Below are 58,279 nucleotides of genomic sequence, written 5' to 3'. Positions count from 1 at the left end.
TTTAATATTGAAATTATTTTACTTGAGAAAAGCTCAGGTTATTTCTTGAATTTTATGTATATTAATATGATAATGTAAGGAAAGAGTATTCATTAAAAAAATCTTTTGATTATTTTGTGTAGGTATGTACATATAGCTACCATGAGTCAATTGTTACTTTTGTAGGATTAAATAATGATACTAATAATGTATATAGGTACACAAAATTACTATCATCATTTTTAGGCTACGTTTCACATAATAAAAGAATATTACGTGCTTGTTGGTTAGATTTGTATAATACTGTCAACAGTACATGTATAACGCACACTAAACACTGAGCGGATGTCCGACGAGAGAGGAAGAGCCTGCCTTTCGCTGACGTATGCACGAGAGAAAGGGAAGCCAGACACAATGGCAACGTAACACGTTAGGCAACGAAGCGGTTCACCTCCCATAAGAAGTTATCACTTCAAAAATATTTTTACGGGAGCATGATGAAAGCGAGCTTATTACATTTGTTTTTTCTTCATCAAGCCGTTAAGTTTAAAACTTATTGAATTGTCGGCCCACTTTTTTCTGAAGAGAACATTTGAACTTGAAGGCAACAGTTTTATTTTGAAAGAGGGGTAGAAGTAGAAGTGGAAAAAATTGTGCAAAACTTGTATATCCTCTTTTTCGGCACCAAAACTTGAAAAAGGCATTGAAACACCTTAATTATTGTATTCAACACATTGAAGTCATCTTCTTCCTTGTATCCACTTATCTTTTGAGCTATAGATTCCTTCTGCTTTACTCAGGCTCTCAAACTCAACACAGACAAACAATAATTTGGATAAAGAAAAACTTTTATTGAAAAAAGATTTAGCCAAGACATCTTACAACTAAACCATAATCTTAATACTAACTGACAAAGCCTCACATGTCCTCGTTATCCGATTCCGAATCAGCTTCCATGGCTTGCTTGGCGGCCCGTTCTGCCTCCAAATATACGGATTCAGGAACTTTCACGTGTAACCCATTGCTTTCTTTACAAATCCAAGAAAGCTCCATTTCAAAGTTTTTGTCTTTGAGTTCGTCATGGACCATGTATATTCTGCAAAACAATCCATATGATAAAAAATATATTTATGAATATATGAAGTTGCTTGTCCGGGTGTTCATCCATCGTATATTCTCCAAAAAACGACGTTTCGCCATCATCTCAGATGGCATTATCAAGAACCTTGGGCAAAATAGATTCTCAAATAAAAAAAAACAGACCACTCAATGATAGGAATATAACCAATTTGATGACTGTGTGAAGGAGGTGTACGAGGTCTATTAAAAAAATGAAGGTGAATGTTCAAATTTTGTGGCTTAGGTACATTAGATTAGCTATTCCAATATCGAAAATCTACTGCGGCTGTTGTATCACTTCAGTGAAGAATCCTGCACTGACACCTGTCGGAACAGACCTTGTACATGACAAGAAAATTAATATTTCAGAAAAAAAAATCAAAATTATTCTGTGAGGAACTTTGCACAAATGTCCATCGCATAAATTCACTACCTGTCGTGGTATTACTCGGGGAAGTAGTTGTTTCCGGCAGACATATTCTACTACAACTACATTGGGAACTAGAAAAATTCTCCAGAGAAAAGTTTCTTGTCAGAGTAAACTTCATTGTATTCAAAACAGATACTGTGTAAATTAGATCTGATTTGCATGAACTTCCTCAACGGGGAAGTTTTCATATATTTCCCTTGAATATAAGCCAATGTCTGTCATGGTATTAATCAGGAAGTTCATTGTCTTCCACAGGTATTTCCCAGACCCTCTGTATGAGAGCGTTGAAAGGGGTGAACGTTTCGTTGTTTCATTTTGAAATATTTATTTATTTTGACAAACCATAATTCATTTGATCCATTACTTACATTTTTGCTGCTTCTTTCACCAATTCTTTACATGTCAAATTGCCTAGTTTGAGCTTCTCTATTTCGGTTTTAGCGGACTGTTTCGCTTTTCCTGTTGCGCAGCCGTGAAACCCCTAAAAAACAGTGTAAAAGGAATTCTACCTCGCAGAAGGAGAAACAAATAACTTAAATACTTCATTTGAAATTGAATTTCCTGATTCAACAAGAAATAAACAAAAAATCAGTAGTATGAATTTACAACAAAATAAAAGATATTCAAATGGATATAAGTTGATAAGAAATGAACAAATAAATACTTAAAATATCTAGGATTTTTGTTATTATCGATTGAATACTGTTTTAATTGAAATAATAACTCTGTAATAAATTATTCACCAATTTATAAATATGGACAACCAAGTTTTGATTTCAGACTCTAGATCAATGGATAAAACAATGTAAGTCTATTTCTCGTGGCAATCTTATATTTCTATGAATTATTTATTTCGTTATAAGCAACGTTTTGACAAATTGATAAATCTCTTTCGAGAATCGTCTATGAGAAGTAGCAAACTTGATATAAAGTTATCACAACACCCCAATAAAAATCATGATGAAAATCAAAAATTGAAGGTCTGGTTATCAATATTTGTAAGTAACAAATCACTGTATTTCTGGAATATGTTATGGATTTTCATGAAAAAAGGCATTGGTTAATTGTCTCGAAATTTTACTGAACAATAATGGAGTTTTCAACAAAAAATAATATACTTACATAGCTAACTCCTGATGGATCAATTAGGTACATCTGAGGCTCATCCTCATCGTAACTAGCTAATATAACGCTGCATCCGTAAGGCCGAACGGCACTGTACAAGGTATATGCATGCATGTACATACTCACTCTGTCGTTCAAGTACTTCAGAGGTATGTTAATGCCGTACTGGAGCCTATAATTAGCTGCCTCTTTCCTAGCGATTTCGACGATCTGCCGAGCGTCCGCTATCAGGCCGGAGAACGCCATTCCAATATGTCTATCGATATTGAAGATTCTCCTGTTCGTTCCCGGTTCATGCAGTTTAGACATGATGAGCTTCTCGGCTGCCAGGACGATTCCATCGGTGCCCTTGAGGCCAATGATGGTCCCACTGTTTTCTACGGCTTTCATGGCGTATTCGACTTGGAAGACTCTTCCGTCAGGTGAGAATTGCGAAGCCGACAAGTCATACTGAAAGTTGAATTGTAAGGTTATGTATTTATTGAAATATAGGAAATAATTCTCTTATTCAAATATGTTCTTCCATTTGTATAAATACTAACACCATTACTATATCTCATTTAAAAAACTAAATAAGAGTAAATACAGTTTTTACTGTAGGTACGTTTAAATGCTTCCAAAGTTATTAAAAAAAATGGTATGGTAGGAAATAATATATACAAACCCCAGTTCCTATTGAACTCATATTGACTGTTTAAATTCGATTTTAAAAATTTAGTTTTGGAGTTTTGAACTAGCGTGATTTGCTTCTTTCTTAAAATTCAACTCATCTGTCAAATACTCAAATAGTTGACGGATGGAATGACAAATGACAACAAAAAACACGTCAAAGTTTGTTTTTTAAATCGCAAAATACAGGTCACAAAGAGCGCTGCAACTATTGTTAATTCGATATTTACTTTATATTGATTCGAGAATGAGGAAAGCTGTGAATGCGTAATAAGGCCACAAAAATCGATGTGAATGACAACCAGCATCTGTAGAGAGCAATCTTCACTAATGTGCACTATGCATTTGGAATAATAGAAATTAGAACGAAAATCGGAACTCAGAACACTAAATTTATTGAAAATATACTTTTTAATGAAAAAAATGTAATCTGTAAAATAACTAGACTCCAACAAGTACAGGTAACAGAGAGCGCTGAAACTATTGTTAATTCGATATTTATTTTATACTGGTTTGAGAACGAGGAAAGCTATAAAAATGTAGAAGGGCCACAAAAGTCGATGTAAATAATAACCAACGTCTTTAGACAGCAATCTTCGTTAATGTGCACTATGCACTCACTATAAGAATAAATGCCAATGAAAATGGAACTCCTCACTCCCCAATCAGTCGTTACTGATATTTCGGAATACTACTTTCGCTCCCGCAGACAATGCTTTCAACACCTGAAAACGTCTACCGCAGTGCGGACGAAACATTTAGCACTACAAAAAATCCATTCGACCATGGCTCACCAGCCCGGATTCTGTTCTTTCTAATCGTGACTTCCGCTATGAAAGCCTATGTTCTCACACTTCTTTGAGAAATAAAATTGTTTTTAATCATCTGATGTTGATTTGTTAAAACAAGAGACCGAAAATTGGCCGGAATGCTGCTGCAGAAAAGGCCAGAAACTAGAACAAATAAGAAGATGACAGTAGAAAAGTAAGGTTATATTTACTTTTTATTCACATAGTTTTGGAAAGTCTCGAAATTAAAATGGAAGATTCTACAATTTCCGCATATTCGTCATTCAAGACTGTACTAGCATACTGCGTTTTCATATTAGCGTCACCAATAACTACATTCTTCTTTTCCAAATTAGTGTTGTTCGAAGGTGAGACTTTCCACCGTTCAGTCACGGGATAGTAAATCTACTCGTTGTTTTAGGGATAATCGGAGCTTCTCCGATAGCTACAAATGTTTGGTCTGCAATATTCGCCGTCATAATGCTCCATATAGCTCTGGGATTGTATATTTACAAAGCTTACTTTGGAACGGAGAAGGGAAAACCTGTAGAAAAGATAGACTAGTTCAAGTGTTACCTAGGCTTATTCAAAATAGTTGTTTTGGAAGGAACGGAATGGATGTAAAATGATATTCAACTTTTACCTTCTTTGGTTTAAGTAGAGAACCATTCAGTTGTGTATTACCTGTTTTGAAATAGTTCGGTGAATGTTTTTAGGTATCTTTTATCCTCGGTTTTGATTTTTTTCATACATTTTTCCGGTGCTGTGATTTTCATTAAAACCACAAAACAGTTCAATAAAACACAGTTTATACTTTTACTTGTTTATTTCTCATTAATAAAATACCTGGTATAATATTGGGCAAAGTTTCTTAAGAGATGTACTGAATTGAACATTTTAACCTGAATGATAAAACCAACAGGTAGACTCTCACAGGGATTGAAGTATATTATTGATACACCGTTTGCAACCAAAGTAGCAATTAGGTACATATTGCTAGTATTTGTACATACAGTATTTTTTTACAGTCTATGGATTTCTAATAACCATAAATTATGAAAAAATACGTAAGTAAACAAGAGTAACACTGTTTTAAAATTGTTTACAGGGCAAAGTTATCCAGCATTTGCAGTTACTTTGTCTTTGATTAAAAACTCATTATAAAGAAGCATATTTGTCTACAACTTTTTAATATATTTTTTGTTACTTTCTTTTTAAAGCCATATGGAAAATGCCTTAGTAATACGTTACTCAAAGTATAACAAGATCACAGCTCAAAATGAGTCAAATCTATACCAAATAGGATCCCTAACAATTGTAGCTTTGTCATTTATAGTTTTATCATCAGAGGAAAGGCCTTCAAAACTTTTTTTGACTATTTCAAAATAACTTTCCATTGCTACTCTTATATAAGCTTAAACTCCGCTAGAAAAGCCTCTGTCTTGAACACCGAGTTGGGGTGTTTTTCTTTGAAATACAAGGTCTATAGACGCATCACGATAATACCTATTGTTTGGACTCTGCCATTTTGTTGACTAAATATTTTATGGAACGAGCCTTTACTTGAACATACTATAGACAATAGTTCTTTTTTTAACCATACTATATATAAATATATATAGTATGGTTAAATATATAGTATATCAATATACTATATATAAATAACCTCTACAGTAATTGATATTATATCCACTAGTTTTAAATGCTGATAAACTCTAAAATGATTATTTTAGGTATTGATGTGTATAGGCGTAAATACCTTAAATACTTAATAAATAAGAGGCTTTCCATTTTGCTGTTCAAAATATCTAGCCTAAATATGAATAAAGGGCAATTTTACAGCACTCCTATAGACCTACCTGAATAATAGTTATACAAAATATCTTTATTGCAACTCATTATCATAATTCACAAGACCATTTAACGATTAACTTGTGAATAAATTTGGACGCCTGTTACCAAGGTAGACACCAGAAAGTACAGAGTGTTACAGCAATAAAAAGCAAAAGTTAGTTCTACCGAACAACGCTAAAATTGAGAACGAAACATTTACCTATGTGTCTTATAAAATTGATTCAATTTGAGAAATGATGGTATTACTTTGAAAATTTACGTAAACACCCAAAATCATACATTTTTGTATAACACACCAAAGAGAGTAATTAAATTTCCATACCAATATTCACATAATCATTAGCACCATATACCTATATCATTAATCATTGGCTCAAATTCAAAGGAGCGGAAAATTCCCAAATCTTTCGTTACCGACCAATAACGATGACACCCGAAGTTCAAATACGAATGTTTAAACAATAGAAAGCTGTTTACCAAATGACTGTTACAGTATTCAGGAAATCCTATGTTTGTAATACCATAGTATTCTCTCATTGAAACAAGTGAAAGTTGTAATAATTGCAATAATACGCACGCACTTTTTAATCTGGTAACCACCGGCAGTTTAGGAGAGGGGTGTAAGAGGGCGGGGGTCCGGAAGAGAAACAAACGAGCGGGAGTTGGTCACGAAAACAAGCCGACGCATTCGTCATTTGTTATCCACCAAACAAAGTTGGTAACGCTAATAGAATCATCGTTCATCGTTGAAAATAAAAATCGAAGATGCGGGAAAGTCTGAGCTACGGCATGTTTCCATTGCTTCCCGAAAACATGGACACGGCGATGTTAAATTCCGGTTCGAATACTTTGATTTCCTTCAACGGGTATTACGGATATCAACCCCAAATCAATCCACCGGACAAGGGGAGCACCAGAAACGAAAATCAGGAGCAGGCAAGGAATGACAGGATGGATATGGACGTTCAAAGCGAAGAAAGTGATATGCAAATGCAAATGGTAAATGTTCGGCGGCATATAAACAGGAAACGCCGATCGGAGCACGTTGCGGATATCAGAGAATTCAAAAAAAGGCGCGATTGTTCCGATGCAAGTAGGTATTAGCTATCATTGTAATGAATTGCTAAGTTTTCCATGGTTTCGAACGGAATATTCTGAAACCCGTTTTCCTAGATTTATTTAGCCGTCAATCAGGTTCCGTGTGACTGAAAAGGTTATTTTTAGATGAAGCAAGTGTTTATGGCGAACTTATAAAGCACAGTGACTAAATTGCCGGTACCGTGAATTGGACATTTTTTTATTATTTTTCATGAGTGTTGATGACTTTTTGTTTATGAATTAGACATAATTGAATCTTGAGTTTGAAAATTTTGTGCTGAGTATCAAAAATATCTTAAATTCCCCCTTAATTTTAGTGTTGAAATAATTATTGTTCATCAATTTATCGGCGTTAGGTATTTTAGCCACTTTCCCACTTAATTGTATACTTTAATTTAATACACTTCATTCCCAACTGTTTCCAAATGAGCATACCTTGCTAGTTTTATAATTTATTGCAGTTTTTCGTGTAATACGCAGCCCAGGAAATCACTTCCTGATTCAGGAAATATTTTTAATGATTGTGCGGTTTACATCGTTGATAAACATAGATTGTTGCTTGCTAGGTGTCCTTTTTAACACAAATACATTTACTTGGCAACTTCGCTTATAATAGGAGGTGATCCAGGTAATTCATTCGCGGTAAAACATAAATATGTTGTAATTGTTGGATATAATGAAAACAATGAATTAGTGCTTCATTCAATAACGCGTTACACAAATTTATTGCCAACCCTAAATATGGGTAACATAATTTTAAACTAATAACAAAGCAACTTTTATTTGAAGGTGAAGGACTTCCATTGTCTAATATATGATCTAATATGATATATCATTACCTGAAGACGATTGTGGATACTAACAATCGAAACGTCGTAAAGTAACTTGGTTTGAAATCTTTTGATTTTTAATTGCTTAATTTTTTGTTCAATTGTTATTTGATTGTGATTTTTTCTCAGTTTTTTTAATATAATTATTTTCAGCTATTTTTTAAATTTTCATTTGTTACTTCCCAAAAATTAATTCTTTTTGACAAAACAATGAAATGTAGGTATTCCGAAAAAAAAAAAAAAAAGTTTTTGCAATGGTTACTTCACAGAAGTTTGAATATAACAAATTGAATATTTACAAATGAATATCTATAAAAAATATTGGATATCAAACCGAAAAAAGACTAAACTGTGTTCTAAATGGATCTTTTTTTATGTTCGTAATGAATTGCAACCGGTTTTGGAGGATTTTCAACTACAACTAGGTAACAATGTCCAATATCCAAATGAATTGATACCTGATGAGAGTTGAAGATCCTCATGACCCAAATCGCCGGTAAACTCACCACGAATCTGAATTCGTTTCAGATGACAGCCCCCCGACTCTGCCCCCAAAGATCAACCCTGTACCAACTCCTCTCATAACGCCCACGAGAAAACCGACTCACAATATACCGGACCTGTCCAGGTGTACGATGGGGCACTACTTCTAGAGGTTTCTAGTCGCATTTGTAGATTTTAGAAAAGAATTTATCGTTTTCATTAGCTCACGGATTTGTTTCTTCCTAGAAGACACGAAAAAGGACCTGAGAACTGTAGCCAAAGAAGAAAACGTGTTGGAAGATATCTTGATGGGGACGCATGGTGTTAGTTTGTATCATTGGATGTGCGAGCGGGATTAAAAAATATATTTTTAGTTGGTCTCGATTAGCTTAGTTATTTTTTTTTTGGAATAAATATGTAACTAGTAATACTTTGATGATTATCGTTTTGACGCGTGTAATAATTTCGTACTTTTATATTAATATTGGTTAATAAAGCTAATGTGCGTTTGTGTTTCATTTGAATAATTGACTTCAAAATATAACGTTTATTCCAGAATCACAATATCCTAACCTAGAAATAAAATACAATTTAAAAACAGTTTAAAACGGGCTCGAATCCGAGTTTGTTGTATCTGAAACAGAAAATAATGGTATTATTTGATAGAAAGAACCAGATAAGGGCGACCAAGTTTTTATTACCTCTGACTGGAGTCGATGATCGGGACTTCACAGTGATGGGCAACCTAATCGGTACCTGATCCAAACCCTGAAAACAATAGTATCTGTTAACATCCATAATCTATAGAGGTGGAAGTGTTAAAGTTCGAGAACTCTTATATTTGATACATTTTCTGGAGCTTTCAGTACAGACCGGTTGTACGGAGGACGTCTAAGATTGAATTCCAGTAATTTTATGTTTCAGTATCTTTGAACGTACATTTATCTACGAGGAACATTTTTTTCTATTTAAATATGAGATACATGAAAATGGTTTCATATAAATGGGTGAGTCATTATAAATTTATAGACCAACATTTCTTAGAGATATATAAGTAAATTTCTGATGGCAAAGAAAGATTATGGCTTTCTACTTCATCTATATCAGTGCTGAAGAGGCAAAATAAGACGTGTCTTATTCCGAAACATCGATGTCCACCATTGAGGATGACAGTGTTCCATGTGAGTGAAATTTGACCTCTTTCATATACTATATTGTGTAGTAATCCTGTAACTATATTTGATTCAATTCCATAATGAACGTTTGGAAGACAAACTGAATATAGCTTTTTTTCCCAGTTTGTGTTTAAAATTTACTTCTTTACACGATCCACACAGATTTGTGAAAAGTTTATTTTGGGATCGGAAAATTTGCATGGGAAAAATATTTTTTAGAAACGTTTGAAATCGATGGCGAAAGAATATGATTTCATTTATTTCCAGGGTAGCCGAGATGCTCAACTTCAACAATGTGTTGAAACATTTGAATATACGTTGTTCAAGGAAGAGTGATCCTAACCTAGCTAATGTGATACTCTGAATTATTTACCTCTATTGCGGCAGCAGCTAAATCTCCAGCTTCATCACAAATATCCTGAAAAAAAATCAAAGGGCAAGAATGAATTATTATTTGAACTGTTTTTCAATAAATACTGTTATTTAATTCAAAAGAGAACAAGCCACTGAGAATTTTCATGCGTTTCACTACCAAGAAGTACAAATCATATGTGTACCTGCTTCACCTCCTGAGATTCTACATCTTGTACTACCTCCAAAATCCCCCCTACAGCTCCTTCCTCTTCTTCTTCTTCTTCATCTTCCACGTCTTCGCTAATAACCCTAGATTGATCCGCTTCGGCCAGGTCTTCGTTTTGGATGTTCTCAACAGGCTACCATGAAAATCAATCACAATAGAACAATTATTTCAGATCCACTCGATTAGTATTTTGAGTATTTCGCTATCTCTCAACATACCTGAGGAACGTTTTCGTTGTTACTCTGCTGCTCATGCGATTGAGACTCTTGGAGGAAATTTGTACTGTCATAGCCTGCTTCGTTTGATTGATGAGGATGGGATGATTCCTGCGCAGTGTCATGAATCAACTGGATGTAGCCCAATTCCCCGGAAAACAAGTCGGTTAACGTTTGGATCAAATGGGCTCTGACATGTCCAACTCTAAAAATATATGAGTTACTTTTATTGAAGTAATTATTACATATGAATTGTTTGATGCTATCTGTCCTTTCCAAAAAGAAAGAAAGAAAGAAATTTTGTTGACCTCAAATTACAATTTCTGTTACATTAGAAAATATCTGCAATAACAAAATTTGCTTAGGTACGTCGTACTGAAAATATAAAAAATATACATAGAGTACATAGAAAAATCTCACAATAGTTATGACTCACAATATAAATACACACATATACACACACACATATATTAGGTCCACTGACAATTGAATACTTCATCAATCTTATAGAAGCCTTGGTTGACAAGTGAATTTTTTACTTTGAACTTCAATTCTTTGATATGAAGGTCTTTCCACTCACTAGGCAAAGTGTTATATATTTTTATGGGAAGAAACTCCGTTTGTTTGGCTGTGTTTTGATAATGCATCTTCGGTAGCCTGATGATATCTTTGTATTTTGTATCATAATTGTGAATGCTGGAGCCACTATTATTTTTATTTTTATGTACAAACAATACTGCTTGTAGTATATACATGAAAAATAATGTAAGTATGACCTATTTTATGAAGATTGGTTTAGCATGGGTTCTGGAATCAACTTTTTCTAAATCTCTCATTATCTTTTTTTTGAATAATGAATACTTCACTCGTATGTGAGGAAGCACCCCATATCAGTATTCCAGTTCATGTGGCAATGAGCCATGCCAAAATATGCAGTTCTCAGCACATGGTTCGAAACTAAACTCCTTAGTTCTCTCGAGAGTTTTTTACATAATGATGTCGTATGTCCATTCCAATTTAATTTGTTGTCAAGGTGGAATCCTAGTAGACACACCTCTTTGTCACCGTCAGACATTTGGGATCTATTTGCACTAAGAGATCAAGTATCATTAGATAGTCTGAAGATATACTATTATGCGCATATTCAATCTATTATTCAATTCGGAATTATTTTCTGGGGATCATCCACACAGTCATATAAAATCTTCAAAACTCAAAAAAGGATAATTCGCTGTATGTTAAAACTACCTCATAGATCAACATGTAGACCACACTTCAAGATACTAGACATATTAACAGTTCCTTCAATCTATTTTCTACAATTAGTCATGTTTGTCAAAAAACATTATAGTATCTTCATGAGAAACTGTGATCTTTACTCAAACCAAATGACTAAATACCAGACACAAGAATGAACTAAGCATACCGAGACATAATTAACCATTTTTTGAAAAAGGACCGCATTACAAAGCCATAAAAGCTTATCAATCTCTCCCAAGAGAAATTAGAAATACAGAAAACCACAACAAATTCAGACTCTCGGTCATTGATTATCTCAAAACCAAAGTTTATTATAGTTTCGACAGTTGGTGATGGGTCTCTATGCGATTACACCATAACTGAGTACTGCGCAAAATTGTTTTAAAAGTCCTTCTTGAATTATCCAACATGTAATGTTGACCAATTATAAAAATTGTGATATGGGAACTGTAGTTGTAATAAATATCACCTATTGCAAATCTTAACCCATTGACGTCAATGTAGATTTATAGGAAGGATATTATTATTACTATTATTATTGTTACTATATTATTATTCAACCGTCTTATTCATTATTGTACTGTACCTTATTATACTATTATTATCATTATATATAACAAATATTGTAAATATCAAAACCAATTGACGTTGCCCTGTCATTGTAGATTTATATGGCAATAAAGAATATTATTATTATTATTATAAATGGTTATTTTCTGAGTCTTATTTGCGTTCAAGCATAGAACATTAGCGCTAAAGTATGTTTCGCATTTTGCCAATGTTTCACATGACAACTGATCTAGTTTCCCCACTTGTTGGTTACATAAGACAAAAGTTGCATCATCGGCATATAAAAAATTATCTGCTGTATCAATATACGTAGGAAGATCATTTATGCGTACAATAAATAAAAGGGGACCAAGTACGGATCCCTGAGGTACACCATGCTTAACAATTTCAGTATCAGATTTTACATTGTTATATAATATATATTGCGGCCTGTCTGTCAAAACAGAATGTATTAGGTCATATGCTATGCCTCTAATACCATATTTTTCAAGTTTTCTCAATAATATGTCATGGGAAACACTGTCAAATGCTTTAGATAGATTGCAAAGAAGTAAGCGAGTGCTGATACCCAAATCTTTATTATGGGCAATTTCCGTCATTGCTTGTGATGTAGACCTCATTGATCTGAAACCATAATGAGCATCATTCAAGTATCTACCCCCTTCAAGGAAATCAAGTCTGTTTTTGACTAGAATTTCAATTATATTTGATATAATAGGAGTTATGGTAATAAATCTATAGTTATTGCAATCATTGGGATCCCCCTTTTTTAGGATTGGTGTTGCTCGACATAATTTTAGGTTCGCTGGAAACATTCCACATGAGAAGCAAATATTTGCTAGGTGTGCTATAGGCTTACTAAGAGCGTCACATGCCATCTTCACTATTACGGAACTGATGTTATAGGCATCTAAACTATTTAAATTTTTCAATGAGGCAATTATAGTTTGCACTTCAGTTTCATTAGTTGGCTTCAAGAAAAATGAATCTTTCAGTGAAGTCTTCTTCAGATCTGCACCATCAGTACCTGGGACAGTAATTTTTGTAATCAGCTCATCAATTACAGAAGTTGAATAGCTAAAAGATGACGTGGAATAAATAATTCATCCCACACAGTTCCACTGACTCAAGGAGTTCCCCAGGGTTCTAGTTTGTGGGCGATTTTCTTCAATGACACGATACTTGTTTATTGAAAAAGTTCATCTGACCTTCCAAATATAACATTTTATGAATTTCCATCCAACATTTCAATTTCATCTCCACTGTGAGTGAACCATTTTTACAGATCTTGACATTTTCTTCAATACTCCAATACTGGAGATATCTCTTTATGGATGTCTTTCCCGGTGTATACGAGTTAGGTTAGAGATATTTAAATTTTGATGAAACGAAGCCTATGAGTGAGGTTAATGCTTTTGAAAAACAATATACTTCCTGAAACTCCATCAAACCAAAGAAAATATGATATATTCTTGAATTGACGTCATCAAATTCAGTTGACGTCATCAAATTCACTTGACGTCATCAAATTGAATTTGGGCGTTTCAAGTGATATCATTCCTCATGTTGTAGACCACAGAAACTGTACCTAAAATAACTTACTTCTTTCCATAATACTGACGTAAAACTCCATCAAGAAGATTGGAAAAATGCGTCTCGAACACAGCGTCTTTCACGACTTTTTTGAACGAGGCTGATGCCAAGAGAGTCTGTTTCAAAGATGAGAGCAGTTGATTTTGAAAGACGTGGTTCGCGTGCCTATGCAAAAACGGTCTAATTTCCTTTAATATTTCTTGACAGCCATGAAACTTCTGAAAACAAAACTCAGGGAATAAAACCCGCACAAACTCATGAAAACTGAAAAAGAGCTCACCTTAAATCTAACACTTGACTTGGGCCAAATAGTAGGTTGCATGGGAAAGCTATCTGGAATCTGAACTACCTCTTGATCAATGGTGGCTTGCTCAGTATCCTTAAAAAAAAAGGTTTGCTGTTGAATTATCCCACATTGTCACCTCATTTGTAGAGGATCCACCAAGATACTTGTAAAAAAGTGGGGTGTAACTATTTACAATAAGAATTCTTCTCAAAATTATATTTTCTCAACAATCTATAAATTTGAAAGCACCAGAAGGAATTCTTGACTTACAGGCACGTTAGAAAACTGCGTGATGACCGCCTGTATTGCCTGTAGAATCTGCAGCCGCAAAAAGTCGGAACCAATCATCTGAAGATCCCTGAACAGCTGGATCAGAAAGTGAGGTCTAGCTTCGTTGGCAGATATGAGAGACGCCACTTCTTTGTAGACGTTTTCGCGTAGTTCTTCAAACAGCTTAGACCTGCAACATTACAATTCTTTTATATGGGATATACTTGGCAGGAAGTTCTTCCTACATTTCTCAAGCTCTACTCAATCCCTTTCAAAGTGATATATGTCAAACTCAATTGACTCACCTAGATATCCGATCTTCGGAACCTTCTTCGGTCAACTCGTTCCTCCTCCGGATCACCTCGAGGAGCTGATCCTCGGTAAGATTCGAGCCGAATAAATTGCTGTCATGGCTCAAGTTGAAGTTCGGCTGCATCCGGAAACCATCTTGCTCGTTGTTGTGACCACTAGATGGCGCTGCCACTCTTTGGCTGCTAGATGGAGCTACCATCCGTTCACCACTAGATGGCGCCACCATACGTTCGCCGCTAGATGGCACAACCATCCGTTCGCCGCTAGAAGGCGCTGCGGCCTGTTCGCTGCTACTCTTTGTGGAGTTGTGAGTGACGTTCAGCACGTCGGGCGTCGTTCGGGTGTTGTCGTGCGCGGCGAACGTCGAGCCCTGTTCGAAATTGCTCTTGGAATAGAAGCCGACGAATGGATTCGTACGTTCGTTGACGACGTTCGAACGGTCGTAAGTGGTGCAGGGAGGATTCGAGAGGGACTCGATGTTCTTCGTCGAGAGGAGGTTTTGGCGGGAGTAACTGCAAACGATTATTATTCAAATCTGAAGTGTTCAGAGAGAGCAGCCGTGTGGAGTGTATGAAACTCATAAGCAGCGAAAATTATTGATGAGCGTGAATAACCTCTTCTTACAACAATCTATATGATAATAGTGACAAAGCTTTGAGTAGTGTGTATGACTGTAATATATAGTTTGATGGAAGCATACGATATGCTCAAGTTCAGGTGAAAACACCTCACTCTTTTTTCTTCTATCATTCATCATTTTTGTTATTTATTTATATATTTTTAAAATAATGTACGTATATTAGGATGTCCTAAAGAAATCAATAAATATAACCTATAAAATCTAGAAAATAATGAAAGCCAAATTTATGACCTAAACAGTGAAGTTGTGAAAAATAGCTTTGATGTTATTGGGCTTGTGTGGTGCCACTTTGTGAATGTATCATTGGAAAATGGCACATTTCCCGAGGAATTAATAACCAGCACTGTTACACCTATCAAAAATGTTGCAAATACTAGTAAAAGTGGTGACTTTAGACTACTTTGCCATTTGAAGAAAAGCTATTAGAGTCAGTAGTTCATCAACAGTTATTAGAATATACTAACTCAAATAATTTGCTATTCATTAATCAGTCTGACTTTAGATCAAAGCACTCATGTGAATCAGCTATACAAGTCACTGTCACTAAATGGAAGGAAAAAATGAGTAATCATCTGTACACTATAGCAGTATCACTGGATCTAAAACGGGTTTTTGAAATAGTAAATAGAGAGATATTATTAAAAAAACTAAACAAATATGGTATAGAGGGTAAAGTATTCAATTGGATTAGAGGATACCTCACAAATAGAAAACAGATAACAAAAATTTGTGATGTAATGTACAGTAAAGCATGGAGTTCCTCAGGGTAGTATTTTGGGCCCTCTATTGTTTTTAATGTATATTAATGATATGGAAAAATATGTTGAATGTGACTACATTCATATATTCGCAGATGATACTCTAAAATCAGTAACTGATGGAAATATCGATAGAGCAGTGATCAAAATAAATGATGTGCTGAAAAATATGGACAAATATTTGAAAAGGAATAAATTGAAGTTAAATGTAAGTAAAAGTAAGGTAATGATAATTACTAAACCTCATAAATATAAACAAATAAATAGTAGTAACAATAACATAGAAATAAACAATGAAAAAATTGAAATTGTAAAGGAATTTAAATATCTGGGATTTATGTTGGATAATAATTTATTATTTAGTAGCCACTTTGAATATATCAAAAGAAAAATCGTGAAAAAACTGTATTTCTTTTCTAAAGTATCACAAAACTCAAGTTTGAATTCCAGAATAACTGTGTATAAGACTATCATTTACAAAAGCTACAAAATCGAGCAATGACAATAGTATTGCGATGTAGTAAGTCAACTTCTATATCATTGATGCTGGACTCTTTACAGTTATTTACTGTGGAGCGAAGACGGACTTACTTAACTATGATCTATATCTATAAAATGATACATGAACTGACTCCAACATACATGGGTAAATTTATTATAACTGTGAACCAAATCCACACATATTTTTATAACATACTAAATATCATAAAAATAAATGCATGAGGTCGTTTAATTTCGATTAAATTGGTACACTCGACCACCCTGTAGATTTCTATGGGTTGAACAAAGCCTGCAAAAACGGTAACTAATCTTTTATCAAGTTTTTTACAAACTGTAGGTTTTCGGCTAAAATGAATAATCTGAAAGTGTCGAGTTTGTACATTCTATGCAGTTCTTGCTCAGCAATTAAACTGGAAATATTGTGCTTTAACATAGAACGCCATCACTTACCATTGGCTGAGATGAATAGAGCTGTAGGGCTTCTTCAAGGTGGCATGCGACAAAAGGATGTAGCTCTTCGTTTGGGGGTCTCCCAAAGTGTTATCAGTCGATTGTGGCGGCGTTTCCGTGAAACTGGCAGTCCAGCCGAACAACATCCAGGGCGAGGACGCGCTACAACTGCAGTTCAAGACCGATTTTTGGTCTTAACCGCAAGAAGACAACCGACAATCACAGCACCTGAGTTGGTTAACGTGTTGCAGCAGACGCACCAGGTAACCATTGGTCGTGATACTGTCAGAAATCGACTGCATGAAGCAGATCTCCACGACAGAAGGCCACTTAGATGTCCACCTTTGTCGAGAGGCAGTCGCGGTAGAAGATTAGAGTGGTGTCAAGAACATCAAAACTGGGATGCAAATGATTGGGCCACAGTTTTGTTTACAGACGAATCCAGATTTGGATTTCATCCAGATTCTCGTCGAGTAAGACTGTGGAGACGACCTGGAAATAATGAACGTTTGAGACACGTCCAGGAAGTCCACACATACAGAGGTGGTACAGTAATGCTATGGGGCGGAATCATGATCGGCGGCAGAACCGATCTCGTTTTTCCAAATCGCTCCCTCACAGCTCGACAGTACCTCGACACCATTCTTCTACCTATCGTCCGTCCGTTTGCTGGTGCTGTTGGTGAAAACTTCCACCTAATGCACGATAATGCTCGTCCACATGTCGCGCGTCTAGTGACTGACTGGCTCACCAACGAAAGAATTGATGTATTGCCATGGCCAGCACAATCACCGGACCTGAATCCCATCGAGCATGTGTGGGACATGCTTCAACGAAGAATTAATCCGCATATGGGGAACATTCACACAACGTTTCAATTGAGAGAGCTTTTAATCGCTGAATGGGCAAATATACCTCAACAAGACATTGACAATCTCATTTTGTCGATGCACGATAGATGTAGGGCCGTAATAAATAATGATTTTTTTTCGGGGTGCCAAAGAAGAGCCATATTTTTTTTTAGTTTTGCTTATATGCGCACTCAGTATTTTTGACCCTAAAGCAATCTAAAAAAAAATTATTGCCACTTTTAAAAATATCCCTAGACTTTTCCGATGTGTATATATATATACATATATATATATATATTTTTGAGATTTTCTGTTATTTGGTTATAATTGACTAATTTATTTTGATTTTCATGTATTATATTTAAATAAAGTACATTAATTTGTTTATATTAGGCTTGCCTATCTGGAAATAAATTTCTTTTTCTTTTATAAATGTATTGTTCCGCTTCAAATCAGTCTTATATTTTTGCCAAATCCAAGTCTCTATTTAAAAAAAAAGAACTGACAAAAAATTGTGGGCGAATCAAACTAGTTCCTACAATACATGTACTTTTCGTTCATCCTAAATCGATTCACTCAAGCTCCTAATTTTTTAACTCAGGTGAGTGAACAGCCGACACACATACTCACCAACAAATTTTCAGCTTTCATCACCGTGCCGTCGCATCACCAAAGAATCGACAATAAAATAATCTAGGAATTCGGATATTGGGAAGCTAACAAACGGGAAACGAAAAAAAAAAAAACGCGCACGAAACAAAACAAAAAAAATTAGGTTAGGCGAAATGAGCATTACCTTCTGAAATTGTCCCAGTAATTGTTAGCTCTGTTTCCGGGCGCAACCTGGTTATTCAACGCTTGGCCATTCCACAATTGGTTGGACAGGGCGTGGTTAATGTTAGGATTGACGGCATGCAACAGATTGTTAGCGGGGACGTTGTTTGAATCTAGCAGGCGGCCGCCGCCGCTCTGAGCGTTACTGTCGTTTACGTAGTTTGGAGCCATGTTAGAAGAGGGCGCCAGCGGAGAGGGGTTGTACTGGTTGAGGTTAGGCAGCGAGAAAGCGCCCGAGACGTGGTTTTCTTTGTGATGGTTGGAGTTGGGAATAGGGTTCGAGTTGGGGATAGGGTTTGAGTTGGGGTAGTACGGATTGGAACAACGGAGTTCCGACAGGAGATTCTGGAGAAGATCGCCAAGGTGATCGCCGTTCGACCTGAGTGGGTTCTCCATTCTGACCTGAAGCTGAAACAGTTGATTGTTTACTAGGAGAGCCCCTCGAGTATTTTGATCAATGGAATTTGAAGCAAGAGGTTTTTTTAAACAAACCTAACATGTTTGAAAAAAAAACTCAGATCTGTTCCTCCTGATTCAAAAAGTCCACAGATCGACCCCCCTTCCTATCGACCAAACCCCCCACCCTTACCAAAGCTAAGTTGTTCTTCAAGCTCTCGATCTCCCTCTGCTGCATGCACAGCACTTGGCAGCACTGGTTCAGTGTGTCGAGAATTGCAGACTGCGCTTGCCAGTGTCCGTTGTTGAGGTTGCTGTGGCTGGCATTCGACTCGGGGGTCCAAGGTAAGCCCGCGTTCGGATTCGGGACGTTCAACAGGTTCGAAGGGTACATCGGCGAAGGAGTCAGGTTATTTCTTAGAACGTTCGAATTGGGTTGGTTGAAGTTCGTGGATGACATTGCTTGGTGCTCCAGCATAGAGTCGCAGAGACTTTTCATCAGATAGAGCTGTTTCTGTACCTGGAGAAAGCAATAATGATTAATATGCTGTTGTAATGGAAGAATGTTGTTGAGTCTTAAAAAACAGAGGTACATAGACAGGTGGAATTTTGATTTTACAAACTACCACTAGATGGCGCTGCTGTGAAAAAATGTAGCATCACAATATTTGTAAAACTCGTATTTCAAATAAAATCAAATTTAGGCATCACCGAAGTTAATACAAATGTATAAAAGACACATCATATGAACTTATAGGACTAGTCATAACAGAACCTACACGCTACACCAGTACAAATACAAAATAAGTATATATTAAAAAGAAGTACCATCTGTTTATAAATAAAAGGAACAATGGGGAATGTTCCTCCTGACGAAAATCAAATAGTTTTCATAAAAGAGCTCTAAAACAACGCATTTTAAACTCATCATTTCAACATTTTTCTTTAAAAACTTATTTAAATACTTAAATAAGTATGCATTCAACATTTAAAGGGATTCGTTTCTATTTCACCATTTGGCAACATCGGTTATAGCTAATAAAGGACAACGAATCTGTTACCTGTATGAGACAAACAAAGATGACATATTTCAGAGACGTGATGTTCTGTTTACTTATGTTCCGAGTTCCGAGACATTCTGTGACATATTATATTATGTGCACCTAAGCTATCTTCCTCTATATAAATAAATAACAAAACAACTGTTGTTTATGTGGCTTGTGGAGGTGGTATTGAACTATAATTTATATTTTGCCATAACTGTTGATTCATAAAGATAATTTTTCTTTTTTAAAGTAGAATATCTAGGTACGTATAAATTATCTCAACTTGATATAGGCGCTGTTGCCAATATGTGAACTAGAAACAAATCCCTTTAAAAATTAAAACCCAACATTTGAAACATCAATTTGAATACTTTTCGAAGTGAATTTGAAAAACTCATGAATTAAACTCAACTTTATTTTGTTCAAACTTGCATTTGCTGTAATAACCCAAATTGAGGAACATTCCCATTGTACAATCAAAGAACATCGTCATTGAAAATCTACTGAAATATACTGCAATATATTTGAAGTGCAGCAACTCACTAACATAGTGAAAGTTTGAGTTTTCTACCAGTAGGTGGCGCTTTTAAATAGCATCACTGAATCTAAAAGGACTTGGCCTTCTTACGGTTATGGCCAATGGATGTGGTCTAATACTTGAAATAGCAAGTTGCTTTCTAGTTGGCTCTCTGTTGTTGGTTATTTTGAAATATTCATGTTAACCATAAGTTACGGTTTTGGTTGTAAACATTCAAAAAAAGACATGTTTCCATATTTGGAATGAAACTTTGAATTCTTTGAACGAAAGGTGAAATGAAGTTATGTATTATTAATATTCTTCTTCTTCCTTTAATCTGAGGTCGAAGATATTCAGAAAACAGTAACAAGCAATCGAAAAATGGATGTTTCATGATCTGTATCCATTTTGTGTTCTGTGTATTGCAAATCAATGGGGACAGAACCTAGAAACAATGAATTCGAGTCATTTGATGTAGATGTCGCCACTGAAATTGAATGAAAATTCTATCGCCAAATCTTATCCAAATCTACCGGCAAAAATTCATCTACTGCAATTTTTCAATGTGTGTTTGAAAATCTACCGTCTATATGGTCACCCTGGATGGATGTTATATATTCAAATACGTATGGATAAGACATGGAGGATGATGATGATAATAATAAGGAGGATTGAACTTCCTCAGTTTAATCTTCCTCTTGAAGATGATCACTTGGTGATCGAAACACGTGTTGAGGTGTTATAACGGTTTGGTATTGGGATAAAACTACAGTAATATTCATTATTATTATTGAAAATGAAAATTATTGAGTTTTCTTTCGAAAAAAACCACATGCAATATAATAGCATACAACTGAAAGATAATAAAAATTACGAGAGGCAAAACTACAAATAAAGTTATGGAAAATCATGTATATTTTAAAAATTCGTTTCACCCACCTCCGTTTTTTCTTGATCTACGTTAGACCTGGCTTGATCCCTGTATCCCACAGTACCCACGGAAGCACTGCGCGCATTTCTCTCTTGGTAAAAACCCCTGTTACTGGAACCCGCAGGCTGAACATAAGCATTACGCGATAGATTTTCCGATCGATGTTTGGACGCATTAGAAGGCGAGTAATTCAGAGAAGGCAGAGAGATGGCGTTGTGATTGTCGCTAAGCTCGGCGTACTCGTTCATGTCTTCCTCGCAGTCATCGCTAAAAAAATTGTGCAAGTCGACTGTACAAACTCTACAGGTCATAAACCTATTACAGAGTAGGAAGTATATCTATTGCAAGTAGGTTTATACGAGGTATATTCAAAAAATGAGGTCTATTTACGTTTCAATCAAACAATATTTATTTATTAAATTGATGGATCTACGTAGCCCGCGAAATTTGAATATTCACCTTTTTTTTTTTGAGCAGACCTCATATGCCGCCTTATATCACAGCATGATTTTAAGAAAGTTTGTGAACCTACCTCGAAAAAGTATCAGATTCGCCATGAGAAATGGGAAGTTGATTCGCCGGAGACCAATAATTCGTTTCAGATTTGTTGTCTATGCCGACGTCATGGTTTAAATTTGAGATACTGGCTGAAAGAGAAAAGTGACATCTGTTGGTTAAAGCTGATTCTATTCATCGCAGATTTTGGGATAGTCACAATACTAATTAAATTGAAGAACTCGCAAGTATTGCAAGAAATACCCAAAAGGTTTTTTGCAGAATGGGAATGGAATGTTTTTACATTATCATATATCACTTTCATAACCTATATGAGACAGGCAATGTGTCCGTCTTGGGGTTCTACAAGGTTCTATTCTGAAACAATTGATTTATCTACTGTTTGATAATGATATCACTGGATATCACGAGCGGCCAATATTATCATTTATAATGTGAATGAACCTCAGGGAAACCTCCACACTGAATGATCAGCACAAGAAAGAGAAACCATAAATAATATACTGCAGGACTTCAACGTCAATAAGGAAGAAATAAAAAATTTCAGATTGGGAAAACCAACAATTAACAGAAATCGACCCATCAAGGTTATTTTCAACTCACAAGATGATGTCAGACATATATTGAAGAATAAACAATTAATATGACCAAACTTCAAAACAGGAGGAACTGGTAGTAACAGACGTTTCACCTGCTACTGTGGCAAATATCACCAGTAGCAGACGAAACGTTTGGTATACAGTACAAATTACTTTCCACCACGCCCTATCAGCCCTTATTTTGTTTTTTTTAAGCGTGACTCCGATCATGAAAGTCTATATTCAATGAATTATTGTTATTCCATGTTCAAATATGAAACCCAAAATGGTTTTATTCTTTGGACTGGATTCTTAATATCAAAAGATAGCAAACGTTTAATATTAATTCATAACATACGGATGTTTGCACTTTTGAATATTTTCACACTGTTGACTTGCCATATATACGGTGTAGGTATGTTACATTGATGAATAAATTCAAGATTGATGACAGATGATAGAAGCCACAAAATGAACATGCCCAAGTCACATGATCAGTAACCTTGTTCTGATTGGCTCTGGTAATAAAAACATGGAATTTTGTTACAGAACCCTCGCTGCCTATCTACTCAGCTCAATGACTCAGACGTGAATGATGTTATTCGTGCGTCACATTCAAATTACTTAAGGATACTGACCTTTATATTTTCCCATGATATCTTCCAGATCCTTCTTCTTGGCGTTCATCTGCCTCTGCATGACGATCTTCTGATTGTCACTGATAACCTGGCTGGGTTCCACCCTCCTAACGGCTTGCTTGTTCTTCTTGTTGACCTGCTTGGACGAGCGCGCCTCGCTGCCCGTATCGTTGTCATACCTGAGGACGTTCGAGCCGTTCGAAACGCTGGCTGCCAGCGGGGTCTTCTGCAGGTGCTTGTCTAAAAAGTTTTCGGCCGTTGAACAAATATCAGAAGCGGCGGCTTGGACTTCGGCCGACGAGTTCGTGTTTTGCATAATGTTTTCCGTCGTTTTTACTATTTCGAGCATGTCTTTCAGTTTCTTCAGTTGGTCCTTCATCGTTACGATTTTTCGGACTTGCCCGCCTGAAGAGGGGGAAGACGAGGCGAAACACAGAGCTAGATTAATTCGTTATCGAAGTGACTGTCAAGCCGTTAGTGTACGCCATTATAGGAGGGGAGTAGGGATTGCCAAGCCATGAATAGTTTTGTTGGAATGAAAAATATTAGCCGATCTCTTTTTGGGAGTGAGTTTCCAACAGGAAACAATTTTGACAGTGAATTAAAACACAGACAACAAATCAATCATCAAGATTGACACTTTTAATGATCTGTCTGTTTTTCTTTTAAATTATTTATTGTTCCTTCTGAAATCATAAATTTTTTTAATTTACTATGATCTACCACGGTGTAAATGAAGAAAGTTATACAATCTACAATATTTATACTTGTCGCAAGTTCAAAAAGCTGGTAATATTTTCTTTAAGGTCACATTGATTATCATTTTCAGAAGAACAAATCGTTTTCTCAGGTTAGCACTCTTGTCAAACAGTTTTTAAGAATAATGACATCATTACTGTATATGCTCTGTGTATTTTTGAATGTTTGATGTGTTTGCTTAAAAATAGAGAACTTTTTAATCTAAATGCTACAGAACACGAATAAAACACTAGAAGAATCACTGAAAAATCTCCCTATTGTACGGTAATGAAATTTTACAACAGTTACCAGTACTTGTTAGACATTCTGCTAGTAGCAATCAATTAAAAAAAAAACATCAAAAAGATGCTTGTAGATCTAGAACCCTATCGTGTTGAGGATTTTTTAAAACATCAGTTTTGAAATATAATCGTGTGTGGCGTCATTTTATTACATGTTGAAATTATTTTTTATACAAATAATTGTGGCATTTTCTAAAATAAACATTATTATTATTATTATTATTATTATTAAGAATAAAAAGACACATGACACCTTTTTCATATATTTTGTTACTAAAAAATCTATGAAGATGCTTGGCTTTATAAAGAGAACCACCCGTGATTTCACCAACATCACTGCTATTAAATCTCTTTACTTTTCCCTGGTTAGATCTCATCTCGATTATTGTTCCGCAGTTTAGTCCCCTCCTTATGTTACACAAAAAATGAAACTCGAGGCCGTGCAGCACAATTTCCTGCGATATATTGCCTTCAAGATGCGTGTATACTATGACTATACTGCATTGGAATGCATTTTGAACATACCTTCTCTTGAGGCTCGCAGAAAACATAGAGATTTGATACTTCTATTCAAAATTATCAACGGACTGAGTATCAGCTCCGAGCTTCTCTCCAAAATATCTTTACATGTCTCTAGTCGTTCAACTAGACAGGTGCAAACGTTTTACGTTTCTTTTCATAGATTCATTTATTCATATAACAGCTTTATTCCCAGAACTCTTCAATTGGCTAATTCTTTAAATAACCTTCAAATCAATATATCAGTTTCCCGCTTTAAAAACCAAATTTTTCACCTAGCCATCTAATACTCTCTGCTTGTGTTGTTGTATTGTATCTAGTGCTACTTGCCTGTAAGAATTCTATTAGGAATATATAACGTGTTAGGAATCACACGTTAAAAGGTAAGACCTTGTTAGTCCTTAACTTGCACAAGTTTCTCAAGTATACCAGTGAGGATGACAGTGTTCCATGTAAGTGCAATTTGTTACCATTCATTTTAAGTAGAACTCATGTGAATGATATCTGATTTTATTCCACAACGAATGTTTGAAATACAAACTGAGTAATGAAAAGTATCTTCTGTATAGTTCAGTGTTCATATAGTGTTTGTTCATATTGTATTTGTTTCGAAAGAATGTTTGTCTTTCGTGTAATTCACTGTTTATATGAAAGTAGCTGTTTCAGGAGGACTTTCTTTCAGTTTGTGTCTGAAAGTTACTTCTTTGCATGATCTACAAATCCATGTATAGAGTTTTTTATTTTCAAATTGATTACTTCCTTCCTTTCTTTGGAAGATTCCCTCATTTATTTTTATCGAGATGGATTAGTAGAAAGCCAAAAACTTTCTTTCCCAAAAATTAATCAGCTGATTAACGGAAAAAAACAGATTCCAAACGTATTACATACATATTACATATTGTTATACATTTAAATTTTTCTTAAATAATCTACTTGTAATCTTACTTCGAAATTGTATTATTCTTATAATTAACTTTCAATCCACTGTATTTCATCAAGTACTACATAGCACTGTACTACTTATATTTGGGGTACCTCAAGGAAGTGTCTTGGGCCCTTTACTATTTCTTATATATATTAATGACATCAGTTTGTCAAAATTGTGACTTTATGAATTTATTTGCTGATGATACAATGTTAACAACATCTCATAAAGATTTAGAGATAGCTTTGACAAAAATGAATATCTGCTTGGAGGAGATTCATAAATAGTTGAACGTCAACAAATTAAAACTAAACGTATCTAAAACAAAAGCCATGATTCTGACCATAGCATATAAATATAAATATATAAACATAAATTACTATTCTTTGGAAATTAATAAAGAAAAAATAGAATTTGTAACCGAAATTAAATACCTGGGATTCATGTTAGACAATTGTTTATCTTATAATGCACACTTCAAATACATAACTAAAAAAATATCAAAGAAACTTTACTTTTTTACTCGAATCTCTTATCATTTGTCAGTTTCTTCCAAGGTCACTATATATAACACAATCATTCAGCCTCATTTCGAATATTGTAGTACATTACTATATGGGTGTGATCAAAACAAAATTTCGACTTTACAAAAACTACAAAATCGTGGAATGAGAGTCATATTAAAATGTAATCATTATACAAGCATAAAGTTTATGCTCGACGCATTACAATGGTTATCAATAAAAGAAAGGTTCTATAGATCAGCAATGATATTTATTTTTAAGACTATTAATAATATGTTACCATCTTATTTTGATGAATTCATTATTTATCGTGATAGTACTCACAATTACGAGACAAGACATAGTTATCTTTTTCACTTGCCAAGATGCAGATTAACCAGCTCAATGAAAATATTGTTTTATAAAGGTTTAAACCATTTTATTAAGCTGCCAAGAGACATAAAACAAAGCGAAAGTATTTATATATTTAAATCTAAACTAAACAACTATATTAAAACAAACACAATTTTGTAGGAAAAGACTCAATGATGCAGAACATCAGTAGTCTTAAACGTTAACATTTATTATCATTTATCAGTATGTTTTAAATTGTTAGTATAGTCTTATCTAAGTAAGTTAACTTTGAATTTTATTTCCTTTTCTATTTTATTTCTCAACATTGTTAGGTTACAGTCATATGTATGACTCTAGTTATTAGTTATTATTGTTGGTTAAGGACATATTGTTATTGTTTACTGATTTATTATTATTATTTTATATTATTATTATTATTATTATTATTATTGTATGTATATTAGGATTTCCTAAAATAAACGTATTCATTCATTCATTCATTCATATCTGAAGAGGACAAAATAAAAATTGAAAATTAAATATTTTTTGTGAAAAATGAAAAATCACCTCATTTTTTGAACAGATCTCGTAGAATGTTTTCATGAGTTGAGTTTGTTCAATTTTCGCTATCTTCAGAAGTATTATTGAGTACATTGCCAAACTCGTAAATCTGCCACCCTATATTAAATTAATCATGATTTTCAAAGAAGCTTGCGGCTTCTTTGCTCTAAAGGTCATTTTTAATCCGAATTCTCAAGCAGGTAATGGGGAATGTTCCTCAATTTGCGTTATTACAGCAAATGCAAGTTTGAACAAAATAAAGTTGAGTTTAATTAATGAGTTTTTCAAATTCACTTCGAAAAGTATTCAAATTGATGTTTTAAATGTTGGGTTTTAATTCTCAAAGGGATTTGTTTCTAATTCACATATTGGCAACAGCGCCAATATCAAGTTGAAATAATTTATACGTACCTAGATATTCTACTTTAAAAAAGGAAAATTACCTTTATAAATCAACAATTAAGGTAAAATATAAATTATAGTTCAATACCACCTCCACAAGCCACATAAACAACAGTTGTTTTGTTATTTATTTATATAGAGGAAGATCCGATGTTGCCAAATGGTGAAATAGAAACAAACCCCTTCAAATGTTGAATGCATTATTTCATTCCCCTTTTTTAAGTATTTAAATACTTTTTTAAAGAAAAAGGTTGAAATGATAAGTTTAAAATGCGTTGTTTTACAGCTCTTTTATGAAAACTACTCGATTTTCATCAGGAGGAACATTCCCCTCATATTGATACAGGGCATAACGAGATTCTATGAAGCTCAAACAAAAACGCCACTCACCGACATCTCCTTCTTCCGGCTCCCCGAAGCTCTGGAGTTGCGCCACCAGTTGATCGACCTGCGACTTCTTATTCTGCAGTTCGACGAGCTTGTTCTGCAGCTCTGCGTGCTCTGACCTCAGCGCGGCGTCTTGATTGTCCAACGCCTCGATGAGGTGTTCCCTTTCGTTATTTTCGGCGCGCAAGCTCATCATTTGATTGTGCAGGCTTTCGACGCGACTAGTGAACATCTCCTCGGTTTTGTTGTTCGATTCGACCGGCTTCAGTCTCTTCCATCTCTCCTCCAGCTCTCCGATTGCGACGTCGAAATCGCGGAGGTTTTTGCTGTCTTTGGAGTTTGCGACGCTGTTCGAATCGACTGTCGCTGAAAAAAAAAAGTTCAGTGTATCATGAAAAATTGAGTTTTTGAAAGATGAGTTACTGAATAATTGATGAATACTGAACTCAGAATTTGGACTTTCATTATTAAATTCAATTATAGGTACATAGAATTCCAAAAGAACTCATAAAAGTAAAATTTCAAGATGAAAGTAAAAACTTCCAGTTTGAAATCAGAATTTTGAAGTACTTCGAGATAAAAATGAAATCTCATTCAGGTCTGTTATGTGACAAATCACATCTATTTCATTTATTTCCATTTTAACTAGTATCGCTTCGCCATCTGGTGAATTTTCTCGGTAACTTATCCGCCGCAGTGAAGGCTGATTCCAGTTGTTTACAGTTTTCTACCGTCCTTAATCATAAGTAGCGATGGCCCTCATGCCCTCCGGGAAAGGCAACCAATATTTCATTTTGACGGGTTTTTTGCATTGGCAAAGTATTTCCAGGGTCAAGTTTTTTATGAACGACTGTCGAGATTCTTTTTCGTCTCTAGAAACCTGAGTGAAAACGGTTTTTGATGCGCCATATTTGCTCGATTGTTCGAAGATTCTACTTGTTTGCTCTTTAAAGTGAACTTCCTTCTAAATTACCTTACTGTGGTCCTTAAGGACAAGATTCACCGTCGAGTCCCGTGCCTGTAATTATTTTAGAACTAAGTCAACAACCAAATAAGTACTCTGTCTCCTCCTCGAACTGAAAATAGATTGTTTCGCACCTTATCCTGTGTCTCATTGGATCAGCAACAACCCCTTTTCAAAAAACCCTGAGATTGAACCTTTACAGTTATGAACATTCTTGTTTCTTGGGATTAATAAAGATTATTATTATTATTATTGAAATGCCAAAATTTTAATTGAAAAGTTTTAGAACCGTGAAAATCCCGGCATAAAGTTATATTTTATTTATCTATTTATTCATTTACTAATTTATTATGACATTTCCTGGATAACATTAAAAACATAACTTGAAAACGCTAAATTAATATTTTTTGATGTCCAAAATTTATTTCCTAATATTTTGCCAATAGAAACAATTGGGTTAGTCGAGATATTTTTATACAGAAACCACGTAAATCCAATATTAAAACGGGAAATTTTAGATTTGCTAAAGATTCGCCTAGCTCAGAATTATTTTCTATTCAATGACAATTTTTACTCTTGCGAGATACTCAAAATATATTTCCTAGTATTCCGCTAATAGAAACAACTGGGTTAGTTGAGATGCTTGATGCATGATCACGCGCCTTTGCTTTAGAAATGTTTCTAATTGCTTTTTTTTGTGTAATCAAGATGCTTTGCAAGACATTATTATTGCATATTCCCCAAAATGGGGAGCCTTGTTAATGTATGGTATACTTTTTTTGCAGCACAGGATCCCAGTTCCTGCGATACCATTTTTACAGCAAAACAACCAGAGACTAGTTTTTTATTCAAGTTCTTTGCATGCTCTTCAAATTTCAAATTATCATCAATGAACACCCCCAGGAACTTAGTGTTGTTACACCTCTCTGTGTAACCCTTATCCAGTTTGATGTTACCAAGATCACACTTGAAGTATAATATATTGGTTTTTGAAATGTTAAAGGCGAAGAGATTAGAGACACATCAACTTTTACTTTTTTTATATCACAGTTTATTTTTCTTTCCTGGTCAATTGTATGTTTGTCATGCCATAAAATAGTGGTGTCATCAGCAAAAATTGTAAATTTACCCAATATATCTATTCTCATCAAATCATTAATGTATAACAAAAAAAAAAGAAGGATGGGGCCCATTATGGGCCCTTGTGGTACACCACAGTTAACCAGTGCTTGATCAGAAACGAATGAAGTTTTAACCATTTGTGTGCGATTAGTCAGGTAGGATTCTTTCAAATTGTTTACTACTCCTCTGAAGCTCTAATGGTAAAGTTTGGCCAGTAGTATTTGATGGTCAACACAGTCAAAAGCTTTGCTTTTTTGTTTTTTTTAAATATTGTTCTTGTATGTGGGTGAAGGTATTTCTAACCTATGAATACAGTCAATTTTTTCAGGTAACCACAAAGTTTTTAGAGTTTTACCTATCCTTACGCTTACCTTGAAGTAGATTGCTTTGAATCTGCCTTGCACTTCTCAGTTTATACTCCGCTTTCTGCTGGAGTCGCATGAGAGACAACTGCTGCTCCTTCAGAGCATCCATTTCGTGATTTGGATTGTCCAAATTGACATCGATGTTGTTTCCCATTGTCGAAGCAGTGCTGTGCAACGACAGCTCCTCCGTACCATTCTCTATCGCCTACAAAACGAGAGTTCAAACCAAAAACCGCAGGAAGACAGAAAATTTCAATACTGGATATAATAATGTCAAAAGCGAAAATAAAATAATTGTTTCATAATTCAGACAATGACAAAATCACACAAATATGGAACACCGTAGTTAATAAGCATGGTTTCAAACGGCAAACTGTATTTTTTTCAAAAAGCTTTGGTGTAGGCAGATTATAATCTTGACCATTTTCATGAATTGACTTTTTTGGGATTTTTTCACCTTGCATATTCTGAAAATGAAATAAAATTGGAGAGGAAGCCTCGTTTATCTTTGATATTTGAGGATTAAGTTCTCGTTCGATCCCACAGATGGCGTTGTCGTTTGGGGAGAGGCCATCGCCCTTACTTAAAATTGTATAGCTTCATGCAGGTGTCTAGTTTACCCCGATGAGTTCCTGCGTAAATATAATTTATTCTTTACAAAAAATGAGCTGTTTACGAGTAACTTATTGTATAAATTGAAAGGGGTATATGAGGTATGTTTAAAAAACAAGGTGAATTTTCATTTCTCTCAAAAAATATTTATCTATTCATCAATTTCTATTTTGTCCCCTTCACAGTAGTCTCCCTCAGATATAATACACTTGTGCCAGTGTTTTTTCCAATCCTCCAAGCAGTTGTGATATGCACTTCTTGGTATGTATTTGAGCTCTCTCGGAGATTCTCAATTGTCGCAAAACGCCATCTTTTCATAGGTCTCTTCAATCCTGGGAACAAGAAAGAGTCGCAAGGGAGCCAAATCTGGTGAATACAGTGGCTAAGGCATGATTAAGGTGTTGCTAAGATGGCTTTTTCTTCCAGTTTGTGTCTGATAGTTTCTTCTTTGCATGATCTACACATCTTTGTAAATAGTTCATTCAGAAATTGAGTGCTTTTTTGCTTGCTTTGGAAGTTTGCCACATGTTTGTGTATAACTTATTGTATTTCATAATTCTGCCTTTCAAAAAGAGAAATTTGCAGATACCGATTTTAAATACATGATTATATATACCATAATAAATAATGTGAATATTTAGGAAAGATCATGAGACAAGTGTACAAATGCAAGCAAAATAAAAACAATAATCTACGATACACTTTAAAATCTGGGATACACATCAGACCATTGGAAAGTCGACCTTAGGAACCCTAAAGGCTACCTAGCTTGCTTCAAAGTATGTGTAACTACTTGGAAATTTCGAAAATAAAATGAATAGAGAAGTAAAGCTGCAAGATATAGTTGATTTTTTAATTCTGAAGACAGAGTCACACTTTGGCCACCTAAACTTTAGGATAAGGATTTATAAATTTTATATTTCTTTTATGACAGGCGAAATTATCAAGCAGGACAAGGTAATAATAAACCGGAATTTTTCTTTGTGAAAAATACATCAAATTTATGCAGTAATTCATCAGGGTGAATCAGAAACTTAAAGTTTCCCATTATATATATTTTTTCAGAATGTGGAAGGTGAAGATGCCCAAAAAGATCAGTAACTCCTCCACAGAACATGACATTTGATGAAAACTTTGTTATTCGTTTCAACCAAAAAGATTTTCCAATAAATAGACAATTCACACTCGTGTTACGATTATAACAAGCAAACAAACAACTCTTCAATCTCGTATTAGTATCAAATGCAATCAAAGTGTTAATATGCCCATTTCAAACGTCACACGACCGTCACCTGTTCGCTATTCGCGCCATCCCCGGCGTTCATTTGGTCCAGAATACAGACTAACTTTGTTTCGCTGTCTTTCAAGTCACTCATCACTTTCTCCAAGCTTTCTATTTCGGAAAAATCGGGGCTCTGCTCGTAAGGCAAATTTGCAATCTTGTGGTTAATAAAATAAGAGAAAATTCGACGTTCTGCAGGTTAGGAATTTTTCATTGAAAAAAGAATAAGAAAACATGAAGAGTTTTAGTATAAACTGATAGATTTCATTATTTTTGTGTTATTTAGCATTACTTTTTATTGAAATAGCAAAACAAACTGATAATTATAATATAAATCTACAAGAGATATTGACAGTCACAATAATCTGTACTGAATGTGAAAAAAATGGCCGAGAACTACTGACAATTATGAAAAATGTATTTGATATACTTTATTGTGGAATTTCCTAATGCCGGAATACGTGTCTCACTATACAATAGCTTCTCAAGCCTATAAATTATCAAACTCAACTGTAAATAATGCTTAACCTACTTTGATGAACCCACTAATAACTTCAATTATAATACTACTTGATTACTAATGATTTTAATCAATCTAGGAACAAAATCTACGAATTAACATGAAATAAAACTAGTTAGAATCTTGTACCGACATTACTTATAATCTTCACTTAATTTATTTCAAATTGCACTGCAAAATATAATTTGTAAATGTTCAATTGGTCTTCTCATTCAAAACAGCCTTTCTATGCTCTTTACGTCATTTATAAAAAGTTCTCCCTGTTTGACCAATACAAAGTTCGGGACAAGAACCAAAATTCAACATATTACGAGTATTTATACTCATAATCCATCTGACACTGAAGTTTTGTCTTCAGTTCTCACAATGAACTTGCAGTACCGTCATCATGAATCCACAACAATAACAACTCTCTTTTCATAAACTACACCTCACGATTTGTTCTCCACAAACTTATAAAAAACTATGGAAACAAGATGTGAGCCAGGTCTACCCTACTTCGATAAACAATAATAAGCATCGTAGGATTTTGGTAACCCCATCAATAACATCGCGCATTTTTTGAGAATTACAGACAAAACTTCATATTGGCCAAACTGGGAGAACTTTTTCCCAAAGCATTAAAGAGAATAATATAAGTAGTCTCTTGAATGGAAAGGTCAATTCCACATTTGCAAACCATCATTTAGCAGAAGGACAAGAATTCAATCAAGACTGAATTGTTACCTAGGTGGTTTTATTACATGTAGTTGTTAGTGTGTATATGAGAACTATTTTAAATTTAGGATAGTAGTAAGAAACATCTCTGAGGAAGTTATTGTATGGTGAAACACGTGTTGCAGTTTTGCAAAATGGTATAGTTATGAATGAATTATATCAAATATTAACATCCAGAGGTATACCAGGAAAAATCTGTGGAATTTAGATCTAAGAAAAGAGCAAGCTGATCAAAGTATTATTACAGTTCAATAGCAAGGTGATTGATTCTGTAATCCACTTGAATGTTTCTCCATGTTTTTCACTTCAAAATAAATGGAATAAGTTTAAGTTGAGACAGTTACCTATAAACTTCTCTAACCTGCAGAATGGAGTTCAAAAACGGAGTAACTGAGATTTCACAAATGAACTTACATGTTCATCGGTATTCCTCATGCTGGTCATTAAAGAATTTGTAATTTTCAAGTATTCACGAATCTGCTCCAGCCTCTGCTCTACCTGCTTCTTATCAGGATATTTCATTATGTTGTCGCATTTCAGAGTTGATCCAGACGAGTTTCTCCTGGAATTCGATGAACTCGTGTTTGTGGATGTTTCATTAGCTACGATTAGAAAAACACTTTCAATCTGAAATGCTTTGCCGAGAACCTGGAGCGTTCAATAAACTGATAGTTTCCGAAAAATATTTAGAGGTTTGAGTTAGCTTCGGGTACTAATGAGTTGTAACCCATTTCACAACTCACCGATCATGTTCTGGACACTGGGTAGATAACCTTCTGGAGCGTTCTCCATAGTGAAATAGTTATTCTGCTGTTGATTCCTTCTGCGATTCCTAAAGATGTTATACTGGTCAGGAGGGTGGTGCCCATACGCAGTCTAAAAAGAAACTAGTCAGTGCCAACAGCAAAACTCCTGGCTGTTATTATTTTTAGACCGTTGAGCGAAACAAGGAATCTATTAATAACTCTGTAGACACACACTCACTAGATTGTTGGCATGGGTGGTGGACCTTTCTGCTAAGTTAGGGGAAGAGGAAACATTGTAAGGTTTTATTTTTGGCACTGTTCCAGTGCTTTGTTTATTTTTCGTCCTGCGATCGCCTGGCATTTTTTAAATATGTGCTGAGATGACCCTAAAACATTATTTTTTTGTTAAATAGTTTTGGTTTTTAGATGGTGTCTGCCTATTAGTGAACGGCTAATATTTTTTCTACAGTGTAGAAAAATACCGACAGCTGAAATGTTGATCAACAAAAAAAGAACTGATAAATGAAAGAGAGAGAGAGAGAGAAACTTTCTTCTTATTCTTCTTTTTTCCCTGACCTTTTTTGCCAGACCTACAAGGACTAGATAATTACAATCTATGTTATATATTGTCTGCAATATGGAAGTCCATCTAAAAAACAGTACTTTCCCAAATTCACAACATAACAAATCAAAACACAATTAACTTCAAAATAATGAAGATGTTTCAAACTCAACCGTACGGTTGAGTGTGTCATTCAGTGTTGAACAAACTAATACCCAAAGATACCTATTGTCTTTGAACCCTATTTTGGTTAACTGAGTTGGTATCGTCAGTCTTAGTCGCGCATCGAGAAACATTATTTTTGTTCAGGTGTGAGATTCCAATTTTTATCTATCTACTTTGCCTTCAACTATTGATTTTGTTAGAATAATCAACGTAATATTTCGTATAAATTGCAATACAAAATGACATTTTGATATGTTCGTTCTCCTTGAAATTTACAGCGATATCTTTTGGTGATTGCTCCCTCGAATATTATCAGAAAAAATATTCTAAGGAAAAATTTCAAGTGATTGTTTTTGCTAATACCCTAATCGGTTAAAATTTTTGCGCGACAGTGTTTTCAATAGATTTTCACCACTCTTCTTTGGTATTTATAATTGAATTACTCTTGAGTAAAATCATATCTGTGTTGACCTATTGCAAATGCATATACATTTTCAAATTAGTTTACTTATTCTGACTATTATTTTCGATCCCTTTGCTAATTTTTGGGAAACGTTAACTTAGGAAGAATCTTCGTGATTCTTCGAATTTAGGAAATTCAATTCATAATTTATTGCTTACTTCAACAATTCTTAGACAATCCTGAATACAAGTTGTTGAAAAAACTCAAGGATATATGAAATAATCTGTGAGTACTGTGACAAACAATACATCGGTTAGACATACGGTTTCAAAGAACACGCAGCACATATCTGGTTCCGGAGACCAGAAAAATCTGGTGTCACTAACGCTTAAAATACAGAAAACGAAAATATAATAAATATAAACTACTTTTTCACATTCAGGTACTCTGATCGACTGTTTATCGTTCAAGTAGCGCCACCATCGGCGTTTTTTGGCGCTCATGTATTCAAAACGCATTCGTCTGTAATTCAAATACATTCATTCTGGCGTTGAAACGATGACGCCACATCAACTATGATTTGAAACGTATTCATGATGATCCTTAGACAATGGCGCAGTAGTGGCTTCGAAAAACTATAAAATTCGAATGTTCAAATATTGAATGAACCAAACCCATTGAAAAAAGTATGGACACAAAATGAAGGATGACTAGCTCTTCTCTGAACGATAATACTGCACTACCTATGGAACAGTATAGGCTGTTCACGTTAAGAAGAGAATGACGTCATTTTTGGTAATTTTGTTTATCCAACATAACAACGTTAAAATTCCCACTGAAATGCGTTCAACAGCAATGAAACTAGTAACATTTCATTTTGTAAGTTGCTCAACTGATAGTAAAATTTCAGACGTCAAATCATAAAAAACTCGAAAACTGTCAGACTTTCTTTTCTTTTCAGAACCAATCTATTCTTTTGATAAGACCTGCGTATATTCAATATGCCTAAAGCATTGTCGAAATAATCCCAACAAATACTTAAAGTAAGTAAGGATAATAGCAATAAAACATATCAACAGTACAAAAAAATTTGAAAGTTCGAAATAGTGCACATTTTGGCAACGCCACAACTTGTCATCTTGTGACGTCATTCTCTTCTTAACGTGAACAACCTATAAGAACATGAAATAGCACATACAAATAGAGTATTTCAGTGACATTGAAAATTTGATAGTAACCAACGATTAAGTAACTGACGCTAGAATAATTTGGTACTGACTGACTAGGGGAAAAGAGCTGGTCATTATAGCGCCATCTTATGGAGGTTGGGACCATTAAAAACACTAAGGAGTGTCTACAAAACCGGCAACTTCAAATCAATTCAAGAGTGACTATGAAATCGTCAAAGTTTCAAATAACTGTGGAAATCACCGCCAGGGGAAAAATGAAGGTCACTATTAGATTTCTTGTCGAAAAAGTCTTGATCTTCAAAGGTAAATATTCTGTCCCTTTGAACTTTTTACCCACTGATCATGAATCTGTTTCAAGGGCGAAAGTTAACATGGCAATAAAAGAAATTATTTCTTAATGGAAACTTTTGTGTTGACCAAAAAATAAGAAGTCACAGAACTACATTATATTACAAAATCCACTAAACATTAGAGAAATTTAACCTGAACTACATTTCGTTATAAAACAGTGTCCTTACAATCAAGTAACTGCCAAAAAAAAATTTCCACGTCATTTACTCCGTACTTTTGAGAATCTTCTCGTCAGAAGTATTCCCCTGTCCGTCGGGAGCCGGCCGACAGTCTGAAAAATCCGTGATCAAACTGGTATCGCTGGTCGCAGTGAGGGGTGTCTCTGTTTTAGGGCTGTCCGTAGTTTCGATATACGCGGATTCAGCGTACAGCTGCTGGAACTTGACAGGGTTGAACCCCAAGGACGACTGGATGTTGGGGCGTGACGAGCAATCCAACTCCTTCAAGATGGCTTCCGTGTCAATGTTCGTTCCGCTGTTCTCCTTGCTGAAGGAACATCCCGAAACATAACGATTGCTGAACGTGTTGTTCACGTCAACTGACAACAGGGTCAGTTTCTCCAGGAGGGTGTTGATGTGTTTCTTACCTTCTATTAGTTGGCGGTCTAGAGATATTTCTTTGGATGGCTCTGGAAAGGTAAAAGTCCTTGAAAAAATATGTCGAAGGATTTCAAAATATAATAACAAACTCAATTTGACTTGGATGATTGAATGCACATAGTGTATAAAACAAAGAACATTTGAAATTCTCAGGTTTATTTTCAGCTTTTTTTCACAAGTTTTATATACTTCAGTTGTATCAAAAAAAGTGATATTGTCACAAATATTTTTTTTCTTGAATGAGAACTATAATCCAGGAGAGTCTCAAAACTATTGACAGAAAATAAAAACTCTGGTCCCAAGATGAACCCATAAATGAAAATTTGTGAACCACATCACTTTAGAATGTATAAATGTCATTTCATAAAAAATAAAGAATAGAGAAAATAACTTTTGTATAATTTCTACCAAGATTTTCATTTGTTACGACCAGTTTTGGTTTAATAAACCATTTTCAAGTAAACTGACACAGTTTGACAAACAAATCCTTAAATTTACAATAATATAGTCAATTTAGGTGCTTGGTGTAGTAATGAATATTAATGGAATTTTTTCCAAACACCGAACCGTTATTTCAACACCTTGACACGTGTTTCGATCACCAAGTGATTATCTTCAAGATCTTTCTCTTGAAGTTGTATATAATAAAAACAGTTATTAGTTTCAACAAGCATGTTTAATTAAATATCCAAACGCACGCCACTGCACGTGGCGAACCCACATAAAATTTTTCGTTTGCAATACAAAAATAGGGCGGAACCAGTAAAATATTATAGAACCGGTTATACCAGCTGTGGCAAATCATAAGAAAATCACAAAATTTTGTTTTAGTTTAGCATTTATTACTTTTTTTTATTAAGAAACATCTAAATCAATAATAAATATGATAAACTGATAAGAAATCTTAAAAGTTCAGTGTAAAGGCTGTCGAGAACAAAAAAACTCTGCCTATATTATTGGAAATAATATAATAGTGAATTAGTCCAATGGCTACTAGTTGAAAAAACCACGTCTAAACCAGCGCTTGTTCTAATTCGTCATGATAAGTTTCTGCCTGCATTTTCAATTATCTTTAAAACATACTGAATGTGCCTTTTATTAGAAGATACAAAGGTTCAGCCATCTTCAAATCACGTTTGATGAATTTTAGTATATCTTTAGTAATCTTTGTCCAATTATTCTTTCCCGACTAGGTTGACACAAAGATAGATGCTTGATAAAAGCATGATCACCACGCACATTTGCACCTATTGAGTAATATAAACAAGCCTCCTTAAGCTGGCCAATCAGATTCAACTGCAATCGGCTGGCGGAGTATCAGAGTGGTAAGTTACATTATAACAGTGTGGTGGGTACATATACGGTATTTCAAAGTTTGAAATTTTTGAAATGTCAAGTACTGATACGGGTGAAGAAACTGCTAATTTGTGTCTCTACACTCCACCTAAAAAATTTTCACATTCCCAGTAGCACATAAAAAAAAATCGGTCGTTCCTTAGTGCGACTCTGTACAAGCAACCTTTTCTGGGAGATCACGTGCACTATGCATGATGTTTTGTGCAGAAACAATTATAAATTTCTAGTGTGTAAGAAATTTTTAATTTCAATCTTACTTATGATACGTACAATAATTTGTTACAGATGTCAATAATGCTGCAACTCATTTTGATCGAAAAAAATAATCATAAAACAAATATATCAAACTTGAGCATATATACATATAAATTATTCTCGAAAAAAAATACCTACTAAAAATAAAATATCACTCTATTCATCATCGTCATCGCTTTCTATCACCCTACTCCTTTTAACAGGTTTCCCAGAATCAGAATCGGGCGATCTGACCCTTTTCTGAATAGAACCAACATCATCATCGCTGTCCGATTCCAGAACATTCATATTCTTTCCAGCAACAGTATCACCATTGATAACATTAGCAGTCTCTTTGGTCCCTTCATCTTCACTATCGGTCTCAATACTGTTTCTGGGATTCACAGCAGACTGACTAGAGCGCTTTTGTCCTGGTTCTTCATCACTTTCCGACAGAATATTCTTACTGGTGCTGGGGAGGCTTTTGTCGAGAGGTTCCTGATCCTCGATGATATTCGACCCAGGATGTTCATCTTCGCTCTCACTTAAGTTTTTAGTGATTCTCTTCCTGGCACCCTTATATTTTGATACCTCTGGATGATCATCAACTGGTTCATTGGAGCTATCTTTCGCCGCTTGCTGCCCCTTATTTCTGTTCAGCACCTCCAGATAATCCTCTTCAGACTCGCTGCCTCCAGGGCCAGTTGCAGACCCATTTTCCTGAACCTCGAGAGTACCATCCAGAGCCCCTTGAATTAGTTCACACAAGCCTGTTAAAACATCCACAGGTATATCTCCTGGAATCCTCCAGTAAGCCTCCTGTTCGACGAAAGGTTCGCTTACACCGAAACCCTTCAACAACTTCTGGAAAGCTTCATGCTCCATCGCAGCTACCGCGTAGTCCATAATGGGTACTAGGGGGATCCCAACATCATTTCCGTCTTCGTAGTCTTCAATAGCATCAGATAAGCTGTCTTTGAGCCACTCCAGGGCTTCTTGGTGCTGATGTTCAACATTCTCCAGCAGCAACTTGGCTAGTTCCGATCTAGGAGCTCTGACTGGGGGGCTCTTCTTCTTAACCTTGGCGGATTTTTTACTGGGACGCTTGACGGGGTTCTTAGCAAGTCTAGGAACTGAACGTGTAGAATCATCAGACCCCGCCTCACTGTCTGAAAACCCCTCGGAGCTCTGGCCTCCCTGCACGTTTGATTTCCTCTTCCCGGACTTGGCTCTCTTCTTGCGCAGCTCTTTCTTATCCTGCACCAATCCCATGACGAGCAGCTTCTCCACTACTCTATTCTTTGGCCTGACTATCTCCAATCTGGACATGATGCACCCCAAAGGGTCCATGGCGTCTTTGAACTCCTCATAGAGCTCCCGCAGTTGCGCCTCTTCCTCTGCGCCCCAGTTCTGCGGAGGTTTCATCCTCCCCACAGATTTTTTCTTTGGCTTGTAGTTGGCGAGGAGGTACAGTTCCTTGAGCTTCTTCAGGACAATCCTTCTGGACTTGGTGTTGTCTATGAGGTTGCTACAAATCCAATCGACGACATCTTCTTCGACTTGATTTTGCTGGTGCTCCATGAAAAGCCGGCGTAGCTCGTCTTCCTCTTCTTCGGACCAAGTTTTGCTGGCCGTTGAAGTCTTTTCGAACGTGCCATACCCGTTTTCGATCTCATATGCCTCTCTTTTTGCTGTCCAGAATACAGCCTCAAGGAAAACCAGCTCGTTGTTCTCAGCGACTTTGAAGAACTGTCTGAGGATGTAAGTAGCAAATTTGATAAGCTCCTTGTGCTGGGGCGCATCCTTCAACGACATAATTTTCTGGAAAGTGCGGAAAATACTCAGCTGGAAGACCATCACATACATTTTGCAATCGAATGCTATTCGGTGCAGTAGTTTGAGGATGCAGTGGTTTGTGTTGACGGAATTTGTTTCGAATGTTCTTAGTGCTAGACCACAGGCTTTGATTATTTTCGGGTGAGGGAGTCTCTTTATAAAATCATCGAAATTGAAATCAGTCTCGGAATATCTAGGTCCTCCCTCCTCCTCCTCTTCGTCATCATCTTCACTGTCATCGGAATTCTGTTGAGGAGGAGGAGGTTCAACGTTCCCTAATTCGGCGAAGAATATTTCTCTAAGAGCTAGAAACTCCTCCTCCGGAGTTATGGTACTGCTGCCGAAACTGTCGTTCTCCGGCCAGACCTCTCTAGCGGCTCGGATCAGGCCTATGGCGCTTTCGAATTCCCTGTCTCTCAACTTGGCTTGGATTTTTTTCATAGCATCCACCTAGAAGGGAACTCATTTACTCGTAAGTTAATGCTGTTTGTCAATATCTTTAGTACTACAAAGACAAGTGGTGTATAGTAGACGCCAACTAAAATGAGTCAGCGCAGAAACGTAAAATCGTTCAGTGTTGAAAGACTCCGCCCTCTCAAGTTATATTTCGCATTGTCAGTAGCACAAAAGCCAGAAGAAGAATAAATAGTCTTGCTAGGTGTTAAGTTGAGTCCTGAGTGAAGTTATCAAGTTAATAAGCCATCTTGTTTAGATTGAAAGGGTTATATTTTTAGGAGATTCCCACTTTTTTTTGTATCAAGATGGAGCAGTAGAATACCAAAAAACTTCCTTTCCCAAAAATTAACGAGCCAATTTCACAACTTTCAATTGAGTGAGAAAGTTGAGATTGATGATTTTGAAGATGTTCATCCTGTCATATTAAGGTTAGGAGATGATTCAAGCAACGAAAGTAACTTTTCTTCATCTTCAGAGGAAAAAAATTAAGCATCAAATTTTTTAGTATTCACCATAATTTGTATTGTTTTCAATGTTACTTTATTCTTACATTGTATTTTACTGTTTAGTGTATGTTCTATAAATGCAATTAAATATAGGGAGTTCCATAAGAAAAAATATAACTCCATTTTGATAAAAAAAAAGGATGAGGGAATCTTCCAAAGAAAGGAAGGAAGTAATCAATTTGACAATAAGTAACTCTATACATGGATGTGTAGATCATGCAAAGAAGTAACTTTCAGACACAAGAAAATCAGATATCATTCACATGAGTTCTACTTTAGATGAATGGTAACAAATTGCACTTACATGGAACACTGTCATCCTCACTGGTATACATCGATGTATATTCCACAACGAATGTTTGAAATACAAACTGACTAGAGAAAAGTAACTTCTGTATAATTCAGTGTTCATATAAAAGTATTTGTTTCGAAAGACTTTTTTTCTTTTGTGTAATTCAATGTTTATATGAAAGTAGCTGTTTCAGGAGGGCTTTCTTTCAGTTTGTGTCTGAAAGTTACTTCTTTGCATGATCTACACATCCATGTATACAGTTACTAATTTTCAAATTGATTACTTTCTTCCTTTCTTTGGAAGATTCCCTCATCTTTTTTTTTTTTTTTTTTTTTTTTTTTTTTTTTTTTTTTTTTTAAATTCAAAATTCATTATAGTAACTTTTTCCTGTAACGGAAGAGGTTTGGGACACCCTGTAGATCTGTTAGTGACCAATGTTTTGACGACCAATAAACTGAGTTTATTTTATATACACAATAATTTGTTATTTTTTTTCGATGCCACTGTACTACTGACATCAGTTTGTGTGACCAATACACGGGGCGGGTACAATTTGGTTTAAAAGCGCATCAAAATCTCATCTCAGTTGGCGTGGACTATACCAATCAATTCAAACATTTCTTCTGGATTTTGACAATTTATTTAAGATATTTCAAAACTAGCCCATCGAGGTAACTTTCAACTGTGAGAACCTTGTGGGGTACACCGTGAATCCAGAGAATTTAGGAAGTTGTAACAAATCCGCTTAATGTGAGTTTATGGTTCTAAATCAATTCAATAGATTTCCAGATTGGTTTCAATCAAGTTTGTTGTCCACAATTCCAAATTGACTTCAAATTGAGAGTGAAACATAGCAAACAGGAGACGACAGAAATATATTACAAGAAAATTTTCCCGTGCTAATTATAGTGCAGTCTTATCTCATATACGAAGGTAATCTGAAAAGTTTCATCGTCTTTCAAGCTCTTACTGTCACGTTCAAATTCAGTTGTCTAAAATTTCACTGTGATGAATTATGATCCAACTCATCTTTGACTTGCGTAGGCGTTTTGCCCTTCAAAAACAAATATTCAATGACAACTTGATACTCGATTTCAGACCATCAGCATATGTTAAAGTAAACAACATAAAGTACTAAATCGAAATAACTTCAAACAAAAATTCCAACAGCTGATAAACAGCCACGATATAAATAGCTTTGAAAAACTATCAACAGCCATACAGGTTTGTAAAAAAGAATCAACAACTCAATATGAAATAGAATATGAAGAAGGTAAGGATTGGATTACAAGGGAATTTCCAGAATTGATAAAAAACCGTGATGAATTATATTCAGAAAAAATAAAACATCCAAATATTGTAGAAAAAAAAAACGTAAAAAACTGAAACAGGAATACTTTGAAAAGAAATGGAGCAATACAGGCAATAACCAGAAAAAGCAATGGAAACTCATCAATAATCTTATTAAAGGCAATAGCCAAAGTAATCAAATAACTAATTTGGAAATTGAGGGACAAATTCTTGATAATCCCAAAAATATAGCTAAAAAAATGAACAAATATTTCGTTGATATTGGTAAATCAATAATGAATAGTGTAAACCTGCAAACAGCGTCATCCACTGAGTTTGAGGAAATCATAAGTGATTGTTCAATGTACCTATACAATACGAACTGCCAAGAAGTTCAGGAAAAATTATATAAGTTGAATAAAAATGCAGCACCTGGTTATGATAACATAAATACTAACGATCTTTCAACACTCAGGGATTATATTATACCTATTTTAGTCAAATTAATAAATGAACCTTTCAAACAAGGTATATTCCCAGATATTCTCAAAGTCACAAGGTAACACCTATACACAAGTCAGGACCAAATAACATTATTGATAACTATAGACCTATTTCAGTAGTTCCGACTCCGTCAAAAGTAATAGAAGTTATTTTAAAGAAACGTATTATCAATTACATTGATTTCTCTATATTACTTGAAAAAGTTGAAGAAATGGGAATAAGAGGAAATGCTCTCTCTTTACTAAAAACATACCTTCTAGATCGCAAACAGTTCACAATGGTTGATGGCATTTCAAGCCAAACTGAAACTACCAAAGCAGGTGTGCCCCAAGGCTCAGTCCTTGGACCCCTACTCTATACATTACATGTTCTGTCATTGAAAACGGCTAACATTATAAGTAGATACTTTAAATACCGACCTTGAAAGGTATCACAGATGGCTTGCAAAAAATTAACTTCAGATCAATGTAAAGAAGACTACTTTTAGAATCTTCTCTCAGAAAAACATGAAACAACAGGACATCACAGTGGAGACAGGAGGCAAAGAAATAACGAGAGTCCATAATATCAAATATCTGGGATTAATAGTTGATGAAAACCTTTGCTGGAATAACCATATCACCCATGTAGAAAAAAAAAGTAATTCCAATGGTTAGTGCCCTATATCGTTGTAGAATCTACTTACGCCCATCTTCACTCTATCAAATATACAGTGCATATTTTTTATCAATTTCAAGCTATTCAATTCCTATATGGGGTACATGTGGACAGACATTATTCAAAAAAGTAAAAATACTTCAAAACAAAGTCGTGAAAATGTTATTCAGGCTTGACTACAGAACCTCAGTTGATACTTTATACAGTGTAATCAAGATACTGCCTATTCAGGATGTTCTAGAAATCGAGCAAGGTAAATTTGCATACACATAAACAAGTCAAATAGATAGATAGATAGATATGTTTATTCATCACTGAAGTTTTACAAGATAAGCATATAAACTTGCCTCCCTAAAACTTATCGGACTAGTCAGACATACAACAAATACAATTAATATAAAAATAAAAGCATAAGCTACCCTATACCAATTTATATATACTATGAACAGAATGCTAAGAACTCGTCCATTGAATAAAAGGCATTTGAACATAAAAGATCAAACAATTTTGATTTAAATAATTTAAAGCTCTCAATTTCACCCATTAGTGTGACTGTGTGATTATAGCAAATAATTCCCTGATACATATATGAATTCTGTCCCAGTGATAAGCGAGAGAATGGCAAACGTATACAATTAGCGTTGCGTGTACTATAATTGTGGATCATAAAACCCCTCTCATGGCTGAAGTGCCTTTTTTTTACCTCAAGAGTTATTAAATATATATATATATATATATATATATATATATATATATATATATATATATATAAGCATGAAAGAGTTAGAATTCTCAAACGAACAAAGATTTCTCTACAGCTCTCTCGAGGGTTGGCTCTCACCATACATCTTAAAATTCTTTTCTGTATTATAAACACCTTTTGAATATGAGCAGAATTGCCCCAAACAATAAGACCATAACTCAGTGTGGACTGAACAAGACCATAATAAGCTAGCTTAAGAGTTTCCAGAGATACTGTTCCTTGTAGTTGTCGAATAACAAAGCAAACACTGCTTAGTTTGGATACAATATGATCTGTATGAACATTCCATGTGAGCTTCTGATCTATGTATACTCCAAGGAATTTACAATATTTTACTTGCTCTATGGACCTATGATCCATTCTTATTAATGGACTATGGTCAAGACTGATATTTTGTTGTTGAAATACCATAAAACAAGTTTCATTGATGTTGACTGATAATCCATTATTCTCGCACCATTGTTGGAATTCGCGCGCACATGTATTGCTAGTTGTAACAGTGCCTGCTAGAGATTTTTCAGCCACCAGCTGGTTTGTATCATCTGCATAGATAATCATTTTGTTATGAGATGTACATGAATATATAATATCATTAATGAAAGCAATAAATAGTGAAGGACCTAAAATAGAGCCTTGAGGTACACCAGTTGTTACTTTTAATCGGTTAGATTTCACTTTGTCTATAACCACTATCTGTGACCTATCCTTTAAATAGGATTCTATCCAAGTGTTGGCCACTCCTCGAATACCTATCCTATAAAGTTTCTCTATTAATAATCTGTGATCTATAGTATCAAAAGCCCTACTAAGGTCATAATAAACGGCTATTGGATTTTGTTTTTCATTCAAGCAGTAATAAATATGGTTACATAATTCTTTTATAGCAGTTTCTGTAGATTTTTTATGCCTGAAGCCATGCTGACAATTTAGAATAAGATTATTTTGTTCTATAAAATTGCTTAACCGTGTATTGTAACTGCTTTCGAGGACTTTCGCGAATTGAGATTGTATACACATGTTTCTATAACTTCCGACGTCATTTCTAGATCCCTTACCCTTAAATATTGGCACAGACTTTGAGGTTTTGAGAACTTCTGGATATTTTCCTTTTTCATAGGATTTATTAATTATGAAAGATAGTGCATTACATATTATATCACTGACAAATTTAAGAGTAACCCCAGAAATATCATCAATTCCTGCAGAAGGTTTCTTAGTTGTTTTTTTTATAATGTCTTCGATTTCAGGTGGACTTGTCGGATACAGAAACATTGTGTTATAAGAAAAGGGGGAGAATTTATGGTTGTTCAGATCTGGTTTTGTATTTACCACATTCATGAAAAACTCATTGAAGTAATTACCTATTTTGAATTTATCATTTTCAAGTTTATCTTCTATATTTATTTGCAATGGTGTAACCGATATTGTGTTCTTTTGCTTCATTAATTATTTGCCAGCTTTCTTTAGATATATTACTGGTCTCAACAAGTCTTGCATCATTATATTCCAATTTAGCTTGCCGTACCTTATGTCTATAAATAACTTTTAAATTTCTGAACCGTTCTCGAATAACATCAATATTAGTAATTTTTGCAACTTTAGCCATTTCACATAAAGTTTGATGGAGCTCTTTTATTTCTGAAGTAAACCAAGGCTTCTTACGGTTTTTAAGGAATTTACGTTTTAGAGGAAAAGCCATTTGGAAATTATATTCGTAAGTGGCATAGAAGTTATTGAAAGCTTCATCAACCGTAGTAGAGTTATAAGTATCGTACCACTCTTCTGACAATAACAGATTTCTAAATGTTATCATATTAGCACCTGAGTAATCACGTGAGAATATTGTTTTTTTTATATTCTCCTTATTCACTGGTATTGAGAATGTACATGTTTGAAATGTGTGATCTGACAAATGTGTGTCTATAATATCGACTGAATTTATTGTAATGTTCGAGAATATGACATCGATACTTGTTGATGTTGTTCTTGTGATACGTGTCGGTTTATTAATGCAATTTTTCATGTCAAATTCTTGAAATAAATTCACTATTTTTTTCACATCCTTACCGTCAGTTAAAAAATTAACATTTATATCACCACATACAATATAATAATAATTTTTTTCATATATATGACACATCAGTTCATACATTTCATCAACAAAAATGTCAATATTACTATCTGGTGTTCTGTAGGCTACAATTATGTATAACTTAGTTTTTTCACTTTGGTTCTCTATTGTAGTTATAGTTATTTCAAAGTGTTTTTCAACACATTTTTCATACTTAAAAGGTTTTGCAATGTACTTAGTTTTGGCTACAATACAGACTCCTCCATGATTTTGATCTTTTCGACAGTAAAAATTTACAAGATTGTAGTCAGTAAATGTAAGACTCTTCATTTCAGATAATGCTAACCAGTGCTCACTAAAGCAAGCAATATCTATGTTATGTGCATCCATAAGAACCTCCAACTGATATTTTTTCTCCGATATACCTTGGATATTGAAGTTCAGGAGAGTGATAATATTCTGAGAAACTTTCTTATTGTTTGATATGAAAGGTTCTCCTTTTTTGACTTCTATTCCTTGATGGTTGATGATTTCACTTGGTCTAAAAAAGAGCTTGGTCTTTTTTCATCTTCCGTTCCAATAACATTTCTTGTCTGATACTTTTCGTGGTACTTACTAAAATTGAACCTTCTAAAATTCACTCCTTTTGGCCAGAATGTTGGTTTATAGAAAAGATCTTTGAACTTAAAGTCTCCAGCTACCAAGAAAGTTTTCAGTCTTCTTTCTTCTTTCAAATCCTTGACAATGAACTCCCCCTCGGGTTCCTTGGTTTTTTTTCCCAGAAATGTTAATATATCAGACTCATTTACGTTTTGCGATATTTTATAAAGGTACATCCATACTCTCTGCTTTCCTCCTTGAAATTTCTCTTCTTCTTCTGACTGTCCCACATTTCTCCTGAAAGATCGTTTTTTCCTTTGTATGTGCCACTCTCCTTCATCATTATCTTTTGGTTCCGTTATCTGTTCATTAGCCGAGTTTATATATTCCTTGTTTTCGGCGGTGGACTCCCCATTTAGTATGTCTTGAGCTCCCTCTTCTACAGTTGTGTTCTCTGGTATTGTGTTAACATTCCTCGTTCTATTTAATCTTTCACCATTATTTCTTATATTCCCAACTTGTTTCGTTTTATTGTTATTCTTTGCTGAGTTTGGGATTTCATTCCTTTTACCATTATTCTCTATTTGATTAGCGACTTTTCCCTCAATGCCATATGTTATTAGGGGAGGAGACAGGTTAATTGTGGGAGTTCCAGATCTATGTTTGGCTAACGCAGAACTAACTTCTTTGTTGGCCAACAAGTGTATCAGTTGAATATTTGTTTCTTTGAGAATATTTACTTGATTCTTTATTTCGTTAAGTTCCGTGATTATTTCAGATTTATCAGATTCATAGAATACAGAGGATTCCCGGTTAATAACTTCTCTTAAGATATTTTTAAGATCTTGTAAATCAAATTTATTGTCTGTGGGAGTTGTAGTTCTGCAATCCCCACAGAGGAAGATTAGTAACTTTCTCCCTTTCATTACAGCTGCTCTATATTCTGTTGTAGAGAGTCGGGCACATGATTGACATAATTTACAGTTACATCTGTCACAGATAGCCAACTGTTCATCCTTTGTTTCTTGAAAACTGCATTTAAAACAGTTCATTGTTGCTAAACTTGAGGTTCCTTACATTAGTTGCAGTAGACACTACCAAATGCTGAATAATTGTTTTTGGTTTTAATACACACCTCTTATCATAAAATGGTTTTTAAGGATATCTCCACTTTTTCAACAATCCGATTTCAGTTTATTTGCACACATAGATCAAAATTTTCTTCTTATCCAATCATTGTGGGTTAATAACTGCATTCTAAACGTGGAGTTTACACTTTCCTCTACACATTGATATAAGTTTGATGTTTATACACTTTTTTTTTCCCACTAAAAACAGTTTTATTTACACATACAAATACACACGACTAGCCGACTTTAAATGTCTTGCATAAAATAAAAATAAAAAATGTAATACCAACTTCACTTTCGTTAATCAGCTCCACGAATATAATACTCCTACCCATTATAATAGGTTCGTTCCAACCAGCGTCAGAAACAGTTTCTGACAGTCAGGATTCTGCGCAGTAATGTGATTGCGTTCCAACGTGAGTTTCCAACCATTAGTAAACTATCAGTTTTCTGTTCCATCCAAGATTCAAACCTGTTCGAAATCTATCAGAATGGTTTGAGGATTATCTTCTAACCATCAATCTGACGCATGCGTATTCCGTATTACTGTTTCTGTTTTATGTTCATGCAACTTACAAACAACATAACCTGCAAAAATTGTTATAAAATAAATTATGTATCTGCTGGCGCAGGAAAAATTAGGAATTCTTTAAGTGAACCTAAAATATGAACATCTTTAATTACACAAATTAATTATTGCGGTGACCTCCCAGTTCCATGTTTATTAGTAAATAGAATAGAGATATAAAATACTGCAACCTTATTTTACTCTCCAAAAATACACTTGATTAGATTTATTTTTAAAGAATTGAAGGGGTTATATTTTTAGGAGTGACATTCGTTGTGGAATGTTTGAAATACAAACTGAGTAGAGAAAAGTATCTTCTGTATAATTCAGTATTCATATAGAAGTACTTGTTTCGAAAGAATTTTTTTTTCTTTCGTGTAATTCAATGTTTATATGAAAGTAGCTGTTTCAGGAGGACATTCTTTCAGTTTGTGTCTGAAAGTTACTTCTTTGCATGATCTACACATCCATGTATAGAGTTATTTATTTTCAAATTGATTACTTCCTTCCTTTCTTCGGAAGATTCCCTCATCCTCTTTTTTTGTATCAAGATGGAGTAGTAGAAAGCCAAAAACTTTCTTTCCCAAATTATTTTTAAAGGTTATGTTGAAATTCCATGCCAAACTTCAGTTGAACTATCAGCTGTTCCAATCAGAAATTTCAAATTAATCAGAAACCAATATTTACCAGACATGCGCGTTGACAACGATTTACAAACAGTTGGAAATCTGTTTGTGACTCAAGGTTGGAACGAACCTAATGTCTTTTTAGAACCTGTACGTACTACTAATATTGGCTTAAGTAATCCCATTACACTATGCATGAAAACTTATAATTCTCTTTCCAGTGAAATAACAGATAGCCCTAATTTCAGTGTCTTTAAGAAAAAAATAAAGAGTTTTTATACTAGCATACTCAATGAAGGAACGGCTTACATCTATTTAATTCTCTGTATTAATTACTATTAAGTTTTTTATTTTATTCACATTTGTATTATGTATTCTTAAGTGAATCTTGATAATATTATTTTGTTGTACTGCATAAAGTATTATTATATTGTTTTTAGCTAGTTTTCCGAGACCAGCATGTTAGTGCTGTTTTGGATAACTTTTTTTTTGGATAGTGCTGCTATCTCAATTACTATTTGAAATGTTTATTGTAAACATGATTGCATTATCTGAATAAAGTTCTTTAAAAAAAAAAAGTTGGACTTCAAAAAAGCATGGCAATCCTCAGGGCTCCGTATCAAGTCCACTACTGTTCTTGACCTATATTAAAAATCTATGTAGTTTCATGAAACCAGCAAGATGTTCCTTGTTTGCAGATGATACGACTTCATTATGCTCTAGTAAAAACGCGAGATAGCAAAACATTAGTATTTAATTGGTTTGCTGCTAATAAGTTGACACTGAATGAAAATCAAACTCAAAATATAATTGTATCTTCCAATCTCAATATTCAACTTTCAAGGATTTTAGGGTTTGTCATTGATTATAGACTGAGCTGCTTTAATCATATCAAAGCTGTGACTAGCAAACTTTCTAATGTTTTGTTCGTTCTGAGACAATTAAATAATGTGGTTAGCTTGACGACACTCAAAAGATCTTACTATGGATCATTTCACTCAGTTATATCAAATGATATTCTGATTTGGAGTCATTCAAATAATTCCATTAGGTGCCAGAAGCCCGACAATATCAAAACTGTCAATGGCAATAAGATTTTCATTAATCCATTCTCTAGAAATAAACATTTTTCTCAAAAAATACATTTGCAATAGTCACCTCGATAGGCTAGTTTTGAAGAAAACCCAGAATGTTAAAAAAACTCTAAAATTATCATAATTACCTTTTGTTCGTCAATGGGCACTTCTGAAGCTGCATCAAAGGGCACTACATCTGTTAGAAAATCTCCCCCCGACTCCAAAACAGCTGAAAGCTGTGGACCCGTTTCGTCCCACTGCTTCTCCAACAAAGCCTCCATAGATTCCGGAACGACCTGAGCTTTAGACTTCTTCCTTTTCGCCTTCTTAGCCCTTACCTTCTTCTGCACCATAATACTCCCCTCCGTCTTGCAGAAACTCTCAAACATCTTCAGAAAAATATGCTGCGTCTCCAGCAAATCTTTCAGATACAAATCCGACATCTTCACCTCCTCGTAGTTCACGAGCAGGGTAAGTATAAACTCTCTGTACTCCGGCACGTAGAAGATGTTACTCTTTATAACTTTGGAAGCTTCGCGAACTGTGGCGTCAGAAGATTTGTCCATTGCGTAGAGAGTGTTTAGCAGCTCACAGTATGCCAGGAGCGCCTTGTGGAGCCTTTGAGACCAGAGAAGAATTTTTTTCTTGTCGGTTTGCATCAAATCGAAGTTGTGCTCGCTGCGTTGTTGGATGTAGTGAAACATCTGTATAGACATGGTCTCACTCACTAACTTTACTTCGAAGCGGTAGCTTCTGTTGAACGCCATGAAGAACTTAACGGCCCAGAAGTAGACAGACTCATCGTGGGATTCCCCGCCAGAGCGCACCAAGTTGTCTCTCACAGATCGCATGAGGGAGTTGTAAGCGCCGTAGAGAAACTCCACACAAAACTCCTTCAGTACCAGCCTGATCGAGAAGGCAGAACGGCGCTCCGTGGAGTTGAAAGTGACAGGGAGACGATTTTTCGGAGTTTTGGGCTTCCTCTTATCGGTATCAAAGTTCAGCGAGTCGAGCTTGTTGAGGGGTTTGTGGTAGATCAGTTCGTTGTCACTGATGGATTTCATGGACTTGACCACAAATGTTCCTCCGAATCTCGAATGCCTTGTGCCGGCATATATCTTGGTTTTCTGCTGCTTCTGGGTGGTTTCTCGATGCCTTATAGCTAGTAGCTCCGCCTCGTCTCGTATCTTCTCACTCTGGCTACGTACTAGAGCTGCGTTAGCAAGATCAGAAGGTTTCTGCTCCCGCAGCAGAAAAAATATAATTTCCAAGATATACATATAGTAAGCTTGTTCGTCTGCGGAACTGGTCATGAAGAGAATGATGTCCAACATACCTGACTTTTGCAGAGCCCATACTACCTGATCATGTAGGCTCGCATCGTTATCAGGTCTTCGCTCCGAGGCGTCAGCTGGTACGAACAAAACATTCCGTACAAGAATCAATATCCTCTCGATTTTCACTCCGTTCTCTTCACCCCTCTCAGCGTTATCGACTTCCAGTATCTTGCTCAACCTTGTGCTCAAGACTGCCCAAACTCCCTCTTCCGTGAAAGCTTCCTTGTAAGATTTCAAGTGGTCCTCCACTTGCATGTAAAAGTTACGGGTGCTTTTTTCTTTCGGTACCTCAAAATTCCAGAGCAGCAACGGCGGAGTGGTTAGGTTCATGATCAACCTTAGGAGCACGTCAAATAGGTCGTCCTCTTCATGATAGCTTTTTAGAAGGGGGAGTAGATCGGTTTGCAACACTTTGATTTGTCCCAGTTGTCTACGAATGTCGTGGTTTTCATCGTCTCTTCGTAAATAGCGGACGAGATCTTTTACCGTTTCTAAGCTGTTGGAATCGGCAAAATATTTATTTTGTGCAGCGTCGAAATAACCGAGTGCACTGCATGTGGCTGCTATTTCAGCAGATAGTAGCGAAGACATTTTTTTTCAGTCAGAAGTTTGTTTTCACTAGATGACTTAAAAAATCAATGAAAACACTTCACATACTTCCCTTCATGTTCTCAACATTTCTTTTGAACAATCAATTATTACTTCAAGCAGCGAATGTATTAGTATATCATATTAAAATATGAAGAATAACAAAAACAAATAGGTTAAAATTTGGTTAGAGCATCAAATTTCGCGCCATAAATCATGAAGCTTTCACAGCGTTGTCAAATCACGAATCTAGGTAGTTTTTATAGGCACAGAACGATTTAACCTCACAGCGCTTGTTAACTTGAAAAAAAATATATAAAATTCGTAACAAATGGCGACTTTTCAAGCATGAGAAAAATGTCATAGGAAGGCGAATCAACTAGAAAGAGGGTTACGGATAATTTTTACAAAAATAAAAACTGTTCAGATATAACAATGAAGTCTTTCAGTTTTTAACACAAATTTCGATATTGTCTTTTGAAAGTAATTTCCGATCAGCTGATAAACGCCAAAATAACTAGTAAAGATATAATCAAGTGAATGCCAAGTTTACTTGAAAATGGTTTAACAAATTGAAACCGGTCGTAACAAATAGAAACTAGACAAAAATCATTTTCTTTATCCTATATTCAATTTGAATTTCTACAAAATAAATATGTCATCAATCGAACAAGTTAAAAACTTTATTTCTGAATCACAAAATATGTTATTTTAGAGAGGATAGTATCCGATGAAGCCATTACCAGTACAGAAAAAATGTACATTTTGAATCGACAAGTTTCTAGGTTGCTGCAAAAATTTATAAAAATAGTATTTGCCTTAAATTTTCATAAGTTCTGTGAACAAATCTTCGCCTCACGAGATCAATTTGACTTTGAGATTAATGGTACTGCAAATGCAGTGACAAACCAGATCAATCTAGTCTTTGTAAGCACATACTCTGTTGAACATGCGTATAAATACATTTTCAATGTAAATATGTATTATGATTTATTGGTTGCGATAACTGAAAAATCGACGGAATGAAAAAAAAGAAAATCCCCATATGAACAAATAGGATAAAACAATATTTCCCCGAAATATTGTTTTATCCTATTTGTTTAATTGTGAAACTAGATGTAGTGTTCGTGAATATACTGTTAGGATTTGTGTAAGGCCATAAGCATCGACTCTGTTGGCTACAGACGCTAGAGCTCTCTCTCGAACACAGAACACATAAAACATAGGCATTGCCACAGAACCAAAATCTCAGTTTGAATTAGTACTTTGCAGCGTTGCCAAATACAATATTTTTTCTTTGACTCGAATACTTTTTTCCAGTTGCTTATTCAAGCCTCAAAAGTCAATTTTTCGCAATAAATACAAAAACAGTATATTGTACTCACCGCCATCTTCCTTCACGGAATGTCCTCCGACGGATTCTTCCGTAGACATTCCACACGCGCTCTCCAAACTACAGTTGGACTCAGCTCCTTTATCATTTTCCATCTCCATCAAACTGTCCTCGTCGTTATGGCCCGCAGCCTTCAGCAGAGAGCTCAAATCCCCCTCGGGGCCTTTCCCCTCGCTTGTCTCCCCAACGTCCCTCCCCAAACTCAACTTCCGAGCCTCCTCTTCAAAATCCACCAAGTCAAAGTCCTCTTCGACGCAGAGAGTGTTGATGTCCCTTTCGAATTCGTCAGTGAATCCGTTGCTAGAGTCTGAGTCGTCGTTTGTGACGGTCGAAAGTCGAGATCGCAGTCTCTGCGTTATTTCGTCCAGTTCGGTGAATTTTCTCTTGAGGACCCTTGACAACGACTCAGGCGGTTCGTCTGGGAAGAGAGCTTCAGCGACTGATTCAAAGTTATCCGGGACGAACTCTAGATCTAGGTAGCGGGTTTTTATGGTTTTGTATTTCGTCAAGTCGTCTAGAGGCGTGACGTGAATCTATAAAGATAAGTTGCAAATGTGCTATATGGGTTTTGTCAATACAATAAAGCAAAACTAGAAAAAATTCTCAGGAATACCACAATGATATGCCTCCTCTGTCGTAAATTCGAGTATAAAGTCGAAATTTCTAGTTTGAAGTCGTAATTTCGCATTTTAATAAGTTATTTGGAGTTTGCAGTCGTAAATTCGAGTTGGAAGTCGTAATTGAAATTAAAATTTCGAGATTGAATAAGAAAATTCGAGTTCAAAGTCATAATTTCTGGTTTCAAGTCGTAATTTTGAATTTTATGTCGTAATTTATAGTTTTAAGTCGCAATTTCGAAATTAAAGTCGTAATTTGGTGTTTCAAGTCATAATTTGGAGTTTGAATGCCGTAATGAGAAGTTTAAAGGCTGTAATGCGTGGTTGCTGGGTTTAAAGGCCGTAAATTTGAGTTTAAAGGCAGTAATTTGTAGTTTTAAGGCGGTAATTTGGAGTTTTAAGGCGGTAATTTGGAGTTTAAAGTCATAAATTCAAGTATGGAGTCAACATTTCTAGTTTAGAGTCGTAAATTCTAGTTTTAAGTAGTAAATTCTAATTTAAAGTCGTAATTTCAAATGTAAAGTTGTAATTTCAAATTTAAAGTAGTAATTTGTCGTTGAAAGTCGTAATTTGGAGTTCAAAGTTGTATTTTTGAGTTAAAAGTCGCAATTTCGAGTTAAAAGTCGCAATTTCGAGTTTTCAGTCGTGAATTCGAGTTCAAAGTCGAAATTAAAATCGAAACTACGATATTGAATCAGGAAAAATTGAGTTTGAAGTCGTAAATTCTAGTATAACGTCGTAATTTGGAGTTTAAAGTAGTAATTTGGAGTTTGAAGTCGTAATTTGGAGTTTAAAGTCGTAATTTGGAGTTTAAAGTCGTAATTTGGTGTTTTAAATCGCAATTTGGAGTTCAAAGTTGTATTTTTGAGTTAAAAGTCGCAATTTCTAGTTAAAAGTCGCAATTTCAAGTTTTCAGTCGTGAATTCCAGTTCAAAGTCGAAATTAAAATCGAAACTTCAAAGTCGTAATTTCAAGTTTGCATTAGTAATTTGGAGTTTAAAGTCGTAATTTCGAGTTTAAAGTCGTAATTTCGAGTTTAAAGTCGTAATTTCGAGTTTAAAGTCGTAATTTCGAGTTTAAAGTCGTAATTTCGAGTTTAAAGTCATAATTTCGAGTTTAAAGTCGTAATTTCGAGTTTAAAGTCGTAATTTCGAGTTTAAAGTCTTAATTTCGAGTTAAATATTGTAATTTCGAAATTAAATCAAAATTAAGGCAAAAATTTCGAGTTTAAAGTCGTAATTTGGAGTTCAAAGTTGTATTTTTGAGTTAAAAGTGGCAATTTCGAGTTTTCAGTCGTGAATTCGATTTCAAAGTCGAAATTAAAATCGAAACTTCGATACTGAATCAGAAAAATTGAGTTTAAAATCGTAAATTCTAGTTTAACGTCGTAATTAGAAGTTTAACGTCGTAATTTGGAGTTTAAAGTCGTAATTTGGATTTTAAAGTCGTAATTTGGAGTTTAAAGTCGTAATTTGGAGTTTGACGTCGTAATTTGGAGTTTAAAGTCGTAATTTGGAGTTTAAAGTCGTAATTTGGAGTTTAAAGTCGTAATTTGGAGTTCAAAATTGTATTTTTGAGTTAAAAGTCGCAATTTCGAGTTTTCAGTCGTGAATTCCAGTTCAAAGTCGAAATTAAAATCGAAACTTCAAAGTCGTAATTTCAAGTTTGCATTAGTAATTTGGAGTTTAAAGTCGTAATTTCGAGTTTAAAGTCGTAATTTCGAGTTTAAAGTCGTAATTTCAAGTTTAAAGTCGTAATTTTGAGTTTAAAGTATTAATTTCAAGTTAAATATCGTAATTTCGAAATTAAATCGAAATTAAGGAAAACATTTCGAGTCTTAAGGTCGTACTTTCCAGTGAAAAGTAGAGAAAAAATCATCGAATAGACTATATAGAAATACCAGTTTCATAACTACTCACTAAACCATTATAATGAATATATTTCATTTGGTATTTTATAAGAATTCTTGTCTTTATTTACATGAGAACAGATAGACCTAGGATTATTTGATATGTTCATCTTCAAATGATTTATGTAATTGTTGTAACAGTTTTGAGGGATCAATTTACATTTTATTTCTCAGGCAAGAAAACGCGGTATAACTTCTTCAAGCCTGGATTGTTCAAATTGTTTTCGTTCACCATTCATTTCATTCAGTTTGCATTATTCCTACTCACATTGATTTGACCATGACATTTCCCTGAAAAGTCGACGATATTAAACCATCCTTGAACATTGGAAAATCCCGACAGGAGTACGGTCAAATCTACCGCAGCAAAACCCAGAACAGTATCGACTTGCATGTTGGGAGAACTCGCTGTGTTGTAGTTCCGCCTCCACACTTTGAATATCAAGCGTTTCTGACTCTAAAATAAAATCGAATGTGAAACGAACGTTCCGGACCAAGTACAAATTTGTGCACTCACATTTGTTAGTAAATCCACTGGCAGCAAGACGTCCTGTTTAAAATTCCAAGTGGGACTCGTACTGTTGGGAACGGTTGGGGTAACTTTAATCCCTTGGTCAGATATTGTTTCGAAACTAACGTAGCAGCTGGGAAGGATGCTGTCTTCGCTCTTGGAGCACCTGCTGCGAGACTTTCTCGATTTGCATTTTTTTCTGCTGGGTAGGTGATTGGCACTGTTTATCCCAATCGTTGCCTTGAAAGACTCTGAAACAAATTACTCTGATAAACATTTCACAATAGGAGGAGTAGAAATATTTCTGCAATTGTATTTTTCATGAATCTTTGTCTGAAAGGTTTTATATTTGTGTCCTGAAATAGGTGTTCATTTGAA

The 58,279-nt window shown here is 35.0% G+C and overlaps 5 protein-coding genes and 1 long non-coding RNA gene across 11 annotated transcripts; 3 read left to right on the top strand and 3 right to left on the bottom strand.

The window, feature by feature from the left end:
- Positions 1-809: 809 nt before the first annotated feature.
- On the bottom strand, positions 810-3,475 carry Prosalpha7 (Proteasome alpha7 subunit). The gene is made up of 4 exons (XM_023160227.2): positions 3,318-3,475; positions 2,651-3,103; positions 1,897-2,009; positions 810-1,075 (listed from the first exon to the last, which is right to left on the bottom strand). Exons 1-4 carry the CDS (start codon positions 3,336-3,338, stop codon positions 898-900), a joined length of 765 nt encoding a protein of 254 aa, XP_023015995.1. The 5' UTR covers positions 3,339-3,475; the 3' UTR covers positions 810-897.
- Positions 3,476-4,291: 816 nt separating this feature from the next.
- Positions 4,292-4,929, top strand: LOC111505424 (vacuolar ATPase assembly integral membrane protein VMA21 homolog). Its single transcript, XM_023160226.2, has 2 exons — positions 4,292-4,478; positions 4,532-4,929. Exons 1-2 carry the CDS (start codon positions 4,361-4,363, stop codon positions 4,672-4,674), a joined length of 261 nt encoding a protein of 86 aa, XP_023015994.1. The 5' UTR covers positions 4,292-4,360; the 3' UTR covers positions 4,675-4,929.
- Positions 4,930-6,466: 1,537 nt separating this feature from the next.
- Positions 6,467-8,893, top strand: LOC111505423 (uncharacterized). 2 transcript variants are annotated; one of them, XM_023160225.2, is made up of 2 exons: positions 6,467-7,057; positions 8,622-8,893. In XM_023160225.2, the coding sequence occupies exons 1-2, from the start codon at positions 6,730-6,732 to the stop codon at positions 8,732-8,734; spliced, it is 441 nt and encodes a 146-aa protein (XP_023015993.1). In that variant the 5' UTR covers positions 6,467-6,729; the 3' UTR covers positions 8,735-8,893. The 2 variants fall into 2 exon arrangements, with proteins under 2 accessions (XP_023015993.1, XP_023015991.1); XM_023160223.2 differs by having other exon boundaries at positions 6,509-7,057; positions 8,421-8,893.
- A 14-nt stretch (positions 8,894-8,907) lies between these two features.
- LOC111505421 (uncharacterized) lies at positions 8,908-34,821 on the bottom strand. 4 transcript variants are annotated; one of them, XM_023160219.2, is made up of 20 exons: positions 34,550-34,821; positions 34,309-34,441; positions 33,980-34,167; positions 32,339-32,485; positions 30,441-30,639; positions 27,987-28,349; positions 23,293-23,697; positions 22,093-22,207; positions 21,569-21,827; positions 19,260-19,586; positions 18,633-19,078; positions 14,630-15,148; positions 14,325-14,514; positions 14,049-14,147; positions 13,778-13,986; positions 10,349-10,550; positions 10,108-10,263; positions 9,924-9,968; positions 9,077-9,143; positions 8,908-9,009 (listed from the first exon to the last, which is right to left on the bottom strand). In XM_023160219.2, the coding sequence occupies exons 1-20, from the start codon at positions 34,670-34,672 to the stop codon at positions 8,978-8,980; spliced, it is 4,224 nt and encodes a 1,407-aa protein (XP_023015987.2). In that variant the 5' UTR covers positions 34,673-34,821; the 3' UTR covers positions 8,908-8,977. The 4 variants fall into 4 exon arrangements, with proteins under 4 accessions (XP_023015987.2, XP_023015990.2, XP_023015988.2 ...); XM_023160222.2 differs by having other exon boundaries at positions 23,293-23,532; XM_023160220.2 differs by having other exon boundaries at positions 32,339-32,461.
- A 1,566-nt stretch (positions 34,822-36,387) lies between these two features.
- On the top strand, positions 36,388-37,610 carry LOC141485311 (uncharacterized). Its single transcript, XR_012467140.1, has 2 exons — positions 36,388-36,934; positions 36,990-37,610. It is a non-coding gene; the product is annotated as an uncharacterized lncRNA (long non-coding RNA).
- Positions 37,472-53,715, bottom strand: timeout (circadian regulator timeout). 2 transcript variants are annotated; one of them, XM_074181776.1, is made up of 3 exons: positions 51,693-53,715; positions 39,331-41,457; positions 37,472-37,610 (listed from the first exon to the last, which is right to left on the bottom strand). In XM_074181776.1, exons 1-2 carry the CDS (start codon positions 53,472-53,474, stop codon positions 39,349-39,351), a joined length of 3,891 nt encoding a protein of 1,296 aa, XP_074037877.1. In that variant the 5' UTR covers positions 53,475-53,715; the 3' UTR covers positions 37,472-37,610; positions 39,331-39,348. The 2 variants fall into 2 exon arrangements, with proteins under 2 accessions (XP_074037877.1, XP_074037876.1); XM_074181775.1 differs by having other exon boundaries at positions 37,481-37,610; positions 39,327-41,457.
- Positions 53,716-58,279: the final 4,564 nt, after the last annotated feature.

This window comes from Leptinotarsa decemlineata, unplaced genomic scaffold (genome assembly GCF_025532065.1).
Source record: "Leptinotarsa decemlineata unplaced genomic scaffold, Ldec_3_MD MMD2_tig00026314_RagTag_RagTag, whole genome shotgun sequence".
Lineage (NCBI taxonomy): Eukaryota > Metazoa > Arthropoda > Insecta > Coleoptera > Chrysomelidae > Leptinotarsa > Leptinotarsa decemlineata.
The sequence above is the reverse complement of the archived record's forward strand: the minus strand, read 5'-3'. Positions and strand labels throughout refer to the sequence as shown.

What these genes read in the sequence shown, in the direction of transcription:
- Prosalpha7 (XM_023160227.2), bottom strand. Translation starts at nt 3,338, where the DNA reads ATGAGTTCAATAGGAACTGGG. An exon ending in TGAGTTCAATAGGAACTGGG is followed by an intron (nt 3,104 to 3,317) that starts GTTTGTATATAT and finishes TTCAACTTTCAG; the next exon opens with TATGACTTGTCGGCTTCGCA. An exon ending in GTGAAAGAAGCAGCAAAAAT is followed by an intron (nt 1,076 to 1,896) that starts GTAAGTAATGGA and finishes ATTGTTTTGCAG; the next exon opens with AATATACATGGTCCATGACG.
- LOC111505424 (XM_023160226.2), top strand. Translation starts at nt 4,361, where the DNA reads ATGGAAGATTCTACAATTTCCGCATATTCGTCATTCAAGACTGTACTA. An exon ending in CAAATTAGTGTTGTTCGAAG is followed by an intron (nt 4,479 to 4,531) that starts GTGAGACTTTCC and finishes TCGTTGTTTTAG; the next exon opens with GGATAATCGGAGCTTCTCCG.
- LOC111505423 (XM_023160223.2), top strand. Translation starts at nt 6,730, where the DNA reads ATGCGGGAAAGTCTGAGCTACGGCATGTTTCCATTGCTTCCCGAAAAC. An exon ending in GCGCGATTGTTCCGATGCAA is followed by an intron (nt 7,058 to 8,420) that starts GTAGGTATTAGC and finishes AATTCGTTTCAG; the next exon opens with ATGACAGCCCCCCGACTCTG.
- LOC111505421 (XM_023160219.2), bottom strand. Translation starts at nt 34,672, where the DNA reads ATGCCAGGCGATCGCAGGACGAAAAATAAACAAAGCACTGGAACAGTG. An exon ending in TCCGAAGATCGGATATCTAG is followed by an intron (nt 14,515 to 14,629) that starts GTGAGTCAATTG and finishes GTAATGTTGCAG; the next exon opens with GTCTAAGCTGTTTGAAGAAC. An exon ending in CGTCAGTATTATGGAAAGAA is followed by an intron (nt 10,551 to 13,777) that starts GTAAGTTATTTT and finishes ATATATTTTTAG; the next exon opens with AGTTGGACATGTCAGAGCCC.
- timeout (XM_074181776.1), bottom strand. Translation starts at nt 53,474, where the DNA reads ATGTCTTCGCTACTATCTGCTGAAATAGCAGCCACATGCAGTGCACTC. An exon ending in TGCCCATTGACGAACAAAAG is followed by an intron (nt 41,458 to 51,692) that starts GTAATTATGATA and finishes GTTCCCTTCTAG; the next exon opens with GTGGATGCTATGAAAAAAAT.